At 35.0% G+C, this 71827-nt stretch overlaps 6 protein-coding genes and 1 pseudogene across 7 annotated transcripts in view; 3 read left to right on the forward strand and 4 right to left on the reverse strand.

Moving 5' to 3' along the window:
* LOC18609574 (beta-1,4-N-acetylglucosaminyltransferase family protein) overlaps nt 1-2619 on the forward strand; it is a 2797-nt gene extending 178 nt beyond the window's left edge. Inside the window, exons 1-2 of the mRNA XM_007044753.3 lie at nt 1-330; nt 1095-2619. The exon at nt 1-330 is cut by the window's left edge and continues 178 nt beyond it. Of these exons, the coding sequence (XP_007044815.1) occupies nt 250-330; nt 1095-2189 (1176 nt within the window). The 5' untranslated portion in view covers nt 1-249 and the 3' untranslated portion in view covers nt 2190-2619. The remainder of the gene's footprint in view (nt 331-1094) is intronic.
* Nucleotides 2620-24672: 22053 nt separating this feature from the next.
* Nucleotides 24673-25639, reverse strand: LOC18609579 (RING/U-box superfamily protein). The gene has a single exon (XM_018116137.2). The coding sequence runs from the start codon at nt 25397-25399 to the stop codon at nt 24926-24928; it is 474 nt and encodes a 157-aa protein (XP_017971626.1). The 5' UTR covers nt 25400-25639; the 3' UTR covers nt 24673-24925.
* Nucleotides 25640-27175: 1536 nt separating this feature from the next.
* LOC18609580 (lysine ketoglutarate reductase trans-splicing protein (DUF707)) lies at nt 27176-33170 on the reverse strand. The gene is made up of 15 exons (XM_007044759.3): nt 32714-33170; nt 31589-31708; nt 31355-31466; nt 31108-31245; nt 29972-30076; nt 29224-29307; nt 28887-29002; nt 28641-28742; nt 28425-28538; nt 28271-28327; nt 28110-28176; nt 27970-28023; nt 27728-27802; nt 27589-27624; nt 27176-27476 (listed from the first exon to the last, which is right to left on the reverse strand). The coding sequence occupies exons 2-15, from the start codon at nt 31606-31608 to the stop codon at nt 27378-27380; spliced, it is 1179 nt and encodes a 392-aa protein (XP_007044821.2). The 5' UTR covers nt 31609-31708; nt 32714-33170; the 3' UTR covers nt 27176-27377.
* Nucleotides 33171-37972: 4802 nt separating this feature from the next.
* Nucleotides 37973-42301, reverse strand: CSK (chloroplast sensor kinase). 2 transcript variants are annotated; one of them, XM_007044761.3, is made up of 7 exons: nt 41331-42299; nt 40944-41009; nt 40776-40844; nt 40574-40666; nt 39985-40211; nt 39143-39416; nt 37973-38528 (listed from the first exon to the last, which is right to left on the reverse strand). In XM_007044761.3, the coding sequence occupies exons 1-7, from the start codon at nt 42249-42251 to the stop codon at nt 38274-38276; spliced, it is 1905 nt and encodes a 634-aa protein (XP_007044823.2). In that variant the 5' UTR covers nt 42252-42299; the 3' UTR covers nt 37973-38273. The 2 variants fall into 2 exon arrangements, with proteins under 2 accessions (XP_007044823.2, XP_088660107.1); XM_088803981.1 differs by having other exon boundaries at nt 38326-38528; nt 39229-39416; nt 41331-42301.
* A 19146-nt stretch (nt 42302-61447) lies between these two features.
* On the forward strand, nt 61448-65343 carry LOC18609582 (Protein phosphatase 2C family protein). Its single transcript, XM_007044764.3, has 5 exons — nt 61448-61978; nt 62104-62274; nt 63590-63760; nt 63861-64040; nt 64686-65343. The coding sequence occupies exons 1-5, from the start codon at nt 61649-61651 to the stop codon at nt 65244-65246; spliced, it is 1413 nt and encodes a 470-aa protein (XP_007044826.3). The 5' UTR covers nt 61448-61648; the 3' UTR covers nt 65247-65343.
* Nucleotides 65344-66526: 1183 nt separating this feature from the next.
* On the forward strand, nt 66527-68542 carry LOC148764301 (uncharacterized). The gene is made up of 2 exons (XM_088803884.1): nt 66527-66940; nt 67024-68542. Exon 2 carries the CDS (start codon nt 67041-67043, stop codon nt 68004-68006), a length of 966 nt encoding a protein of 321 aa, XP_088660010.1. The 5' UTR covers nt 66527-66940; nt 67024-67040; the 3' UTR covers nt 68007-68542.
* A 1945-nt stretch (nt 68543-70487) lies between these two features.
* The window catches only part of LOC18609584 (GDSL esterase/lipase At3g26430-like), a 2060-nt pseudogene continuing 720 nt past the window's right edge, over nt 70488-71827 (reverse strand).

The following is a 71827-nucleotide window of genomic DNA, read 5'->3' on the forward strand; positions in this document are numbered from 1 at the left end:
ACGAAGTAGTACTACTATTTAAGCTCGATTTTTCCGTTAATTGTTTTTAGGAAGGGCTTTCTCTCTTTTAGGCCTTTTGGGTTTTCTTTTTAAAGAGGGAGAGAGGTTATAGCTTAGCTAACCGTTAGAGGAAAGAGGGAGCCGGAGATCGAGAGAGTTTTTCTGGAAGCTGATCTGGGTTTTTTAGCACTGAGCTAGTAGATTTTTTCGTTATTGGGTTTTCTTTATTTTGTTATTTTTTTAAAAAAAATGTGGTGGATGATGAATGAAGGAGGAGGGCATTATTGTTCTAAAAAAACCGATGACATCTGTGGAGATGTTTGCGGCCAGGTACTTTGCTACTTTGATCTCTTTGTTTTTGTTTTAATGTTTCCTTTTCTGGGTGGTAATCTTTCGTGGGAATGTGGGGGAAGTTAATGGGGTCGAAATTTTTGGGATCTTAGGAAAAATTTCATCGACAAGTTAGCTGCTAGGTATTGCCTATTAATCTCATTGTTTTTTGGGTTTGGATTAAGTTTTGAAACAAATATCTTTGCTTTTGATTTGGGGATTGAGCGTGTTTGTGCCAGTTGATTTTTATCGATCTGAGATTGTTTAGATGTAATTACTTTGTTGAGAAATTTCTTTTAAGATTATAAAGAATTTGATACAAATTAGTTACCATTAACCAAAAACCGTAAAAACTGGATAAAAAAGATGTAAAAAAGCTTCGCAATAAGTAAATTGGAACCTAATTTACCAAACTTTTGGCTTGCTTCTAAGACCTGGTAGAAACTGGCTGGAAAGGTCTTGGGTTGATACGTTTGAAAGGAAACTACTTTTTAAGCAAATATTCTTTTACTTTGTAGCTTCTACCATACTTTTCTAAGAATCTAAAGGGGCATTACCATTCGCATATGAGTCGCATATATTCCATTGCTTTTCTAATTATCACCTAAATTATGATGCTTATTGTTGTAGGCATGATTACTTTCTCTGCTAGATTTATTATATTCTTTGATGTTTCTGGAGTGCCTTGTTTTGAAATATTACTTCTCGTCATGCATCCTAATCAATTTGGTTAGTATTAATATTGTATTTTGTTTATGCTACAGGAATCAAGCCGGCTGAGCATGTCAAGAATCCGCTGCATACTGCGTGGCATTGATTTGAAAACTTATATTTTTCTATTTGTACTAGTTCCAACATGCATATTTGGTATATATGTTCATGGGCAGAAGATTTCGTACTTCCTGCGGCCACTGTGGGAATCGCCACCCAAACCTTTCCATGATATTCCGCATTATTATCATGAGAATGTATCAATGGAGACTCTCTGCAAACTTCATGGTTGGAAAATTCGTGAATTTCCAAGACGGGTTTATGATGCAGTGTTGTTTAGTAATGAGGTGGATATTCTTACCATACGCTGGCAAGAGTTGTACCCCTACATTACACAATTTGTTCTTCTTGAGTCTAATTCAACATTTACGGGAATTCCAAAGCCTATGGTTTTTGCTGGCCTTCGAGATCAGTTCAAATTTGTTGAGCCCCGGTTGACTTATGGGACAATTGGAGGAAGATTTAAGAAAGGGGAAAACCCATTTGTTGAGGAGGCTCTGCAGCGAGTAGCATTAGACCAGCTTCTCAAAATAGCAGGAATTTCTGATGATGACTTGTTGATAATGTCAGATGTTGATGAGATACCAAGCAGACATACTATCAACCTCCTGAGGTGGTGTGATGACATACCAGAAGTTCTTCATCTTCGGCTGAAGAATTATCTTTATTCTTTTGAGTTTCTTGTGGATAATAACAGCTGGAGGGCATCGGTCCATAGGTATCAGGCGGGTAAAACAAGGTATGCACATTATCGCCAGACAGATGAGATTTTGGCGGATGCAGGGTGGCACTGCAGTTTTTGCTTCCGCCGCATCAGCGAGTTCATATTTAAGATGAAAGCTTACAGCCATAATGATAGAGTGAGGTTCTCTCATTATTTGAATCCGAAAAGAGTTCAGAAAGTAATTTGCAAGGGTGCTGATTTATTTGACATGCTTCCAGAGGAGTACACATTCAAGGAAATAATTGGAAAAATGGGACCTATTCCTCATTCCTTCTCAGCTGTTCATCTTCCATCATATCTTCTAGAGAACGCAGATAAATATAAATTTCTTTTACCTGGAAATTGTTTGAGAGAAAGTGAGTGATTCTCCAAATAACTTCAGATGTTTGTATCTGTAAAGACTAGTCAGGGGTGCTACTACTGTGACTCCCCACGAAGGGTTCAACTGAACAATTAATGACTGCGGTGTGTCACTGAGCAGCCTTGTCTTTTATCCAGCTAAAAGTTTTTCCAATTCCTTGGGAAAATGATTGAAGAGTTGGATAAATTCTGGGAAATTCTAGGTCTGTATATAACTTTTTCATCATTTGAGTTTTACCTGGTGGAGGATATTTCATTCACTGAGCGGGGATCTTTCTGTATCGGACACAGCTTAGCTGTTGCAGGGTGCATGTGTATTACTTAGATTCTCTAATACATTAGTTTGAGGTTCCTGTGATTTCCCTATGTTGGGAAGTTTTGTTTTGAGACAATTTATTCATACATGTTTTATTGAATTCCTTAATTTGTTTCCATTGATTGGGTTTTTAGATTGTTTGTTGCTGACGATGCTTATTTCATTGGGTTTTCTGGAAGCCATTGCTCATACATGAATGTTGTTTTGTAACAATTCTATCCTTTTCCTTTTGTCTTTTTTAATATAAAGAGGGGGGGGGGGGGGGGGGGGGGTTTGAAAAAGGTAAGTATATTTTTGTTTCTTTAAGAGGTTCTTAAAGACCTAGGAAATGAAATTCCCATTTCATCAGAAAGTAAAATATGCGATAACAAAGGAGTAACATCAAAAATATCAATCAGCAGCACCTAGTCTTCCTCTCTTGGCAGGGGAATCAGCTGCTATTTTCGCCTCTCCCCGACTGTGAGGGAACTTAGTTTGAAGGAAACTTCTATCAAGGACCTGCAATTAGTAATAAGGGGAACAAGAGGTTGATGGCCAGCATCTGCATCCTCAAAAGATTCAGAAGCTTGTGCAAGTATCACTCGAGTACCTTGTTAACAAAATCAAGTTCAAAAGAGAGTGGATAAAATTCAAGTAGCCGAACAGAAGAAGTCACCTAGAGTAGTTTTAGGCGATTCTAAACATTTCAAAGCTACAGAGCAAAGGGTGTAGCACTGATGCCTCACAGCAAGAATGGGGTGATAATCCTGTGAGAAAGGAAAGATTTTATTGGAAGTTCGCAATGCGTGGCAGTCCACAAAAATTGTTTAATACAAGTATGACAATGAGATTTCCAGATAATATTCGAATTTAAACCAGAAGAAGAGAAATGGTCCGATCATCCGACAATCTTATACGCTAAATTAAGGTTAAAATCCGTGTTGAAACTTGACAATAAAACAGAGAACTAGCAGCAAGCAGAAAAATAAAAGTTCTCTGCAGAAGAAAAGAGACTAACTCGAACTATCATTCATAATTCCAACACAGCATTAATACATGAAAAAGAGAAAAATTAAAACTGAACTCGACTGTCAGTTCATGGTACCAACTCACAAAATTTTTCTGAATGGTTACGCTTCTTGCAGTACGAACGCGATTGGAATTTGGCTTTACCTTTCCTTGTTTTTCATCGTTGTTTTTTCTATCTTTCTCCTTCTTGTCATGGTCATTATCTTCTTTGACAATTGCTTACTGCTTTGCCATGGCTTCTTACCATCAGGCACCTTCCACTTGTCCATCATTTCAAATGAAGTGTCTTTGTTCTTGAGCTTGGAAGGTGTTCACTAGTTCAATAATCGTGAGTTGAGATAGGTCCTTTGAGTCTTCTAGTGATGAAATCTTGGCCTCAAACTTTTCTGGAAGACTAACTAAGACTTTGTTCACAATTCTCCTTTCGGATGGATCCTCTTCTAGCAGCCTTAACTGATTAACAAACTTCATGATTTTATCAGAATACCCTTTAATTATCTCATTCTCTTTCATTCTAAGGATCTCGAATTCTTTGTGCAAATTAAGAGCTTGCATGTGCCAAGTCATTTCACTCCTATGGAACTCATTCTTCAATCGATCTCAAGCTTTTTTTTGGGTTATCACAAGTCATAATTCTTGTGAAAATGACATCCAACACAGCAGATTGGATATAAAAAAGTGCTTTATATTTTCTTGCTACCTCCTCACCATGCTATTTAAGTCGAGCAATGGCGAGATTAGCATGCCTCATCACCAGAGGATCACCTCCCACCTCCATAATCTCTTATAAATCAAAAGCCCTAAAATAGGCTTTCATCTTCACAGCCCATAGAGCATAATTTTCTCCTGTGAATATAGGAGGTGCTGTTGCATTAAAGCTAGATGATGCCATAGCAAAGACAATGAGATTTTTAGGTGAGATTTTTTAGATAAGAAGAAAAAAAAGGATGATAAACAGGGACTATTTGAGGAAGAAAAATAAGGAATGATATTGCTTGTGCTACAAAGGTCCCTTAAGATCCTTGATGCTTTGGTACCATGTTGAAACTTGATAAGAAAACAGAGAACTAGCAGCAAACAGAAAAATAAAAGTTTTCTGCAGAAGAAAGAAGGCTAACTCGAACTATCATTCATAATTCTAACACAACATTAATACAAGAAGAAGAGAAAAATTAAAATTGAACTTAACTGTCAATTCATGGTTCAAACTCACAAATTAGATATAACTACCATCCATAATCTTCACATACATGAATAATGAAAACTACATAAGAGTAATGGATAACATGGCTGATTAACTGCCAACATCTCTCTGGGCTTAACCTCAACTTCAACAATCCGGATTTGAGGAGTAGCTCCATAGAGTGTAGTCTTCACTCCTCACTCTTCACCACCATTTAAAAAGTCTTTACCACACTTTGTTTTATAACAATTCTTTGATAGAAAAGTAACATAGTAGTATACTACTTGCTAATGACATATACCATTAGGGAGTGGTCTACCTCAACACCCCTGATTTCCAGTGTTTCTCTTTTATAGCTTATTTATATGTGATTCCTTGCTGATATCCAACTTAAATAGTAATGCTTTGTACCTTGTCCTAGTGATGGATGCCACGTTGATCTTGTTCATATTAATCATGATCGTTTGTGGCATAGCAATTTGTTTTTTTTCCTTTTTGCAATTTAATATTGCTTTAAAGAACCCTTCTCTCAATACAACAAGAAGGGTTATCAAAAACTTCTTTTACCTTTTTTTTTTAAAAATTATTATTATTTATTTTTCTATTTGAAAGGCTTGAAACTTTGGAAGTTAAAAGAGTCCAGTCTTCAAGGTCACTAAAGCGTAAAGGTTTTGATTAGCTTAAGCAAAAGTAAGCACCATATGGCAAAAGGCACATTGAGGTAAACAAAATGGCATCATTGATGTCCTTATCCTTATCAAGTTTTCCTAATCCAAACAACTTGAAAGACAATGGTGGTGGCATTAAAGTTGCCTAGCAGAATGTTCCATTTATATCATTGCTAATCGCAACTGGAGAAAATGATGGAATTGGAATACCTAAGCGTAGCATCTGCCTCCACCCATGCAGTGCAAAACTATTACTAGCAAAGCTATTGAAGCTGTGATAACAGATGCGATTAGTGACTATTCTTTACTTTATTAATAGGGAGGATTCTACTCATTTGGATAAACCTGTAGACACTGTAAAAAAAGCAATAATAAAATTTTAGTAATTAAAAAAAATCATAAACAAAAAAAAAGAGAAGAGATACGTCTGGTAGGGTGCGTCTGCACCCTGCTAGGCACCAACCTTCCTACTAGACCCGAAAAAATCGCGTCTGGTAGGGTAGTGGAGGCACTACAATCGGCCAAAAAAAGCTGAGTGTATAAAGAGGGGAATCGGGAGTAACCCAAAAAGAGGGGAGCAAAAATCAAAGAAAAACCCAACAATCGGCAATCCTAAAAAAATCCCTAAGCAACCAAGAAACCATAAAACAGCAACCAGAGGAAATCCTAGTTTTCTAGCAGCCACAATAATCCACAAATCAGAAAAAATGCATCCAAAAAATACAAAAAATATCAGTAAAAAAAATACACAATAGAAGGAGAGTAACCGATTTTTTGGGGGGGGGGGGATTTTTTTTTATTTTGGATTTTTGGGGGTACTTGCACCGTCGCCGGTGGGTAGTCAAGGGCCTTAGTTACCTGCGAAAGGAAGGGAGCAACGCCGGCAACGTCGAGCAGCTACAGGGAAGACAGATCTGGAGCTAAAGCCGATCGACGGTAAGAGAAGGCAAAAAAGGAGAGCCGACCCACAGTAAAAGAAGGTGAGGAGAGGTCCGATCTTGGTAGCCGGCACCGGTAGGAGAGGAAAGATTCGACTGTCGATAGGAGATCTGGTTGGTGAGCTTGCCGTCGATCAAAGAACAATGAATGAGAAACAAGGAGTACCGACTGGTGGTTGAGAGAGAGATTGGAGCGGCACCTTCGAAAAGGGAGCTTGGGTCGCCAATCGACGACAGGAGACGAAAAGGTAGCCGACGGTGTCGCCGGTTAGGGAGGTCCGATTTGGGGTGGCTGTTAGAGAGAGAGGGAGCTGGTGAGATTTTAGAGAGAAGGTAGAGAGATTTGTTTCTAGAGAGAGAAGTTGAAGAGAGAAAATGGGAAGAAAGGAAGAAAATGAAGCTTAAATAGCTAAGAGCTGGGGCATGTGAAACAACACCGTTTTGGGCACCAGGGGGCTATTGAGCAGGAGACCAACACGGTGCGTTTTGAAAAGAGGCCACGCAGACCTTAGGGAGGCAGTTTAGTTGGAGCAGGCCGGCATTTGGGCCGCTTCTAGCCCGCTAAGGTAAATCCCTGACTCTTTTGAGAATCTGTTTGTTGGCCCATTTTACATTTTTTTTTAGGGATATTAGGTAGAATTAATTATAAATTATTGTAGTATAAAATTCTATTTTTTTTTCTTCATGGTATTTTAGACTTAGGAGATTAATACAAATAGGAGAATATATAAATAATAAAGAATAAAAAATAAAAAAGATAATAAAATATTCTTAGAAAATGTTTAGTTATACAAGGAATTTAAGCTTAGGAAAATATTTACCACAAATATAAAGAAAAATAAAAATAATAAAAATAATATATAAATGAATGGAGTAAATGGTAGGCTAAAGATTTATATATAGATTAAATTAAGAAATTGGAAATTATTGGATTAAGTATTAAAGTAATAAAATAGGTATGAGAATCAATTTTAGAAAATTAACTCCAAAAAAAATAGAAAATGATAACAATATTCCATGACATTAACTATAAGTACTATGAACCGATGATGGGATGATCGGTCGGGAAGCGAGAAGTCGCAATCTCGGACCCATATTCCCTAGGTTCAGAATTCGAATCAAGGCTCCACCAGTACGATGGGAGGGCTTCAATTTCAAGATTCTAAAATTTTTAATAAATAAAGAATTTGACTATACAAAAAATTACTCAATAAAAATAATAAATAAATAACAATAGATAAAAAAATGATAAAAAATAATAATAATTCAAATATATAGTAAATAATTAATTTGTGAAAATGCAATATACATGACATTAAATAAATAGATAAAATAAATAAAAAATAAGGAAAAAAATCCAAAACAATAGCTAATTTAAAATTAATCATTAAATATCTAATGGTATAAACTATAGATTAATAAAATGTTATGTAAAAGAAAAATAAAATTTTGTTCACTAAAATAACATGGAATTATAAACAATTTATCTAATTATAAAAGGAAAATATAAGAACTTAGAATAAAAAATGTAAAGTATGAAAAAATAATAATAAGAAATAAAATAGAAAATATGATAATAAAAAATAAAATGAAAATAATAATTAAATAATAATAAATGACAAAAAAATAGATAATTGCATTAGCATAGTATATATATATATATATTGCATCATACATATCATTGCATATAAGTATTTTTGTTTATGAGTTAAGCCCCGATGATGGGATCTTTCGAGGGTCTCGCGAAGGCGGGTATTTCTCGAAAAGTTTTTTAGGTGAAAAGGTGTCCTCGGATCCCACCAGTATGATGAGAGGGCTCGAGAAACGTCTTTAATAAAAGGCTTTTGCTCGTATTAGGTTAATTATTCATGAAAATATTATTTTAAAAGAAAACGTACGATGACCCCGATGACGGGATTTATTCATCAAATTTGCGAAGGTGAATTTCTCGAATGATTCCCTAGGTAAGAGAATACCCCAAATCTCACCAGTATGATGGGCGGATCCGGGAGAATACCCTCGATAAAAGGTTATTTGTCCGATATTTTTATCTCACGCCATGCATCTCATCTTGCCTCATATTTGCATTCCATTTTAGGTTAAATAATAGATAAAATAAGAGAATAATAACTAAGAAAATATAGTAAAGTAAAAAAAATTAAAGCTTAATAGGATAATCTAAAAAATGGTACCGTTCATGGAACGAGCGTCCCGGGGGTGCTAATCCTTCCCCGGACGTAACCGTACTCCCGAACTTAGATCTAGAAAAACGTAGACCAGTTTAAGGTTCTTTTCGGTGGGCTTAAAATCAATTTAAAGCTTCATCGATTAGAATCGAGTCAATAGGTGGCCAATCGCACCTAGTAAAAAAGATTGGTGGCGAGTCCTAGTATTAGAGTTTTCACTTGCGTTTGGCAGTCGAGTTCTCGGACCCACACCTTACAACAGCTGGCGACTCCACTGGGGACTGCTGAGAGTCAAACCATTAAATAATAATAGGTTATCCAAGGGTTTAAATAATTTAATGTTTCCTTAGTATTAATGACTTGCTCTGCATATTTTGTTTGATGCATTTTTTTATTGCTTTTAATAATTGTAGGGATTTAGGATAGAGGGATGTGAGATTATTGGTCCAACATCGATGTCTTCCTTCACACACACAGCACATTTTGTATTCATGCATAAGCCCTCTACTCGGGCTATGTCATATTTAGGAGGGAGTTTAGTAGCTACGCTCTCGTGAGGTGATAACCTTCGCACGGGCTAGTGAAGACTCCCACTCAGATCGAACATAGTCCGTTCGAAGCCTATAATGGGTGAGGACTGGGGTGTCTTACTAGTCCGTATGGACGACAGTGAGAAACGATTTGGGAACCTTTAGCTCCGTTTGTAACCCAAACTCAGCATATAGAAAATTGCAAATAACCTTCTTTTAGGTAGAACCATTTCAACATATTGTGAATGTGGTATCCTTAAATAAGAACACATAAAGGAATACTTCTCAGTCTCTCTATTTTGACTTCTTGCATAACATTATGGAAATAAAAAAAAAAAAGAAAGAGAAAAAAGTAAGGAAAAGGAAACAAACAAAGTCTTTTCTTTTATTTCTTTTGTTCTTTTAAAATTATGAAAATAAATAAAAATAAAAAAATAAAAAAAAGAATAAAGAATTAAGAACGATATTTCTGTCAATTGTTTTTTCTCGTAAAAAATAAAAAAAGAGAAAAAAGAAATAAAAAAAAGAAAGACAAAGATCTTCCATTTAAATAGGAATGAAAAAAGAAATAAAAAGGGTTTTTCATTTCTTTCATTATGTTCAAAAAAAAAAGAGAAAAAGGAAAAAAGGATTTTAATTTTGAATAAATCTTCCACTTTTCATTTTTACATGATTTTTAAATGGTTTTTATTGTGCTCTCATTGCATATTCAGTGTTTAAATTTTCTTACATTTTGGGGGTATTTCATTGCATATCATATCATCCATTCATCAAAGCATTATTGCATTTCATGAATTCATACACATGACATATTTGCATCCATATCCATATATTCATATTTTCTTTATTTCTAGCCATATTTATTCCCATAATAAAGAACCACACAGCTTTATTAGGTTTGAAGGAAATAAAACAAATCCACATCTATGGAAAACATCTAGAAAGGTTTCAGTCAAATTTCAAAATTCTTTTCTAATTTATTTGATTTGAATCTTGGGGGGTTGAAAAGATATGGAACATCAGTTGGAAGCAAGGATAAGTGCACTAGAGCGCAATCAAGAAGAGTTCAGACATGATCTTAGAGAGATGAAAGGATAGATTGCCAAATTGATGGAAATGGTTAAATGTCTCAACAGAACCAATGTGATTCACCCTCAAGAATTCCAATCGCTTCAAACCGAACCACGCCTCAAGCAACCATTGAAGGAAGGCCAATTTGTCCTTGATAAGACCAATATTTCACTTAGTGACCCAAGTAAAGATCAAGGTTTGGAAAAAGTTATGAAAAGAATGGACGAGTTGAATATGCAGATGGTTGAATTGAAGGGCTCAATATCCAAGATGGGACCTCTAAGCTCTGCACCACCTTTAAACAATGGTTTGCCACTGAGCACATGCTTCCAACCTACCCCTTTTCGACCAACTTTTCAACCCATGAACATTGGTCTGCATCCAAGTTTTCACCCTTGCCCAAGCATTTTTCGACCACCTTCTCAACAAGCTCCTCGAGCCCAACTGTTCACACCATCACCTATCACCCTTGCTCCTAGCCTAGGTGTCATCCAAAAACAATCCAAAAGGAAACAACATAAGCAATTGGATCCCATTCCCATTTTTTATGGAGAACTTTTTCAGCAATTGGTTCAGGATCACCTTGTTGCTGCTATGCCTATAGAACCCTTGAAACCTCCATATCCAAAATGGTATAATCCAAATGCAAGATGCGATTATCATGGTGGAGTCATGGGACATTCCATTGAAGATTGTACTACATTCAAGCATAAGGTACAAGCACTGACAGATGTAAAGTGGTTTGATCTAGCAAAGATGGTCGGACAGGGTGATAAGGTATCCAAATAGGCATCTAGGTGGCAAAAGTGGACTTTGTTAGGACTTTTTCTTTTTGAGTAAAAGTTTTTAAGGTTTTAGGATATTTAATGTTTAGACATAGATGTGCTTAATTTCTTTTGAAGTTTGGATTTATGTTAGTGAGCAATTATTAGAAAATGAATTTGTTCCTTAAATGATGCAAGAAAATTATCACAATTTGGATCAAATTTTGTTTCATAATGACAAGGAGGATTTCACAAAAAAAAAAGAGAAAAAAAAAACAAAACAACAAAAAAATATATATAAAATACAAAAACAAAAAAAAAAGATAAAACAAAAAATGATGATTAATGGAAAAATAAATGTTTTACACAACTTAGATTTTATGGTAATCTCATCATGCATAAAAAGTGCCCTGAATCATTCATCATCTATTGACTCATAAGTCATCTTGTCATGCATTTAAACATCCATTGATTTTGACACCCATGCATTTATCATTCATCCACCTTTTTGTAAGCACTGTCATTTGACTTCGCTATATACAATGAAAAGAGAGGCAACAATGTCATTGGTTTCATGGAATGAAAGATCTTTTTTCAAGTTTTGTATAAAGAAGGAGTACATTTAGGAAGATCTTTAGTAAGGAAGAACTTATCACCCAATCTAATTTGTTTCCATTTTGTGAAAAGATAAAAGCTCGAGAAAGCCCTTTGGCTGTTTGTGTGATACGTGGACTCAAATTAGAATCATGGGAGATGAGCAGTCAAAACGAATGGACGAGATCGAGAAACGTCAAGACAAGATAAAGGAACAGTTGGAAAGGTTAATGGAGATGATTACTAGTAAAGAGGAAAGGTTTTTCGAAGGATTATCAGGTTTGCAAAGACAAAGCCAATTGCAGATGAAAGGGCAAACTATGTCATTTTCGGGGGTAAATTTCTCTGACCCAACTCTTATTCCTGACTTAGATAACCTTGGAAAGCAAGAAACATTGAAAGGAGAATCTTTTGAGCTAAAGAAAGAATTGCAAATGCAACAAAAGCATGACCTTTTGGATGAGCGCCTTAAAGCTATTAAAGGGATGGACATATATGGTTCTATTGATGCAATAGATTGGTGTTTGATACCTGATGTGATCATCCCACCTAAGTTCAAAGTACCAGATTTTGAGAAATATGATGGAACCAAATGCCCAAAAGCTTATATCACTATGTATTGTCAGAATATGGCTGCACATGCACATGATGACAAGCTCCTGATACATTGCTTTCAAGACAGCCTCACTGGTGCTGTAGCAAAGTGGTATGTCCAGCTAGATCGCAATCGAATCCACACATGGAAAAACTTGGCTCGGGCGTTTGTAGCTCAGTATAAACATGTTTTGGACATGGCCCAGGATAGGCTTTCTTTGTAGAACATGGAGAAGAGAGACACTGAGAGTTTTAAGGAATATGCTCAAAGATGGAGAAATGTTGCTACACAGGTTCAACCACCTCTCATTGAAAAAGAAATAATAATGTTTTTTATTGGTACTCTCCCACTACCATACTATGATAGGCTAATCGGAAATGCTACTAGGAACTTCATTGACGTAGTAATTTCAAGAGAGATGATTGAGAATGCAATCAATAGGGGTAAAATTGAAGAGAATAGTGTCAGTAGCATGGAAAGTTGTAAAGCCTCGAAGAAAAGGAGAGGGGAAGCACAAGTTATCACATGTGAAGAGCAACCATGGTGCATCAATCCATACCATATTCATTCTGCATACCAACCTTCCTACCCCGTTTGGAATCATATTTCCCATAGCTTGTGTTCCTATCAACCAATTCCACAACTAAGTTTTCATCTAAGAACACCCACACCTCCACTTATGCCTCAATCATTGCCAAAACCCAACCTTCGCCAATTGCCCATGCCAATCTCGAAACTTTTGCCTATACTAATTGAGAATCAATACCTCAGTATGGTGCCAATGAAGACAATTCCAAACCCATCGGTAAGGAATTATACCCTAATACTAAATGTGGCTATCACATGGGGACAATTGGACACTCAATAGAGAAATGTAGGCAATTGAAAGAGAAAATTGAAAATCTCATCAAGGATGACAGTTTGACTCTTGAGCTTATGGAACGTTGGAAATCGGTTATGCCATAGAGTGGGCTCTCGTTAGGAAGTTGAAAATGCCTCAAGTCTCAAGAAAAAATAGATGATTCGGAGTTTTTATTTTTTAGTTAGATGCATGGAATGAGTAGAATTCTTGTTAAGAGTTGTAAGTGTTAATGTTTTTGTTGAATGAAAATTTTTAAAGTTTTATGAGGTGATACGATTGTTTCAATAAAGGTTTTATAACATCTTTTCAAGATCATAAAAACAAAAAATTTCTCAAAAAAAAAAAAAGAAACAACAAAAAAAAAGGAGAAAGAAAGAAAGAAAGAACGGTCATAAACAAAAAAGGTTTTAGGCAATAAAATGTGCACATGACCTTGAAAGAATTGATGGTTACTGTTTAGAACAAACTTGTCCTTGCAAACATTTTCTAACCATTTCTTCAAACACTTTGAAGCCCAATACCATTCAAATAAGGATATTCAAGAACTTAAGTCCAAAAGGAAACAAAGTTTTGAAGGTTTATTAACCTTATCATGTGATACCGAAAGACAATGATCTTTGTCTAGGCAATGACCAATGTTATAATTGATTGTTTTGCAAAATTTTTCTTTAAAAATCAAGCAAATCAGGTACTCTTGTAAAGACTCTGAATGTGGTAGGTTAATAAATGTCAAGACTATGCTAAAGTCTCAAATATGCTAAAACCTCTCTAATTTCTTTCAACTGTATGCCAAATGTAAACCTTTCAAAACCATCTTTGATCTTATTCTGGGGCATGATGACTAAAAACAAGATTACCCAGTACCTTCAAGACACATTGGCTTTAAAAATAGGCCTCTTTCCCTTCTCATTTAGCAAAAGTGTTTCTTAAAAGAGTTGACCATGAGAAGGTGTTCTGATATTATATCTTTGAAGGCTTCTAAGGAACCTTTATTGTTAAGAATTGTCTCTTGAGCCTTCATTTGAGTGGTTGATTAAGAAAGAAAACATTCTTGATGAATCCTTTCACTTTGGAAAGGTTGATTCAATCTTCAGTTGTGAAGTGAAAAAAAGAAAAAAGGAAAAAAGAAAGTTGATAGTGACATTATGCACTTGAAATACTCAAATGGTGTCAAAAGTGGCAAAATGAAGAAAAATCATCCTTTAATCTTAAATTGTTCTTTTCTAGGGATTTGCTCTTCAATAGAAGTAACCATAGCTGAGAGGATAAATAGCCATGTTTCATTTTCCCTTCACAAATGAGAAATTATCCACTTGCTACCCCTTTGAGCCTATTACATTGTCTCTAAAATGCACCTCAACCAAGGATCACCTCCCACATTGGGGGGCAATATTGAAGAAAATTTTTTGTCAAAAGCATGGATGATAGAAGATTCATTTTGAGGGAAAAACGAACATCTGTTATATTATGGGGAACAGATGCAAAGTTGAGTTCTTGAAAGTTTCGAACTTAATCCATCAACATGAAGTTTGAAAAAATGAATGAAGAAGAAAAAATGAAAATGAAAATTGAAAAAAAGAAAGGAAGAAAAAGCATAGAAGAGAAATGGTGGGAAAAGCATGCTTTGAGAAAGGACAAATATCTTAAAAGAGGCCTTAGAGCAGTAATGAATGATCCTTGGTTTAATCACCTTTAAATACATGTTTTGGGCCTGTGTATCCATTTCTTTCAGAACCTTTAACCATAGCCTACATTACGTACTTGAAGAAGTCCATTTTGATCAAGTGTAGATACTTAAATTGAAGAGCTATCTTAGAGAAAAAGACCATCACATGAAAGATGAAACTTTGACTTCTTTTCTTTGCTAAATTTATATTCTTGAATCCTTTTAGTCATTTTGGACTAAGTTTGAGTTTTTCAAGTGCATGATGGAACAATCGATCAAAAAAAAAAAAGAAAAAAAAAGTAAGTGTGAAAGATGAAGCTCTAGGGTGAAAACCCGAAAGGACAGTCTAGAGCGAAGACAAAAAAAAAAAAAAGAAAAAGTGAGTGAAAAAGATAAATCTCTGGGGTGAAAATCTGAAAGAGCAGTCTAGAGCAAAGATGTGAATTTATGAAGCCACTCATGATTCCAACTAAGGTGATAACAAAAAGCACTAGAGATGGACCATTTCAGGGCAGTTGAATGCGTTGGACACATTCCTAAAGGTTTAAAACTCTCAAGCACCCTTTAAGATTTAAGATCATTTGAAAAAAAATCCATACTGAATTTTGAGCCTATCACTGTCAAAATAGCCTTCTGCAATATTAAGCCTATAATAGCTGGTCTTTACATTTATCATTTTGCCACATATTATGAGGTTTAGAGAATGTCAAATTTGATTATGATTTGAAAGGAATCTTCTTGCAAAAATCAATATACCTTTGTGAGCTTAGAAAAAGAAACTTCAACTTTTCTTCTTTTCCTCATGAAATGGTGAAAATCTTTATTGTTTACCAAGACCTTGATGTGTTAAACCATCCAACCCATATGAAAGACCAGACTGTCATTTGGCTCATCCAAAATCATTTCAAACAGTAATCATTAATTTTCAAGAGATTCAAGTATCACATGTTGAAAAAATGTCAAATTGACTCAGTTTTGTTCCAAACTTGAACTACCTTTAGTCATAAAAAAAAAATAGTTTTGTAGGACAATTTTATCAAAATTCAAGATGCTTTGAAAGTAATGGAGAATTCTTTATTTTTGTGAAGTTACTTCTGCTATTGTAGTATGAAGATCAAAAGTTTTAAATGATGAGACAAGCATTTTTGTGAATCTTTTCTCAAGGATCAAGAGGCATGGAACCATTTTTGAATTAGCACACGATCTCATGGGGGTATCCATCTTCGGGAAGTAACTTCAAGAATTGGGAATGATATGACAAGATTAGCAAGAAAGTTCTTTTATGATAAAGTGATTGGCAATTGAACAAAAAGATCATAGAAGAGTGTGCAAAGATAGGAAGAATGGCTTTCAATAGAGGAAGACACTGAAATGAAATGATGAGATAAAGGTAATTTTTTCCTTTTCTCATGCCATCATGCATGCATGCACATGACCATGCAACAATGATGTTGGAAATTTTTTGTGCAATAGTCAACATTCACACATATTTCTATGCATTGGGAAAGGAAAAAAATCCATGCAACACAAAAAATTATGCAAATACATCAAGCTTTGATTAATTTGAGAACCACTTTGAAACATTTCAGATAATTAGTAGCAAGATTTTTTTAAAGTTACGTTGCCTCAGTTTTCGAGGAGCCACATTTTCTAAATCCTCCGGGTGCATTCTAAAGTCCTCCGGGTACATTATTCTCTTAAATCCTCCAGATGCATCTTTTAAAACCTTCGGGTAACTAATGTCAATATTTTTCAAAGTTACGTTGCCTCAGTTTTCGAGGAGCCACATGTCCTAAATCCTCCGGGTACATTCTCAAGACCTCCGGGTACATTATTCTCTTAAATCCTCTGGATGCATCTTCTAAAACCTTCGGGTAATTAATGTCAAGATTTTTTAAAGTTACATTGCCTCAGTTTTCAAGGAGCCACATTTCCTAAATCCTCCGAGTACATTCTGAAGACCTCTAGGTACATTATTCTCTTATAACCTCCGGGTAATTAGTTTCAAGGTTTTTTAAGTTTCGATCGTTGCCTCAATTTTAAGGAGTTTATTTTTAAAAGTGTTGTTGCCTCAATTTTGAGGAGTTACTTTTTAAAATTTCTCTGCCTCAATTTTGAGCAGTTTATTCTTAAAAGTTTCATTGCCTCAACTTTGAAGAGTTCATTTAATAATAAAAAAAAAAACAACAACAAGTAAGAAGAAAGAGAAGAACCTTTGAAAAAAAAATGATAAATTAGTCAAATACAGTGTCTACGTCTTTGCACTATTTCGGATTTTCGAAATGCGCAAAGAATGGCAGTTGTAGACATTGTAAAAAAAGTAATAATAAAATTTTAGTAATTAAAAAAAATCATAAACAAAAAAAGAAAAAAAAAAAGAGAAGAGGTACGTCTAGTAAGGTGCGTCTGCACCCTGCCAGGCACCACCTTTCTTACCAGATGTGAAAAATCGCGTCTGGCAGGGTAGTGGAGGCACTACACTCGGCCAAAAAAAGCTGAGTGTATAAAGAGGGGAATCGGGAGCAACACAAAAGAAGGGAGCAAAAATCAAAGAAAAACCCAACAATCGGCAATCCTAAAAAAATCCCTAGGCAACCAAGAAACCACAAAACAACAACCAAAGGAAATCCTAGTTTTCTAGCAGCCACAATAATCCACAAATCAGAAAAAATGCATCCAAAAACTACAAAAAAAATTAGTCAAAAATACACAATAGAAGGAGAGTAACCGGATTTTGGGGGGGGATTTTTTTTATTTTGGATTTTTGGGGGTACTTGCAACACCGTCGGTGGTTAGCCAGGGGCCTTAGCTACCAGCAGAAGGAAGGGAGCGACGTCGGCAACGTCGAGCAGCTGCAGGGAGGACAGATTTAGAGCTAAAGCCGATCGACGGTAAGAGAAGGCGAAAAGGGAGAGCCGATCGATAGTAGAAGAAGGCGAGGAGAGGTCCGATCTTGGTAGTCGACACCGATAAGAGAGGAAAGATTCGGTTGCCGATAAGAGATCCGGTTAGTGAGCTTGTCGCCAATCAAAGAACGGTGAAAAAGAAATAAAGAGTACCGTTCGGTGGTTGGGAAAGAGATTAGAACGACACCGACGAAAAGGGAAGCTTGGGTCGTCGATCGGTGGCAGGAGAGAAAATGGTAGCCAATGGCGTCGCCGATTAGGGAGGTCCGGTTTGGGGTGGCTGTTAGAAGGAGAGGGAGCTGGTGAGATTTTAGAGAGAAGGCAGAGAGGTTTGTTTATAGAGAGAGAAGTTGAAGAGAGAAAATAGGAAGAAATGAAGAAAATGAAGCTTAAATAGCTAAGAGCTGGGGCATTTGAAACGACGACGTTTTGGGCACCAGGGGGCTGTTGAGCAGGAGACCAACATGGTGCGTTTTGATAAGAGGCCACGCGGGCCTTAGGGAGGCAGTTTAGTTGGAGCAGGCCGACATTTGGGCCGCTTCTAGCCCGCTAAGGTAAATCTCTAACTCTTTTGAGAATCTATTTGTTGGCCCATTTTACATTTTTTTAGGGATATTAAGTAGAATTAATTATAAATTATTATAGTATAAAATTCTATTTTTTTTCTTCATGGTATTTTAGACTTAGAAGATTAATACAAATAGGAGAATACAGAAATAATAAAGAATAAAAAATAAAAAAGATAATAAAATATTTTTAGAAAATGTTTAGTTATACAAGGAATTTAAGCTTAGGAAAATATTTACCACAAATATAAAGAAAAATAAAAAAAATAATATATAAATGAATGGAGTAAATGGTAGGCTAAAGATTTATATATAGATTAAATTAAGAAATTGAAAATTATTGGATTGACTATTAAAGTAATAAAATAGGTATGAGAATCAATCTTAGAAAATTAACTCCTAAAAAAATAGAAAATGATAACAATATTCCATGACATTAACTATAAGTACTATGAACCGATGATGGGATGATCGGTCGGGACGCGAGAAATCGCAATCCCGGACCCATATTCCCTAGGTTTGGAATCCGAATCAAGGCTCCACCAGTACGATGGGAGGGCCTCGATTTCAAGATCCCAAAATTTTTAATAAATAAAGAATTTGACTATACAAAAAATTACTCAATAAAAATAATAAATAAATAACAATAGATAAAAAATGATAAAAAAATAATAATAATTCAAATATATAGTAAATAATTAATTTGTGAAAATGGAATATACATGACATTAAATAAATAGACAAAATAAATAAAAAATAAGGAAAAAAATCCAAAACAATAGCTAATTTAAAATTAATCATTAAATATCTAATGGTATAAACTATAGATTAATAAAATGTTTTGTAAAAGAAAAATAAAATTTTGTTCACTAAAATAACATGGAATTATAAAGACTTTATCTAATTATAAAAGGAAAATATAAGAACTTAGAATAAAAAATGTAAAGTATGAAAAAATAATAATAAGAAATAAAATAGAAAATATGATAATAAAAAATAAAATAATAATAATAATTAAATAATAATGAATGACAAAAAATAGATAATTGCATTAGCATAGTATATATATATTGCATCATACATATCATTGCATATAAGTATTTTTGTTTACAAGTTAAGCCCCAATGATGGGATTTTTCGAGGGTCTTGCGAAGGCGGGTATTCCTCGAAAAGTTTTCTAGGTGAAAAGGTGTCCTCGGGTCCCACCAGTATGATGGGAGGGCTCAAGAAATGTCTTTAATAAAAGGCTTTTACTCGTATTAGGTTCATTATTCACGAAAATATTATTTTAAAAGAAAACACACGATGACTCCGATGACGAGATTTATTCGTAGAATTTGCGAAGGCGAATTTCTCGAATGATTCCCTAGGTGAAAGAATACCCCGGATCTCACCAGTATGATAGGCGGATCCGGGAGAATATCCTCGATAAAAGGTTATTTGTCCGACATTTTTATCTCACGTCATGCATCTCATCTTGCCTCACATTTGCATTCCATTTTAGGTTAAATAGAAGATAAAATAAGAGAATAATAACTAAGAAAATATAGTGAACTAAAAAAAATTAAACCCTAATAGGATAATCTAAAAAATGGTACCGTTCATGAAACGGGGGTCTCGGGGGTGTTAATCCTTCCCCGGGCGTAACCGTACGCCCGAACTTAGATCTAGAAAAACGTAGACCAGTTTAAGGTTCTTTTCGGTGGGCTTAAAATTAATTTAAAGCTTCATCGTTTAGAATCGAGTCAATAGGTGGCCAATCGCACCTAGTAAAAAAGATTAGTAGCGACTCCTAATTTTAGAATTTTCACTCGTGTCTGGCAATCGGGTTCTCGGACCCGCACGTTACGACAAAACCCAATTATTTCTTGAATAGCCAGTTACCCAAACATATAAAAATAAGGGAGTATGCTTGTGTAAGCCAATTTTGCTACTCCTATGAGAGTTAATTTTTTAGTTCTTAGTAAAGGTTCAAAACTACAAATTAATATGTTAAAAATAGTATCAGTTGAGAGGAACAAGTCAAGCATATATGTTTAAGCTTAGGATGTAACCAGGGTGATTCATATCGTTTAAGTGTGTCAAAATCATGTATAAAATTACCTTGCTACTTTCAACTTTAAAGCATCTGGAAATTTGATAGTTGAAAATTATTCTGTAATCCATTTCAAACTTGTTGGTGAAAAGAGAACCTTGACAACAAGTGAAACATATACTGGTTGAATGTAGAAACCTTTGAAAAATGTTCCATCGATGAGTGCAAGCAGGAAAGGTATTGATTAGAAATAATAGAGCTCAAAAAGACCTTTTTACCATTCATTCAAATCCTTAAGGGCAAGAAAGCGCAATAATTTACTCTCACCATGATGACCCTTCCTCTTCAAACACTCAATTCAATGATACAAGTGAAGCGACTATGGTTACTTTTTCAATTGGAAACTCACTCATGAAGACACCTAACTTTAGGCATTTCTTTAACTAAGTTGGGTTTTTAGAAAAAAACAAGAAAAGAAGTGGCTATATCACTAGTTTAGATAGCTAGAGAACAATTTGGTGAGTGTAACTTAGTAGGATGACTTATAGGGAAAATGGCTAGCGCATATCAGAATGCTATTATGTGTACAGAAACAGACATAAGTACACCCCATCCTTATCATAATAAGCCCCTCTATGTGAAAAGCACTATCAATGGGTACCCTATTAAGAGAACATTCATTGGTGATGGTTCCTCTATGATCTCATACCTCTATCCACTTTGAAGGTTGTAAACATAGATTTAAAGAGTCTACATCATCCTAGGATTATCACTTATTTTGATAACAAAGAGATCATGACTTTGGCTCAAGTGACAGTGAACTTCAAGATGAAGCCGATTTAAGATCAGGCATGTTTCCATGTTGTTGATGCAAATGCAACTTATCATGCTCTAATTGGAAGATTATTCTTGCACATGCACAATATCATTCATTCTTCACGCCATCAATTTATTAAGGGACATTGGAACGAGATGGAGATTTTTATTCCAACTACTAAAGCACCATTTGAACGACGTGAGGTAGGTTATACAGAGATTTCTTTCTTTATGGATCCAGCAAAAGATGGGGAAACAGCTATTGCTAGATCTGTGGGTGTTCCATTTCCGCGATGTGAAGAGTATGTTGGGAATAAGGCAAAGAACAATGACAAGAAGAAAAATGAGGAGGGAAAAGGAGAAGAGGAAACATTTCTACAAATAGGGAAGTAAGTGAGGAAAATATGTCTAATGGGGTAACTTCCTATGCACGTGAAGATGGAAAAATTGTGTATTGCTTATGGTTGGACACAAGCTCTAAGGAAACATCTTCTCCTAACCTTCTACTTTAGGAGCCACTGGATCGATCACCATCATGTTTTCAAGTGGAAATGGAGAAAGAAGAAGTACAGGAGGTATTACTTGCATAGGAGCAATTCCAAGATCAACCAAATCCTCAAGGTAATGAGTTGGAGGAAATAAATATGACGGAAAAAAGAGAGACAACTAAGCCACTTTTCATAAGCAAGAGCCTTTCTAATAAGCAAAGATTTACAGTAATTGAATTATTGAGAGAAGTTTAAGATGTGTTTGCTTGGACTTATGAGCAAATACCTGAACTGGATGAGAATCTCATTACTCACGAGTTACACATTTCTTAACTTTATTCACTTGGCATAAATTAATATCTAGACGTAAAAAGAGACTTTATTTACCATTAACATTTATGAGTAAAAATAATATATATATATGAAAGATCAGACTCTGGGACAAGAAGAAGAGGTTCATTTCATTGCAGTTTGCACAAACAAAAATCAAAGTGCTGAGCATTCACCAGAACTAGTGGATGGGATCATCAAACTTACTTAAGCAGTATTGTTCTCTATAATTAATTGTTTGTAACTTGATTTACCATCTACAACAACCTGACAGCTTATCCTATTGTTCTATTTTCACACATCTACAGCAACAAGTTTATTAACTGCTCATTCCAAATCAGCAACTACGTACCAGGTGCCTAAATAAAACATTTTAATAACTATCTATACAATGTTGTCCGAGCTGCTGCTCTAGTTGTTAAGAATATGAGAAGCCTTTACTGTATAGGCAATCAAAACCAACATTCTTTTTGATGTGGATATTTTCATCGGTTACGTGCCATTTATAAAATTCAGTCTATTAAACCAAAATCTAACAACTAAACAAGCAGGAAAGCTTCCCTCTAACTTCCTTATACTCCTAAACCTATTAATGATGGAGAAGACGAATCAGAACTCCTCAGAATTTGATTTCCAAGGTCGGTGCAGTGACAGACAGGTAGATAAGAAAGTTTTCTTATGCAAAAAAGATTATTCTTCCTCAAGTTGTGCCTGCAATTTCCTCGGTTCTGGCCATATTAGTCATCATCATTGGTACTATTTTTTATTATTCCTACCGGGAATAACTAAAAGCAAAAGGTGCTTTAAAAATTCCTTGTGCTTTTGCTGTTTCTCAACTTGCAAATACTTGTCCTGCTTCTTCTCCATTTCTTCATTACAATCTCTTCAGTCCACCAAGTTGGCTGACATTATTAGATATGACGGTCACGAAAGGAAGGGAATTAGATTCGATCTCATCTTGGGGATAACAACATTGGGCTATAAAATGCAACTGATAACACGAGTGACACAAATCAAATACCTTGATATCAATTTTCTGAGCCTGAAAGTGACTAGGATGTCGTACGCTAGCCCTAAGCACCATGCCAAGCACCCTAGGGTCACCTGGGGGAATACCTCATATGAATACCAGGTTTATGCTACCACGAGGGAGCCAATGCCATACCAATCTTATGGTTCATGGGAGCATCCTAACGAGGAGCAGCGTAATCTTGATGCTCCGAGGGCTCAAATGACAGACTGTGAGTATTATCCTCAACTTGTCAAGACTACTGAAAAATATCGGGTTGGGGAAGATATTAACGGAGAAGCTGAGGACTTCATAAAGCTAGAGCACAAGAAGTTCGCACGACTGAGCACGTCCACGTCTATGAAGACTGACTGAGAAGAAGGGCGGCCCGGCGCTTCCAATCAATAAGCTCTACAAGATTATAGAGCATTAATAGTTATGATCAGAGCTTCCCTCTTGCTGATTTTAAATCTCATTTGTGTTACATTTGTGCTTTAAAAGTTTATTTCTTTAATCTCACACGCTTTTCAATATTGGATTATCTAGTGTCAATAATAAATTATTGAATCAGAGTTTGAGGGCACCGAGGGAAATTAAAGCATGTGCTTCATCTAGATCCAGCCTATATATTGCCTCGATTCCTACTGAAAAGAACTTGAAATCCTCCTACCAAGGAAAGAAAGCTCCCCAAACTTTCCTCTGCCCCAAATTAACTACTTACATTGGATTTGCCAGTTCTTTTTCTTTTGTTCTTTCGTTTCCCAAATCTATCAGATAAACTGTGGGAAGTTAAATTATGTTTTGCGAAAATATACTCAATACCAACCTGGACTCCTTTTCTTTCAATTTACCATATTACTAGAGAGTACCAGCCCTAAATTTTCTTGGCAGTGCATAGCTGATCTTCGTGGTTGTCCTAAACGAACTCCAGATTTTATATGGTTAAGCTTACATAAAGATTAGGATTTTAAATCCAGGAAAATCATTCCTAAATTCCCAAACTACTCTTCAAATACTCAAGGTGTAGATAATTAAGAATCTTCTGGATTTTGCTGATCCAGAAACCAACCAAGTGTCCTCATCCAATCCACTTGAGCAGCTTTTGGATCCTTTCTGGGGATATATATGATGTTCATGTAGTTATATAATTAACAAAAGGAATTCCTAATTGTATGAGCTAGCAATAATAAGATGATTTTGGACCTTACATCTGTTGCCTGCCATGGATCCTTCTTCAGGGTCCCAGGCCTGATCTTCGGGCAAGGTTCCAAAATTTTGCCAGGCAGGTCCAAATGGAACAGTAACAGCATAGCAGATGTAAACTTTTTCCTTTAGTATGCAAAAAATGCACGAACCTCTGTCTCAGTTAGTTGCAACAACATCCCAATAGAGGTAAAGGACAATACCCATTATTAAGCCAGTCAGCCTTTACACCATATAAAACTAATTTTAGAGAAAGCATAACCACTCGATTCCGCAGCAGCAGGTACATCTTGTTTTTATAATTACTACCCAGAAAAATTCCCTGTGAATCTACGGCAAGAACAGAACCAGAATATTGGGTATCCAAGACTACATTATGGAGCCTGTTAGAGATACTTGAAACGATATACTCCTGCAATGAACCTGTAACTAGAAGAGTTGACTGGTTGAAGCAGCCTTACACGCACGTTTCCAAAAATTGTTCACAACTGACCTGAATTTCTTCGGAAACAGAAACATTAAAAGGCGGTTTCCTTTGTACCGATACGGGCCCATCATCAACAACTAGAGAAGTCCCTAAAACGGCAGCTTTTTACATTTTTTAAAAGAAGAAATCTTATCTGATATCATATACATTACAATATTCATTCTGTTTTCTGAAAGATAAAAAGTCAATACACTGATACTCTAAAGTTTTGTCCCAGGTCTAAACTTGGAATTAAAGTGAACTGGCAATATAAAAAGGCACAAAGGTGTTCCAAAATTCTTCAATCCCTTCATTGTTTTATTATTCTTATACTGTTTGTGGTACATGTATACACTGTAACACACAGAGAAGAGAGCAAAAGACAAGGACTGTTACACTACACAACCTTCCTAGTGTTTCTGCTCAAAAATGAACCTTAAGAAGGGAGAAAAAGAAGAAGAAGATAAAAGAGTACATCTGAAATCAGAGGGTGACAAAACAAGAGTACTCCTCTTTAAATAAGTAAAGCCCCTACCGTTTTTAGTGAATAGATCGACAGAGAGGACATGTACTATGCTTGTTATCAAACCATTTCTCCAAGCAAACTTTGTGGAAGAAATGCTTGCAAGACAACTCACTCACCTCCTCATCTGCTTCAAACCCACATAAACAGACACAACACTCCACGGTGTTAGCCCATCCACTCCCACTCCCACTGCAAGAACAAGCGCTAGCAGCTGCTGAAGTAGAAGAACCCGCACATATCGATGACTCGCTGGTGTGGCACAAAGACTTAAACTGGGTTATTGATATCCTTCTCTCCCTTGCCTTAATATTCTCTTCTGGGTACCCATCTGACTCATCATCTAAACTTGAAGAAGAACTCCCGCTTGCACCCACTACTTGGAGTAAAGATCTCACCATGTTTTTCAGCAAAGCCACTGACAGAACCGTGTTCATTACTAGCACTGGAAGTACCCCTTCAGCTGCACTAGGGAAGTTTGACAGTCCCATACCTTGGCTTTTCTTTAGTTATGTCTTGTTTATGCTTCTTTCCGACAACCCAACAAAAGCAAAACCAAAACAAAACCCACTTTCTCTCTTCTAAAATTGAGGAAAGAAATTGAATCTATGGATAGGCTAACAGGAAAGAGTTAATTTCCAGGTGAGGGAGACAAACAAAAGGCAGAAAACGAAGAAGGGAAGCAATCTGCTTCCACCTAACAAATTAAGGTTGTCTTTTGACCAACATAAAAACCAAACTTGGGCTGATAAATACATGGGCTCATGCTAACCACCAGTGCGCTAACCCTGGTTCATGATCCTTAACCAGGGGTGGGTGGCCTCACTAGGTACACGTGGCGACACGTGCAGGTATGTGAAAGATTGGTGATGTGTGTTTTCAACGATTAAAAAAGGGGTAAAAGAAAACTGGTTGCGTTGGGAAGGAGAAGGGTAAACTGTGAGAGGCCACGTGTCCTGTTCACTTTGTTAGGGCCAATGAGAAGGTAGCATATGGCAAGGGGTGGATACCTTTGGGGTCGGGGGCTGGAAGTTTCTTCATTCCCCGGAGCCGCGTAAGTTTACGTCAACTCCTCAATGATGCGGCTTTCTTCTTTGGGATTTTAAAAGCTCTTTTATTTTTTATTTTATTTTGTAATTTGTTGGTCAGCTACTTTTGGAGGGGTGTCGGTAAGCAGAAAGGATGGGATGATGAGATGAGAGGGTGGATTAAGACGTATTAAGCATTCGATTCTAATTAAACAAAGAATAGAGAGTGAAGCAAATGTTACCTTCTTCTTATAGATTGCATCTTCTTTCCCTTTTCTTTTTTATTAATTTGAGAGAAATTAAGAATAGGTCCAACAAAGACTAGACTACTCCAAAGGCGTCAGCAAGAAGAAGCCGACTGAATTATTCATCCATGAGGAGGATAATAGACAATAACAGCAATGCCCGCCCTCTATATAGATAGCCATGGGGAGGAGAGGGAAACAAACTTTCCAAGGCAACAGAAAAACGAGAAACATTGATGCAATTTAACCCTTTGATTGTGTGCTGAGCCCCATCCCCATGGCCATGGATGCTTTAACTTTTGACCTTAAAACGCGTGCATAGTATTCCAATTTCACATAGACACAACTCAAGTGAAATTCCTCCATTACTAAACTTAAAAATCCATGTTGACTACTTGTTTCTAGAGTTTGTATAAGGTATACCAATACCATCTTGTCAGCTAAAATTTTTTATTTCACCAACCAAAACTTGAAACGAAAACCACGTTTTCAACTTTAAAGAAAATCTCCCCTCCCAAAGGTTTTTTAATTTTTGCAGCAGAAACATGTGGGTAATTTTTTTTTTTTTTCTTTTTCTGGCTAGTTAAATCATCAAGGGAACAAGACTGAGCTTTGTTCAAAAGTTTGACACTAGAAAACAAAGCATGGTCCTCTTTCAAAGATCACACAGCCTTGTGAGCCCTATTCATATCCACACATCTTATCCTCGTGGACACGGTGTGCATCCAGGAATTGTCCATTTTTTGGAAATGGAGGAGAGAAAACTACGTTTTCACTACACGAGAAAATTCAGAGGCAGTGAAAAAGAATGCAAAGGGAACAAGAGGGGTGAGGACAAAAAAGGATCCTGCTTATTGCTAACTGCTATGACTTGCAAACACAACTCTTAAATCATTTCCCAAACAAGTACTATTATGGTTGATAAGACCCTAGACAAAGACCAGGCTTTGCAAATGTAGGCCATGGAGGCCAAGTTTCGTGTGAGAAATGGAACTGAGGAATTATAATAATTATTATTATTATTATTATTATTGTGATTTGAGGACCCAAGAGTTGTGATTATTAGTCAATAATTGTTACAAATATAATGTTGGATTCTACAAATTTTATGTGAAGAAGAAAAAGAAGAAAAAATCTAAGTAGGTGTAATAGTAATAATGAATGTATACAGTCAGGTTTCTAGTGTTGCTCTTCTGTTAATGAGATGTTGAATTTAGCTCCTTCAAGTATGCTTTTTCCGCCCTTGAAAACCGCGTTTGAAATATAGTCCATTCCTTTTTGCATCTCTCCCTTACCTGGCACCAGTTCATTATAGTGATATCAGCCACCCTTTCCATATAAATTAACTTAAATCACAATTAACAAGCTCTTTTAAGCAAGGAAGGTAAGCTTTAACATTGTGCATACCCCTTGCCACGCTGCCTTCCCATTTTGTGCCTCTCCCTACCAAAAGCAAATTCCGCAAGCATCTCAAGAATTCTGACACATAAAATAATACAAAGAAAATACACCAGAAATTGGAAGATGGAGGAAAATTTCTGCTTACCTGGTTCCCAAGAGAGGGAACAGATTGATGAACAATCCACTGAGAATCTACAACTCCAATCTTCTCATGTGCGGGCTGTTTTCAAGACATACATCTACTTAGTAAAAAGTTTGAGTGTAATCCAATCACTGACCAAAGATTTTTTTTGTGGAGTTGGGGGAACACACACACACACACACAAGCACAGAGATTAAAGAAAGACAACGAAAGATGACAACAGCCAGGAGCAACACGGTGCTAACCTCTACACATTTTCTGAGGGCAAAATCCAGACCCCAGCCGTGGACTAAGTCATTCTGCAAATTGCCCAAGAAAAACAATAATATGAGTATGCCAAGGAAAGCAATGTTAAAATTGAACAACATAAGTACACCCTCAATACCTGAATCATATGCCATACACATCTCCATGCATCTCGTGAAAACACAGGAGCCATTATCTCAACAAACCTACATTTGTGAAAGAAAAAGAATACTAATATTTACTAAACCTATGGAGAACCAAGATATAATAACAAACAATAATGCTCAAAGCTATACATACGCTGCACAAGGAGGAAGATGTGGATGATTGCACCAGCCCGGTTTCTCCTCTGTTTCTCTAAACCAAATTCAGAAAATGAAAATAAATTTATTTCTCATTCAATAAATTTATCTGAATTCCAGCATTCTTGGCATAATTGCCCCATTATTCTTACTTGTGAACTTCACGATCACCTCTTCTCTTTGTCATTTGCCAGGTTAAACCTTTATTCGGTTCCAGGCCAGGCTGTGAAATCTCCAGCCCATACTTCCTCACCAGTTTAATGTATCTGAAAAAAAATTTGAACCATGTTATTTTCGTTTTAAAAGGAAATTGGTCAAAGTTGAACAGAGTATATTTATTAAGAAGTCATGTAGTGTCCAACACTCACTCTTCTGCATTAAAATGCTCAACCCCCAAGTCTTCATCCCAGATAAATATGTAGTCATATGGTGCGATGATGTCAGGGTGCAAAAACCGCTTGGCATACCACCTAGGTAAATAAAAACAGTATGAGAGTCACAACTTTAACTTTTTAAGCAACACAAATAATAACCAGTCATTGCATTCCATTATGCCAGCAAAAGCAGGACTTGAATTTGTGAATCTACAGTATATTCTAAATAAAACTACTCACCATTTGGTTTGCCTCCGAACACTCACATGTATTGCCTGCTTTGACCACTCAAACTCATCCCATTCAGTTGTTCGACCATCATAATGAAATAGAAGGATAGTAAAATTCCCTGAAAACTGTTGGAAGCACATATTTAGTCACAACTTGCAATGTGCACCACAAACTCATGAGCATGCACAAAACTCCATTCCACATCAGCATCCTACTTAGCCTGCATATGTGTGTGCTTTTGTGCCAATGTGAACACAGATGCACGTTCAAATGCTCAAGCGCACACAGGCACACATTCATACACATGCACACATGCAGATATATATAGAGAGAGAGAGAATGGTACCTTTTTAACTGCTGCATCAATATTCATTCGTTGATTATAACCAACAGTAAATGTGACAAGATACTTTGGCGTGCTGGTCAAATCCTACAGATGCCAATACTGTCAAACCCAACCAGGGTAAAAAAAAACTCACAATATGTATTATTCTTATATAATATATGGACTGGTACAAACTATAATGGTTTTTAATTACGTTAATGCAGATTAACAACTCAAACAACCACTCAGACATTAACATTTTCTTTTCTAAGATCCTGCAATGTATTATGCATCTTGAAAAAGGTTTTATGTGAAGGAACCAAAGATGCAGATATTCTTTTCATTCCACAGCACAATATCCTTGCTCCCTTGACTGTAATTCCTTTTTCTTTCTTTGCAGGCTAGATGTAAGAGAGTAATTTCAAAGATCCAAGTTAACTCACTCAAGATACCATGATACATTACTACCATTTCCCCTCCCTTTATCCCTAGGCATTGATATCAATATCTGTCACACATTTAATATAGTCTTTTGTTTCGGTTATAATTTAGCAAATGCCCTGGAACAAGAAGAACAAGATGCTTTGTACAAAGAGATGTTTCCAACAATTCCAGAAGTTGATTTTTTATTTATAAAATATATTCGACTGAAACCAAAATAATTTATCTTCACATACCAGAGCTAAACATATTCATGTGTGCATTAGAAAGTTGCAAGAAATTCAGGGTTCAAAATATATTGCATAGAAAAGGGTCCAAGAAAACATACCTCACTAGGTTTGCCCCACAATCTGCGTAAGTATAAGTCTGACTCAGCTCTAACAATTCCTGGTGCTAGTCTTTCTGCACCTCGAGGATTTGATGGGACCCAAATCTACATGAGAATCACAAAGGAAGCACAAAAAAGTGGCAGGTTAGAGTAGTAGCATATTATTATAAATAGGTCCTACAAAATCATCGAACACAAAATCACATCATTTAGGCACATGGTGATAGTAAAAGATGGATTTAAATAATGCATTTGGATATGCCAGCAATAAAATAAAGCAATGGTCTATCACAGTACCACATAACAGACACACAACTCTTACCCATACATAATAGGTCCTATAGGTGATAGATGAACATAAGAATTTCATCCATAAAAGCATGCTACTCTAAAAATGAGAATGGGACAACCTCTTTTTGACATATCTAGGTGTTTTATTCAGTTTTCCTGATGGATAATCATATCATAAAGGTAAACCAAGGGAACCATATATGAACTAACATGCAAACTATAGGGTTTAAGTATTAGTTATCCAAATCAATGAATGATAATATAAGAAATGGATTGCAGAAAAGGAAATAGAAAAATATCTAGGCATTCAGGAGCTTGAATGGCATGTGCAGCACCCTAATTCCCGATTTTCCCAAGGAAAGCCTCCCACTCTCTCTTCAACAAATTCCTAAAGCCTATAATGTAAGAGAAACAGCTAGCCATGAATAAATAAAGGGGGAATGCAACAAAATAAAAGCATATCAAGAAAACTATCCACTGAATTCCACTCTTCCCTCAAAAAACATGAATTTGGAAAACAGCTAACACAAGAAAAGACCAGTCAGGCTATTGAAATATTACACAGCAAAAGTCAGGCAAAAGCCTGACACCTACTGTAAAAAAAATAGGTTATTATCAGAGAATTTTTCCATGGTTGATTTACTCATATTAAGCTTTAATCCAAATTATTTGCGCCCCCCCCCAAAAAAAAAAAAAAAGCTTTAAGCCAAATTCAGTATTAAGATAATTGATTCCAATGACACACTTCAGCCACTAGGAGCCTTAGTAAAGATGTACAGTCAACTTATGCAAAACCTCTATCTTGGGATATTGTAGAAATGCTGAGGTTAGAGCTGGAAGAATACCTTCTTTGACGTGACATTAGCAGAGCTGCCATTATTACCAATTGGAGGTGGCACATGAGTTGAATTTGAGGGGCCTGAATTTTTGTACTGAGTGTATGAGAAATCAATGCTAGTAAGAATGCTGGATGATAGATTCAGCTGCCAAATAAAGACATAACAGAGAAGTTCCATTACATAGGTGAAAAAATCATTATTGAATTAGACGCATATGACAAATATAAGATTAAGGGGGAAATGGCTTTTCTACCTTTGTTAATGATAGAGTTGGGAAAGATACTCCTATCAAGAAACCAAACACTACTCCAACAAATGTTGTTATGATAAGCCTCATGCTCTCATTTGGCTTTCTACTAACTTTACTGCAGTCACCAAGATGGAATAAACATTAAATTACTTCCACATCTAAGTAACCTGTTATACACATACACACATAATATGAAGTTTATTCTTTCAAATGAAGAGGCCATCAAAAATTGTAAACCTGCGTGTAAAGATCCCCATTCTATTTAAATCGTCTGACTGTATATTCACAACAAAATTATGGCCAATTCAGATTGCAAGAGCCTTTGAGAATTATTTAGCAGGTATTCAGTTGTCAATTCTGCATAAAACAAAGAGAGACCCTCAGCATAGAGACCTGATGTGACCAAAACATTGTATTAAAATGATGAAGCGAAACAATAGTTACAGATAATATAAATTAACAAAGATGAACAGTAATAACAACTGAGATTCAAACAGCAACTTCACAGTACTTAACTCTAAGCTGCTATTCTAGTTCAATCAAATTTACCAGTCCATACAGAATGCAGCAAACAAAAGACAAGCTAATGAGACCCTTCTACAGTAGCCTTAAGGAGGCTTGCCTATAGCAATCCCCTTGGACCCCCTTTTCAAAGCATATATAGTAAACCATGCAAGAATCCCCATAAGAAGCTACTGAGTACCACCTAAGAACCTCTTCCACATAAGCCTCAACTACTAACTCCACAAAGCAAGCAACCATGTGCTACCCCCCTTGACAAAAGATCAAGGGAAGGCCGCCGAGCAAACACAAAAAGCAGACAAATTCCAAATCCTAAATTCAATAACTCTATAATCAAGTAAACACGTGCCTCTTTATTTTCTTTTTTTGACGAAGACCTAAATCCTAAAATTTTTTAATTCAATAAATGAAAAGAGCTGCAATTACCGAGAATATCTAGTTACGACCAACAACTGTGCTTGCTTAGGTTCGAAGATACAGAACAAAACGACCCAAAACATAAACCTGACCTAAAAGTTAGCTTAAAACCCGCTCTTATTCCTATAATTTCCTTTCGATTTCAACCACCTTTTCGATTAATTTAATATCAATAAACTTTAAGCAACGACGAAAATCTAATGACTGAAGAGAAAAAAAGCAAGTTCGCAATTATCACAAAAAAAAAAAACCAAGTTCGAGAAGAAAACTGAAATACTAAAATAGGGATTGAAATAATGAAATCTAGTTCAAGGAAGTTTAAATAACTGAATGCTCATATCGGTTGCAGCTGAGACGAGGATTTTCTCGGGAAACAAACGGAAAACTATGCTTTGAAAAAAAAAACTACAAAGGTTTACGTACCTGAATAGAAGGATGATTGTGAGCAACTGAGCAAGATCTCGTGTAAATTGAAAGTGTATTTATAAATGACCCAAAATCACGAGAAAATCACCTCCGCCTTTTTAACTGAACTAAAAAAATCTGAGCAAATGATTCTATGCTTTCTCTGAGAGAACTAAGATCGTGATCGCCTTTCTAACGGGAAAAATGATAGAAACGTGGAGGAAAAAAGGACTTGAAACAGAAGGAGGAGTTTCAATTTCCCGGGAAAAAAATATAAAAAATTATATCCTCCTTTTTTTCAGATAAGAAAACACTAAGATCGTGTGATTTTATAAAAGCTGGGAAGAAGAAAAAGATTTGAGAAGTCTTTTCTCTTCAGGCTATTATCGGAGTTTGCTTTTAGATTGAATTAGGAAATTAGTTCTTCTTTCTTCTTTCTTCTTTCTAAATCGAGTTCTTATATTACGAAGCACCAAACACTTTTATTTTGTTTTTCCAATAAATTCAGGTTTTTTTTATTATTATTTATTTCATTGGGTGAATCGACAGGGGAAGGAGTTGTGGGCCCATTGCATTTGTGCGGATTACCCTGTGCGGAGCATGTCGTTTGATTTGACCCCAGCTAGATTTCCTGCTAACTGCTTTTTTAACTGTCTTAAAATTTTTATTGCCCTACTTGGATTTAATAATCGCATTTTTTCTCCCTGATGTGGTTTTTCTTAGCTGGTGAAAAGTAAAAAGTGAAAACAGAAGTTGGTGGATTCTATAGTTTTCGCTTTTTTATAGTCCTGGGATGGGAACATGCTGGAAATTTGTAACGCGAATCAAAGCGTGCTTGGTAATTGTTTAGGAGCAATAGACAAAGGTTGGTTTATAAAATTTAAAAAAGTTCTCTCAAAATATTTTTAAAAAGATATTTTAGATCGTTTACTTTTAACATTGTACGTTAATAATAAAAAAATAAACCCAATATTAAATTGTTTTAAGATATAAATACCTCTTATGTTATTTTTTAATTTAAACATATTCTCTTTTTTTTAAACAAAAATCAATTCATCTTTCTCTCAAAAACCGTAATAAAAAATCTAAAAAATTTTGATTTGAAGACTTGAAAATTTGAAGCTGTATTTACTTTAAAAACCATTAACTTCTTTCTTGAATTAAATTTATTGTCATCATACTCTTTATTTCTTCAACAATTTGATAATATTTTTTTCATTGAAAAGATTGAATTAAAAGAAAAAATTTCTTGTTCAATGATAAATATTTCAAATTTGATGGTGTTATTAATTTCTGATTACTAATTTTGTTTAAAATTTTTGTCCAAAATTTATTCTTTGAGATTAGGGTTTAGAGTGGCGAAAAATGATTCGTTAAATTTGGCAATTAGTTCCTTCACTATCCAAAAAGTATAGATTTAATCCTTATATAATAATTTGTGTGAATTGGATCTTTGTATTTTCTCAATTTGTTAATTTCAGTATTTAACAATAACACTGTAAAATTTAATCCTTAAATATGCTAATGTGATATTTTAACCAAACTAGCATAACACTAATAGAGATGACATGACAAAACATTTTCATGATAAAAAATGCTAACTCTCTATGTGACTTTAACAAAGAAATTAAAAAAAAAAACACTTTAACCCTAAAATAAAAATTAAATGAGGTTAACAAAATATGATAGAGAGAGAAAGGAAAAAGTCTACAGTCGGAGTACGAAAAATCAAGAGGGGGAGAATCAATTGGAAGGTAGGGGAAAAAAACACATTATTTTCCTTACCTTCAATTCCAAATTCAAAACCAATTGATTCTCCCTCTCTTGATTCTCCCTCTTCAGCTGTCGATTTTTTTTCTTTCTCTATTAATTTTTTAAGTTCTTAATTGTATTTTGTTAATTTTATTTAATTTTTAATTTAGGGTTTAAGTGTTCTTTTTAATTTATTTGTTCAACTCATGTGAAGATTTAGCAATTTTTTATCAAGTAAACGTTTTACCATGTCAACGTTATACCACATCGTCTTTATTAGTGCCATGTCAGTTGGTCAAAATACCATGTCAGCATATTTAACGATCAATATTTAATAGTGTTAAAATTAAGGATTGAAATTAATAAATTGACAAAATATAAGAACTCAATTATACAAATTATTATACAGAGACCAAATTTATATTTTTTTTGCATAATATAGGAATTAATTGCAAAATTTAACTAAAATGATTTTGACTTGATTATTATATATTAAAACTTTTAAGTTTCTTTTCTCTATCAAAGATTGAATTTTTTTAAGTATCAAAATGAGATACATTATTGAATTCACAAATCTCGTTCTAGAATTTTATTGAGTTTTAAGTTTTTTTTTTCCTCTATCAAATGTCGAATTTTAATAAATATCAACATGAATTTTATTAAAATTTGAAAGAGAAAGTGAGTAGATTTTTTTTAAAAGGCATTTGTGTCTTAAAATATTTATGTAGTTTTGGATATAAATGTTTTTAACTGTTAATTAATGGTGTTAACAATTACGGGACTAAAATTATTATTTTGAAATAAGAGGGATTAAAATGTCTTTTTGAAATGTTTTGAGGAGATTTTTAAATTTTACCCCATCTTTTAAAGTGCTGCTTTTCTTTGCCTTTGGAGGGAAGCAAAAAGAAAGGGGAAATGGTAAGAAAAGGAGTTTTGAGTCTTTTCAAAAGAGTTTGTTTTGTTGTGTGGTTTCTTCCTTGTACTTCTCTTTGGTCTCTTATCGTATCATTGGATCGCTTAATTTTCAAAATGCCCATTATGTAAGAACAAAATATGAACAAAGGGGTCGTTTTCTCCTTAACACACTCCTTGATTGTTTCCAATTATTTTACAAGTCAAATAAAACCAATTGTTGTCCTTGAATTGAAGGAAAGGGGCCAAAGCCCCCCGCCCCTCCCCGGACCCATTCAAGTCCAACGGCTACGTAACGGAGCCAGACTTGGTTCCCAATTCCACACAAAATTAAAATAGATCATGGACTCATGGTCTCGTTTTGGTCCACCAACATTAAAACCTTCCCCATTGCTTGTAACGATTGGCTAATGTTTCTTGATTTTATGATTCATACTCTTCAAATCCATGTTTGGTTTGACTTTTCATGAAATCATCATCAAGTTTTTTATTAATAATGTAAGGAAAATTAATTTACATTTTTTTTTCTATTAATAGTTTTTTAATATTTTTTTACTTATTTTTATAAAAAAATCAATCAAATAAAGTTTAAATTATTAATTGGTAAATGGCAGGTGAGGGACCATCATCAGGCGTATCTCAGGCAATGCATTGGATCACTTTCAGGCGTGAGTGGTCCAAAGCCAAACACTCCATAAAGGCATATAAAGCCAATTGAGTTGAGAATGCGGTGGTATCGCTGTTGGGAGAAGTGATCTAATGCGACGTTGGTTAATGAGTAATAACAGAAAGAGCGGGAAGACTTTGACTTCTGAAGGTGTTGAGTTGACATTTGACAATGTTAACTCTTGAAGGGGAAGCCGCCTCCGTCGTTAGAGCCAGATGACCGCCGAAAATTTAGGTACACACAATCGAGGGGAGGGGACGGTTAATGGTGCTACTTTTATGGCCGGAAAAACCAAAGTGTTAACTACAAGTAATTCGCTTGTCCTAAATTGCTTTCCTTAGCCTGCCCTGCAAGCAAGTAGATAGGGATGTGTTCAGATTTAGGCACCTTTTTCCTATGAAGATTTTCCATAATTATTCGACTTCAATGTGCAAAATCTTTTCCTTTAATTTGTTTTTTTTTCAAGTCAAATAACTTGATTTTTAATATTTTAATACTTAAATTCAAGTGATTTGTATAGCCAAAGTAAGGTGTTCTAATTTTAAAATTTTAAAAAAATCGAATTAATTATTTTTTTACAAAAAAATCAAAATAGATCAAATTATAATAAAAAAATAAAAAAATCAACACATCAATTTACGCATCATTTATTCAATTAATTATTTCAATTTTAATGAAAGTATTTTTTTAGTTATATTTTAAAAAATATTAATAATATTAATATTATATGAAAAACATTTTTAAAAATATTATTAATAATTAGTTTTGGATGAATTCTATTATAAATTTCGAACAAGGAAAACCGATCCAAATAGCAAAATAAATTACTCTCTTAATCAATTAGAATCGAAATAAAAAAATTAATTAATCAAATTTAATTGATTACTTTAATTTTTTTTTTTAAATTCTTGACAGACCCATGGCCTTGCCACTTGTCTTATCACGTTATTTTATGGTTAATTGATTATTTCAGTGCAGTTTAATCAAATTTAACGTGATAAGACAAGTGGCAAAGCCATGGGTCAGCCAAGAATCGAACAAACCAATAGCCGGTTTAGCGTAACCGTAAAATTCCGAAAGGCTAGTTGTTTGGTCAGCTGCGGCTGACTCCAGGGCTTGAGCCTTGTAGGTGAAGGAGAAAACGAGGGGTCGGGTGCTTATCGGAGGGCTTGAAAAATAAGCAATTAGTATAATTATTAAGAGACGTGTGTTGACGTGCTTTCGCTGTCTGGCCACTAAACACGATCATGGTGGGCTCGGCTCCTATGCAGACGCCCATACGTCTATTTTATTTTATTAATTAAATGCAATTTACAGTCTTCTTCTTCGTTTCTGTTTCAATTATCTTATGATTTGCTTGTTGCCAAATAATGCAAAGCATGACGCATCCACTTTGTTTTCATCAAGTTTTTTTTTTTAAAAGTAGTATTATATGTTTTACAGAAATTGATGTTTTGGTCTATTAATAAATAATTTATTTTTTATGATTCATATTCGTGGCAAAATCTTAGGAGAAAAGAGACGTGTTTCATGATCTGCTTAGGAGAGAGATTTTTTGTTTTTTGGTTAAATGAGCAGCCTATCGACTTGTTTGACCATTTGTAGTCTGCTTGATCGTGTAGTATTAGCTTCCATGCCCATATAGGGAGCTTGGATCCAGGTTCCAGACTGAACAAAAGCTGAATCAAACAAAATCTAGCCCTTTAGTTTGACTTTGACTAAGAAAAGCCCTAAGGTCCAACCCTGTTTATGGACTCGGCTTGGCACCATTTAACTTGTTCTAAGCTCCACTAAGGCTACCCCACCATCAACCGTGGCAGGAACTGGACCTCAATCCAACACCCCCTCTATCCTAACATGTCTCACTCATTCGTCGGCCCTAGCTACAGTTGAAACAAGCAAGCCATAGCTCAACCAGAATGAAACATAAGATAAAGTAATGGTCATAGTTGAAATGCTGCGTTTTATGTTGTTAAAATAACATTTGCAATACAATTGATGAAGTTTGTTTTTCATTTCTCTATGGGACTTCCAAAGGAGGCCTAAATGCTTAATATTTACATTTTCCTTTTTTCTTTCTTCCTGGTATCTACTGTGTTAGAATACAACTATACAAATTCCGCTCAAAATTGAGATAATGAGTGTGTTGATGGGAGCAGGGGCTTCCAAAATATGCCTACTCTTCATTTTGAAATACCATAAAGGAGTTCACTGAGGAAGTCAAGAACATAGAATCCCACATACATGTTATGCCTCTCGTGTCAGGTTGTTTGCATCAGATAATGCAGCAAAAGAAGGAAGCCAGAGTTCTATACGCGTTCCACCTGCTCCCAGAGCAGCATCAGTGCTCCGAGGTGATATGACACGGACAATACAGCCATAGCTCTCAAGTATTTCACGTGCTACAGTCAGCCCGGCAACAAAGTTCCAAGTCATGTTGTCTTCAATCATGTTTTCTGAGAAGAGTTCGGCTCCAAATGTTGTGAGAGAATGCATCTGCGTCTGCAAACACATACACCAGCAAAACCATTCATATATGATCAACTCAAACTCCAAAGCAAGTATCAGCCATATCAAACACCAACTTCTCTTAATTCCTTTAAGATCTGCAAGGCATCTTCATACAAGGAACTATAGAACATGTCAAGTCATCCTAATTAACTCAACGCAACACATATACAAAGAAAGTGAAATAATTGCGGATTATCAATTTACAAACCCGACTAGCAACTAGAAAACTCAGTAAATGCCCCTTATGATGCAAAGATCATAAAACTGTATCAACTTCTGTTTCAGATTTTAGTTTCCCTACTAGGGACAGAAGCTTCCTCTCAATCTATTAATCTGATCGTCAATATGCATATCATATAAGCACCCTGCTTCTCTTTTCCCTTTTTCTCTGAGAACACCCTGCTTCTCATATTAACATAATACAAAAGGCTTATTGTGTTTATCATTGCTGATGCATTTTGCAAACTTTGCATCTCCCATAGAACTGTAACTGGGGTGACACTAAGCATTGATAAACAAATAGATGTATTAAAGGCATTCCATACTCCCTAATTTGAAGAAGAAATCAAAGGCTAGCATAGAGGCGAAAGAATTGCCATCAATACCATATAGTGCATATCTGGTCCGTCATCATCAATTACCAGTAATGCGCCACCAGCTGGTGCACTAGTAGAAGTAATTTTAACCTTACCCCCAACCTGGGTACGTAATAATGCACCCTCTATCAAATTGCTCAGAGCCTGGCGCAAAGCAGGTTCTTCTATAGCCACTTCCAAAGGCTGTGAAAGTTCACTTAATTCCACCATGCGTTGCTGCTTATGAGCAAGAGGTCTCGCAGCATCAACTAAATCAGTCAGTACATCAGAAACATTGCACGGTCTTCCTGACAGAAAAGGAAAAGCATAAGCAACATAATAATAACAATAACAAATGAAATCCACAGTAGAAATCTATTGCACATCCAGAAAGGGATGGGCTGGATTGCATTCAGTTTTTAAATCATGCAGTACAGCGTCCAACACCTAAAAGGGAGAATTCAAAATAAACACACGAAAGGCAAGACTAAGGGGGCAAAGAAAGAAAGACAACCAAGTGATTTATTCCCAAGGCTATTTAGAACAAAAATAAACAATTTAGCATATATTCAACTTAAGACTACAACCTAGGCTCACAATAATAATGCAGAGCGCTAAGTGATTTATTCCCAAGGCTATTTAGACCAAACATAACCGTTCAGCTTCTATTCAACCTAAGACTACAGCCTAGGCTCAAGTACTCTCCAATAATTAGTATCACAAACATTTTTCTATGTGAGTTTTGGAACCAAATGTCCAATAGTTAATGAAATGTCTACAACCAGAACATGACTGATATAATTGAACACTTCTCTAGTTTTCTCTTTATGAGGTGATGAAAAGCAAGTAGTTTCCAAAAGGATGGTGCATACCTGATCCCATGTTCTTGTAGAGGGACAAGAGCCAATGGTGGCATTGGCATCTCTAAATCCTTGTCTGTTGTACTTAGAGATAGTAGTACACCAGAATTTTCCAACATATTGGTGGAGCTATCCCTGGAGAAGTCATCTGATAATTGAGATCTCAGTGACTCAGGATGGGAATGAGTTGATTTATGCATCTTTTTCAAAGTTTCTTCATTGTAGCGCACTATATTAGCCTAAAGAAAAGCCAGATAGGAAAGTTAATAGAAGTGCAAATGTTGCATTCTTTGTATAAATAATAAATTACAGTAACATAATAAGATTATTAGAGAAGTTAATTTCATTAAAGCTTTAGAAATCTCAAATCAATGAGCAGTTTGATAACCGGCTTGTATTTCCAAATTGATGACTGTGAAGAAGACTAGTAAAAGGGAACCCTTTAATACCAAGAATGAAACTACATGAGAACAGAAATACATAACAGAGAACAATTGTATCAAATCAAACTACAGAAAGACATTCTCTATTATCCAAAAAAAAAAAAACAGAATTACAGTAATTATGTGTATACCTATATACTCCTTGAGAGCAAAATTACCTTTGTCAAGTAAACAGCATCTTGGAGTTCTTGAAGGGTGTCCCTCATATAATCACCTTGCACCAATATGTCTTCAACAATGTCATGAGAAATCTGCAAGATTATGCTTTCATAATTAAATATAACAGTGGAAGATTGGCACAATGAAACCCTTCAAAAAAGTAAAAGAGTTAACTTTGTCTCAGATGGCTCAAGGACCAACCTCACTTCTTTTAACATGAGTGGATAGCATTTTACTTAAAGTCCGTATGCTAGAAAGAGGACCACGAATCTGCACGAAAATTTTAAAGTTAAAGGTAAATCATAACAACTTTACCAAAATAAAAACAAAACAGAGATGTATCTATCTACCGAAAGCAACACATCATACCTGCTCAACAAGAGCACCCATTCTGACATTATTTTGCCAAGATGATTGCTGCAGTAACATTGCTTTCTGCAGAAGAAATAAGGAAAGTGGCAATCTTCTATGTGAATTAAAATGAACAAAAGTCACAATTCACGAAGCCTATAGAAGCCATGTTAGACATAGAACCCAAAAAAAAAGAAAAAAGAACAGAAATTGAAGAAATGAGTGAACATTGAGCACTGAGGACAAGTAAAGAAGACCAAATTGGGTTCCTTAGGGTAAGAATTTTGCTATCATTGACAGAGAGCATAGCAAAACTAAAGCCCTTTTTTCCTAAGGCTTGATATAGCAGTGGAGCATTCATATAAAATAGTATTATAAAAAAGAGAGCAAATGTAAGTAACTAACCTGATCCATAACATAAGCCATAGCTAAAGTGCGAGATATATTGATCGCATTCGATCTCTGGTCAGAAGTAAAGATGTAATTTTTCCTCAGCGCTTTATTCTCAAGAGACTGAATTTCCCACGAATTTTTCACATCCAATCCTGGAGAAGGAGAAGACAACGCATAAGCCTCCTCCGGAGTCGGGCAACGAACCAAGTCCCCACCTTCACTCGCAGAACTTCCACGCAGCACCTTCTCCAACTCCGGGAGCTCCACAACCAAGAACCCCACCACGAACGGCTGCTTCACCATCGGAAAAACCATCGCTCTATGCTCCCCCACAACTTCCACTGGCTGACTGGAAAGTGTGGCTTCCGCGGCACGCAGTCCAGTGGGGACAGTGAAGTTTCCAACTAAAATCACAATGTCAGCGGCTTTAACTCCTGGATATGACGTCACCCGACGTAACTCGAGCCGGTCCATGACGTAACTACCGGCTGGCCTGACGTAAACCGAGAGAATGGCGTCGGGGTCAACGATTCGGCGAAAGAGGTCGAATTGTTCGTGGCAGAGGCGTTGGAAATCGGGACTCGGCATGACTAATTTGTGGTTGCGGTGATCGTTTTTCTCGATTCTTTGAGTGAAGTCGACGGGGGATGTGGAGGCTTTGCGGATGGCGGCGGATACGGCGGAGGCGGAGGAGACCATCGTTGGTTCTGGTTGTTGGGACTCATTGTCATCGGGGAGGGTGTGGGTGGAGACGTGGCGGAGGGAGGTGGAGGTGTTGGGGGAGTTGGAGTTGAGGGATTTGAGGGAGGGAAGAGCGCTTGGTGGTTTGGGGGAAGGGTTGGCGGAGAGGAGGACGGCACGTGGATGGCTTTGGTTGGTGGAAGAGTTTGGCGGGGAGAGTGGATGTTGGGGAGCTATTGCAGAGAGAAACATTGTTTCGAACCTGGTGGAACCACTGAGTCAGAGTGTGGACGGAAATGAGTGGTGATATTTACTCCGCACCCGTTTTTTACAGTGTAAACCTTAACCATGCTTTTGCTTCGTGTCTGGCCGTTTACCGTTTCCATAGGCGGGAATGTCTTTTACTATCGGACTAACTAATAAATCTTTGTTCTATCATACATATTATTTAAAAAAAGTTTTGAATTACGTTGGTGTGTTTTTAAAATTAAAAGTTATGTTACATGATAAAAACTATCATTAATTTAAAAGTTATGTCACGTAAAGTGACGTAATGTGTCTATTAGATAATAAACCGGTTTTTATATGAATAGTTTTGTCTCTTAATAAAATAATATCCAAAAGTTATGAGACATATTAAAAAGATACTATGTTTCAAAAGTTAAATGTTAAAAGTTATTGTTTCAAGTATAACTCAAAGGTTTTAATTTATGGAATGAATAATTATCTTTTTATAAGATAATTATTGAAACAATACCTTTATCCAAAAATTATGTTTGGTAAAATGTAAAGATACCTTTCAAACAAAATGATGCCTTAATGAAAAGGAAGAAGAGACACATACAAGCCTATATAAAAGGCTTGTTGTCAACCATTTTGACCAATCAAATCAGACACAAAGTAAGTGCAGAAATATCAAGAGTAAGAAAAGTGTTGTATTCTTTTAACATAAAAACTTTAGTTCCCAAGAAAAGTGTTGTATTCTTTTAACATAAAAACCTTAGTTCCCACCAATTACAAAAGCTTCCAAATTTCTTATAATCTACTTGCTGCAGAAAGTAAGCTCTAAGGCCAAACAACTTTGCACACCCTCGGGTGTATCTAGCAGTCTACTCTCGTTATGTGCAAGATGAAGTTAGACGTTAGTTTCATTATATCCTTAAGACTATTCACATTATTTCCCTTTGCATACCGAGTGGTGAGGGTGAAATAAATCATAAAGACAGTGTCTATTGAAAGGCTCGTCTTTAAATCAATTTTGCTGGTTTCTTGAATTCCATCTAAACTCCTTTTACACCAACAAATTATTAAAAAGATTTTAAATAAATTTTTATTTTTTTATTATATTCTATCAAATTTATATATTTTTATTGCAATTCAAATAAACTTTATAAGTAATAATTGATAACTTGCACTTGCACTTAACTCCAAGAAACCTTAATCGTTGCCTGCATTGAGGCAGACTCGTTAGGGGTCCCCTCAGCAAATATTGATGGAAGTTGGGGAATAGAAGTTGTTCGAATGGGCGTTAAGAAAGGAAGAATTAGATAGGCTAGCAATGAGAAGAGTGACGACTTTGTTGAATCAGGAGGATAGATTCCATTGAAGCAAGAAAGGGCATCAAAGTCTTCATATAGAAATATTCTCTTGCAAAAGGACACAGTGGTTATATTAGACAATGAGGAGTTTGAAGAAGAAAGACAGTTTGTGGAAGACTTTGAATCAGATGATGATGAGATATGATCAGATGTTGAAGGTCCTTATATTAGTCTGACTAAGGATGATAAAGAAAGGATTCAAAAACCTATGGGAAGAACCCTAATAGTGAAAATGTTAGGAAGAGACATAAATTATACTTATCTATGCAATCGAGTGAAATAGTTATGGTCACTGAAAAGAGAGTTTCAAGCTGTGGATTTACACAATGGATATTACTGTTTCAAGTTCTCAAATAAATTAGACTATGATTATGTCTTGTTTGAAGGGCCCTAGATCATTGCAGATCATTACCTTACTATTAGATGATGGATACTAGGCTTCAGATCTAATGAAGCTTCCATAGACTCAGTGGCCATTGGGATCAGGTTACCAGGATTGCCTTTGGAGTACTATGATAGGGATGTGCTGTCACGAATTAGCAACAAATTGGGGAGAACTTTGAAAGTTGATTGAACAACTTCCTATGCTATAAGGAGAAAGTTTGAAAGATTGTGCGTGGAACTCGATCTCACAAAACCTTTAGTGGTAAAACTTTATATAGGAGAACATTGGCAGAAGATAGAGTATGAAGGTGTTAGGAACGACATGATTAGAGCATCAACGTAGAGGAATAAAAAAATTGAAATAAAATAAAATCCATGCCTCCTACCTTTGAATCACCTTAGTTGTTTAATGCAAAGTTAAGCACCACATAAAATCAAAAAAAAGTTTTACCTTTCCAAATGATATCGTAATCAAATGAATTCCTTTTGGTGACAAAACGTGAACACTTTTTATGTGAAAGAATCCCAGCTACTAAATCGCTTAGCCTTCAATGATGCACACACAATTGCAACGGATCCTTCTTAAGGAGAGAGCTTTATGCCATGGGCTTGTGCTAGCAAGTGGACAACAATTTGTCCTCTTTTCTTCTTTGATTTCTAGCAAAGAATCAAAGGAGAGGTTTTCAAAAAAAAAAATAAACTTCTCAAAAGTGGCAGCACTCAAGAGAAAATCCCTTTTTTTTTTCTTTGTTTCCTTCTCCTTAAAAAAAAAAAGTGGCTATATTGTGATATTTATATCTAGGTTTAACTTATTAAAATTTGCAAAATAAGTCCTTAATATTACAACAATTATAATATTTAACCAATACCTAATTAAACTCTTTTAATTAGGTCCTTAGTAGTTAAAACCTAGAATTTGATTTAAGTCTAACTTAAATCATCACAGTTTCAATTTAATCCAAATTGCAACCTTTGTGTGCGACCCATTAGGTTCCTCACATGTTGGCAATGGAATTGAATTATAATATTATTAATTAATTAATTTAAATGAATCATATGCAATTTTAAGTTAACTAATTCAATTCCATAGACCATGATTAGCATCTAGCAATGCATCCTGACCACTTAATTTTTAAAAGAATCAAAGGATTCTTTGACAACTTTTTAGTGTACAGTTTTTTAATTTAATTCATTCCCTCATCATATATCTTGAAAATAATAAGAGCTAGGTGCAGTGCCTACTCTTATTGATCTCCATATTTGTTCTTACAGTTAGATCATTAGCTTTATGGAGACTTATGAAACTCATTTCATAATCTCCTAATCACTTTGACTAAGGATTTGATTAAGCTAATGTCAACCAAGAACTAATGAGATATTTCCCCTTGAATCACTTAGGGTGATGATTCCTATCTTGACCATTCATTTGCCTTCATATGCTTCATACTATACCCAAAAACATTCTGTTTTGGCATCCTTGATTAGGCACCCATAAGGATGAAATCAAAGCATAGTACTCCACATACAAAACAACCTGGTGTTTCAAGTCTAAGGAGTAGTTACACAACTGACACATGAGAAGTATTGCATAGAAACTTGAGTGAGGTACCAAATGCACTTCTCATGGTGGGTTATGTTCAGTGAACTCGCTCTCCCATGGCAAGCACCCACATGCTAGTTTCAAGTATCTTTATACTTCAACCTATGAGAACGATTGTTTACTTCACAAGTAAGGAACATAACATGTGCCAATCTTTGAGCATTATTGATGCCTTGTCTCAATAATACAATGATCAGGAACTTTTAGGAACAATGCTTTAATGCATAAGGATATCATAATTGTATCCCAATACAATTCTTTTGAAAGGCATATATAATTTCATGGGCATTATCTACATAAGTACAAAAAGTAATTAAATTACAAACTTATGGATAAAGAACTACCTCAATGTTATTATGAATAACAAAATGTTATACATGAATATCTCAAAATTACAATTCCCATACAACCACAGATTAGCTTGTAGGGCTTATACTAACAAAAGGATTGTTAATGTTATGTTTCCATTGTGGTAAATCTGTACGGGTCTGAATTTTGTCCAATTTGTCAGAAAGAACAAAAAGGATACACAGAGGAACAAGTACACAAACTCGCTGAAAATAAGAAAAGCCCAGAGAAGGACTATGAATCTTCATGTTATGGCCCGTGGATGGTTGCGAAGGAAAACTACATGAGAAATAATGGGAATAGAACAGAGGGAGGCACCAAGTTCAAAACTAAGGTGATACATTAGGAAGGTAATTCTAATGCGTTGACTATATTGGGTTCAAGATTTTATGTACTAGAGAAGGAAGAAAATAATGCAAATGTGGATGAGTTTGTTCCTGAGACATTAGAAAAAGAGGTTACAGAGAATGTGATTAGCAAGCTAGTGGAGGTTGCCACTATTGTGAAAAATAACATTGCTTTGAAAGAGTCCTTACAGTTAGTAACGATTATGTCAAATAGAGAAATCAATCTTGCAAAAACAAAGGGTAAGTTTGTGACCCAAATGGCTTTAAAGATAGCATCTTCTGAGCCAAACTAGTGGAATACAAAGGAGGCACAAATCAGAGGAAATTCTACGCAAACACAAGAGCTACGTATACTGGGTCCCCAGAGAAACCTTATTGCACCAGAAATATCTGACATTGCAGCCTAGTGATAACTTTATGATATAGAGTTACTTGGACTTCATTTTGATAGTAATTTAGTTTAGTTCTTGTAGTAATGCATGAAAATTAATAGGTTTTATTTATTTTAAGTCAATAAATTTAGGTGAGTCAATCTAATTTTAGTTAATTTTATACTTAATTTGGTGTTAATGTAATTAAGATAGGTTGTTATTGATTTAGTTCTGCTTTTGTAGGTGTTTGATGAAAGAATAATTTTAATGGAAGAAGGAGAGCAATTTAGAGGTGTAGATTTTCACTACACATATTTCAGTATTTCAACCATACTTTCTCTACAGAGCTTCAAATGAGATAATTCTTAGACCATTGGAAACATAAGAGAAAAAGATAGAAATTTCATGTTTACCACTTCACCTAGTTCAACCTGGATGTTAGTCAAAAATATTATCAAAGTTGAAGCACTACAATAGTCCTAGAGCAATTACGATTTCTACTAATTAATTGGTTGAGGCCATGGCTTTGGTGGAGGCAGGCCACCGTTCACATAGTCCGATGAGGAAATTCTGATTGGAATTGACTTCTTTCTTCACCCAACTTGGCCTAACTTCAAAGTCCTATAAAAATAACATTTCGATGGACTTTTAAAGGAGAACGAAATGCCAGATTGATAGTGGAGAATCAAGCCACAAAATAATTGAAGCTAAGAAGAATTTTGAAGGATTCAAGAAGATTTAGAAAATTAAGATTACATTTTTTGGGTTTTATCATCTTTTTATTATTCTTTTATTTTCTTAGTTTGATCTAAATGTTTAAACTTTATTTAACGATGATGTGTGACTTGATGGAGAACTAAATTATTTATTTAAGATTATGATTGTACTCAATACGTAGTCTGATTTATTTATCTTTCTTTAGCTTATGCTTGATGGTTTTAAGTTGTTTATTTTATTCAATTCTTAATACTTATAATTTTCTGATCACCAATTAGATTGGTTTAGAAATCTAAATTAAATCTTGACGAAAGAAATTTAGGTAGACCTTGAATAGAATAGCGTATGATCAAATGCACTTAGTTGATTAGGTGGTTTGATTTGCATATAGGGTAGACATACACCTATAAGCCATATGTAGCCAAAATTAGAGCATGAACTTAATAAATCTATTTTTAATTTAATTTGCATAAACGTATAGTAAATTAATTGGGAGACATATTTTTATGAGAAACTCGATAGAGACTTGTAAATAATTTAGGACTCCAGGTTAGCAACTTAATCCATTAACATAAGTTAAGAGAGAGCGACAATAATAAGATGAAGTATTAAGGGACATCATAATGTTAGGTCTAAAAGTCAATCGAATTTAATAAAATAATTTTACTAGTTAATTTTAGATTAGTTTTAGTCTTTAGTTTGTTAAAATTAATTTTTCTTTTTAATTTAATTTTTAATTGTTTGGACAAAATTAGAGTGTGATAATATTAGTAATTAGGAAGTAGGAATTAATTCAATTTTTCATGGAATTAACAGCACCCAGCCCCAGGTAGAAACTGACTAAGTCATCACATCTGCTTCCCCACCACCTAAAGGAGTTATTATAGAAAGCTTAGGAGTTGGTATAAATAGAGTGGCCAGGGAACGAATCATTAATGCAGAAGAGGATGATAGTCATGGCAGGCTAATGGTGGAAACCACTTCAATGGATATGGAGTTGGAGATAGGAGAAGTGGACATAATGCAAGATTAATTTTGCTATTGCACCACTTTCTTTTATTTTAGGTACCGTTCACGTTGAATACTAGTTGCTTTTTAATATTTATTTTATGAATTATAACATCTTAAGCTGAAATGTGAGAGAAGCTACCTTTTGGAGGTGTATCAGGAATGTATAGAATTTAATCAGCATTCACAAGCTGATGTTGTCATTATATTGGAGCCATAGATTTTGAATAGCAAAGCTGATAAAGTATGTCGAAGAATCGGGCTACCCAATTTTTTCAGAGTCGAATTAAATGGTTTTTCGAATGGTATTTGGGTTTATAAGATGTAGAAATAGTTGATTTAGAGATACTGGCATTTTCTTCACAGTTGATATGTCACGACCCGGTACTCCCCTCGAGCCCGTGACAACCGTCGCTGTGTCCCGGTAGACACTCATTGCCTGAAATGTCAACCTGAAACCCCGCAAGGCTTTACTATCAGTTTCTCATTTCCCTTGTGAGCAACCATTGTCAAATATCGTGTTCTAAAATATTTTTAAGTTGTTTCCAACTTTAAACAAATAAAATATTAATTTTCGTCTCACAGGGGTATTTTGGTCATTTTACTCAAAAAATTTCGAAACTGGCTAAAATGTAATATATAAGTACAAAACACATAATTCATATTCAAAATGAGTTTAAAAGTCTAAAATGTTAATTTAAAACGAAATTACGGTTATTTAAATATAATAAGAAAATAAAAGAAATATTAAGTAAAATATTCTATTTTCTTATAAAACAATATTTATAGAGTTATACGTGAATAATTTTTATAGCGTAAAAGCTAAATAAATTTATACATACTAAAATACAATAAGCAAAAATATTTAATTTAATTTACAATAACAAGAAGGTCCCCAAATAAACAAAAGTAAAGAGGACTGTGAACCTACGGTTTGGAAAATGCAGATCCAACGGTAGTCCTCGATGAGATCAGCTATCTACAACTTATACTGAACCTAAAATGGGTGGAAATGAGGGTGGTGAGATTATAAAATCTCAATAAGTAAACAGACATCATCATAAATATCTAGAGTTGAGTACATGGAGACAATAAAGTAAATCATCGTAAACTGAGTCTCAGCATTATAAACATTTCATTTAAAATACGTAAAGAGGCTTATGAATCTCATAAAAACTAGGCTTATGCCATAAATCCATTCTCAGGGACACCTTGGCTGAGGCATCCTACAGAGACCGCTAAGGTTATTAAAATTCACATTTCACATAAATCATGTTTTTGTTTTGAAAACATAGTCATTCCTTAGCGTTGGCTGAGTTCCCCCTCACGTGGTGGTTTGGCGTGAAGTGAACCCTAAGTTTTACCCCAGGAGATACCCTACGCGCCTCTCCGTTCGAGGTAAGAATCTAATGGGGTTTACCGTACCCCTCTAAAGGCTGGTTCACAGAAACCCCTTACTGCAGTGATTAATTAATATATATAATCCACCATACAATAAAACTCAATAACATGATATGGCAATTTTGTAATTCACAGTCTTTCAAGGCAATCAAACAATTCGCATTTCAATACAATTGCCAACTAACCAATCATGCCCGATTTATCATAAGCCAATCAATTTAAACAATCAAATTGTCACAATTAACAGTCTCCGTGTACTCTATTTTTCAAAATCACTATTAATTTCAAAATAATTTATAATTTAGTTTCATTGACGCACATTTATTCATAAAACATGAAAATTTACCTTTTTAAATTCCTTTTTCCATGAAATTCATGAAATCATCTAAAAACCACCCTAGATAATTAAAATGACAGTAAGTTTACTCACAATGTCTAGAATGCAGACTTTCGACGTACTTTGTCTACTGGTCCTCGGATGCAATTTTCTTGCCTTTATCGGAGGACTCACCACCTTGACACAGTACAAAATCGAGAAATTCACTACATTGGTACTAAATTGAAATTAAACTAATTTAGACTATTAATGCATAATATGGAATGCAAAAATGCACTGGTAACTATCTAAACTTGGTATTGGCCTAATTCGTCTTATCACCCGATTAAATTACTAATGCGTCCAATTTAATCTCAAATTAATTTTGTTTCAGTTTCTATACCTCAATTGCACGCAAATTGACTTAATGTCCCTCAGTGTGGTGCAAATTATCAGTCCCGATAGTAAATTACAAAAATAGCCTTAGTGGGTAAAAATTCGTATTTTTGCTCCGAAAATTTCCATTATTTTTCTAGGCTCATAATTCATCATTTCTTAACCAATTCTCCTAGAATAAAAATCAAACTCATCCTCACTCATACATGGTAAATTCGACCATTAATGGTTGTGGGAGAAAATAAATTCTTTTCTTGTTGTTTTGTTTCTAAATATGCTAAATTAACTAAAAATACTAACATAACTTAAAATCAAATTAATCCAACAACTTTCTCTCTCCTAACCCATTTTGATCAGCCAACAATTCATCATAAAAACATATAATTTAAGCATGAAAAATAAGGAGAAATGCTTAAGGAAAATGGATTTCAAGCTTAAGTTGAAAAATCCAACCTTTTTCACTTGTTTTCCTTGATTTTCCACACTTTTTCTCTTGAAATTCCTCACCTAGGGTTTGTTCTTCCTCTTTCTCTCTCTTCCTTGCTTGGCCGAATATTTGGAGAGTAATGGGCTGATTTATGCTGATTTTTTAGTTAAATAATAAAATATCCTAAGCTTGACATATGGTATTTTCTTATTGGTCCATTTTTAAAATTTTAAAAATTTAAACATTTTTTCTCCACCACATGATTAGTCAAGGGTCAAAAATGAAGATAAGGGAAGATCATGTGTTGGAAAAAATTTCCTGATGGTGGAAAATTACAATTTTGCCCCTGAGGTGGTAAAATTATCATTTTACCTTTTTACTCCAAATTATACCGAAATTAAAATTTTTCACTTCTAAACCTCAAATCATACTCCAATAAGTCAAATGAGGTAAAAAAATCTTTTCTAAAATTCTCATTTTGTCCCCAAGTGACAAATGACCATTTTACCCCTAAATAGTAAAAATTCCAATTTGACTCCAAATTGATCCTCAAACTCCGAATTACCATTTTAAGTCATCCATGGACTGTGAAACTCTTAATCTCACCTTAAAATTCCTATTTGATCTAGTTCGAGGATTAAATCAACTTTGTTGTACCTCTAGGTACAATACCGACTTTTGTAAATTTTTCGGAACTCTCCTAGCATGAAATCATGCTATCATCACATGTATGTAATGACTAGTATTCTATAAGGTCGGGCTTTACATGATACATATGCTAGTTAAGGCTTCGGGTTCCAATTGGTTATTAACAGTTGTATATAGAAGTCCTATTATTGAAGAAAGAAAACGGTTATGGAAATCTTTGTGTTTATCAAGCCAAACTCATGCACTATTGTGGATGGTATTAGGCTACTTGAATCAAGTCACTTCACCATATGAAAAGAGCAGAAGAAGTGTGAATTCTATTGAATGTAATCAGATGAGTGATTGCATGAATTACTGTAGCTTGTTTGACCTAGGATCATTAGGACTTAAATTTACAAGACCTAAATTACACCAGAGTTCGCTTGGATAGAGCAATGGCACATGAATCTTGGTGTGAGTTATTTTCGCATGCTCAAGTATTGGCGTTGCCACGCACACACTTTGATCATCATCCCATTCTGGCGTAATGTAGGAGTACTTTGTAGGAAGCTCCACTTAACAAAGGGTTTCAATTTGAACTTTCCTGAATGTCTCACCTAAACTTCAAGATTTCATCAAGGAAAATTGGAAGTCAGAAGGGGTAAATACTTATACAGCCTTGAGAAATTTATCGACATTTTTAGGAAAATGGAAACATGAAGTATATGGCAACATTTATAAGAAAAAGCGTCGGGTGCTTGCAAGACTCAAAGGTATTCAAGCTCAAATTGATAAAGGTTACAGTGATTATCTACAAAACCTGGAAGTTGCACTAGTGGAGGAGAATAATTTAATTTTGTTTCAAGAGGAAACCATGTGGCAACATAAAGCGAGACTTGACTGGGTGAAGTATGGAGATGCTAACACAAAGTTTTAACATGTTGTGGTTCAAGGCAGACGAAGAAAGAGCAAGATTCAAGCTTTGAAGAACGATGAGGACATTTAGTGCTATAACCAAGCTGAAATGAAAAACATGGTCTTGCTTTATTACCGAGGACTATTTAAGGATAACGGTCTTCATATGTCTCTTACAAACAACCTATAGTGGAAGTTAGATGAAAATAAAATAATTAAAATTTCAAATCTTATTTTTTTTTAAGAAGTCAAGAAAGTTGTATTTAGCATGAAACCTAACAAAAGCCTGAGGTTTGATGGTTTTCCACCTTCTTTTTATCAAAAAAATTGGTCCATATTAGGATCAGATATCTTTAAGATGGTTGAGACAGCTTACAACTCGGTTCTTTCCCAGCTGCACTAAATCACACATTGATAACACTTATCCCTAAGATGAAAACTCCTGACCAACTCACTCAATTTAGATCGATTAGTTTATCCTCAGTTCTGATGAAGACTATAAGTAAAGTATTGGTTGATCGCTTAAAACCTTTATTGAGTGATTTGATCGGAAAAACCTAATGCAGTTTTATTCCAAGAAGACAGGCAGTAGATAATATTATAATTGCCTAAGAAGCAATTCACACAATTAGAACGATGAGAAGACAAGAACGAGCTTTGGCCACTAAAATTGATCTTGAAAAGGCCTATGACAGATTGAAATGGAATTTCTTGCAAGAAGTATTAAAGGAAATTGGTTTACCATCCCCATGGGTAAACTTCATAATGTACCCTGTGAGAACTCCTACTTTTTCCATCAATTGGAATGGTAAAGCTTCAGATGTCTTTTCACCATTGAAAAAGATTGGTTAAGGTGATCCCTTATCTCCTTATTTGTTTGTATTATGTTTGGAAAAACTTTCACAACTAATTAACAGCGTATTAAATATGAGGGATTGACAGCCATTGAAATTGACAAGTAGTGGTCTTGCACTCTCTCATATTTGCTTTGCTGATGATTTGATGCTATTTGGAGTTGCTTTTATCAAACAAGTAAAGGTGATGAGATAGATTCTTGACTAGTTTTGCAAGGCTTTAGGCCTGAGAGTAAGCTTATCAAAATCTAAGTTACTTGTGTCCTTAAACATTAGTAATGTAAGAGCCAATTTGTTAAGCAGTGTTGCTGAGATCTAGTTGACAAAAGACTTTAGGAAATACCTTGGCATGCCAATGTTGCATGGAAGAATTAAGAAGGATACATACTCTGAGTTGGTTACAAAAATCAAGTCAAGTTTGGAAAGATGAAGCAACAAACATTTGTTTGTAGCGGGTAGAGTTTCACTAATAAAAAGTTGTGATCAGTACAATGATGTCTTACTTAATGCAAACTTCATTCCTCCTTGAATCAACCATTAAATAGATTGATCAATTGAACAGATACTTCATCTGGGGACATATGGGCAATGTGAAGAAAAATCATGCGTTAAGTTCGGACAAACTTTGTGCCAAAAAGGAGGAGGGTGGTCTCCAAGTCCATGACTCATGAAAATTCAACTTAGCTTTACTTGCTAACTTAGGTTGGAGTGTATGAACTCAAAAAGATAGCTTCTGGGTGCAGATTTTAACTGCAAAATATCTTAGACATGAAAACTTCATGCTAGTAAGAGTTAAATCAACAGAATCACATGTGTGGAAAGGTATATTAAAGAGTCGATCTGTGATTGACAAAGGGCAAGGAATATCTATTACAAATGGTCACAAAACTAAGTTTTGGATAGATAATTGGCTTTATTATGGTCCACTTTTTAATCATCAACTAAAGCCTTATTTGATTTAGAACTCTAGCTGCCTGTAGTTCGTTTCTGTAATGAATTTGGAAGATGGGATCTACAGCAAATGGAACAGGATCTTCCCTAGTATATTATTCTGAGAATCACAACAATAATGATAGATCCTACCAGTGTCGAAGATGATAAGGTTTTCTAGTTGCCCTTAGGTAATGGGGAATTCACAAGAAAATCAACTTATGAACTGTAATTAAATAGTCGTCCATCAGAAATGAGCCACTGGAATCAATTATGGAAAATTACCAATTCAAGAAAGGTTCAACTTTTTATTTAAAGGATATTCCATGAATCTTTATCGACTAAGGTATGGCTTTCCAAGAGAATTTTAAATGTTCCATTTGTCTATCCTAGGTGTAATTAATATATGGAGACCTTACTTTTCAAAAAAAAAAAAATTATGGAGACCCATCTCATGCACTAAGGGATTACAGTTCGAGTAAAAGCCTATGGATACAGATTACTCCCAAGTTTAGTGAAGGTACTTTTTTCTCCCTTGATTTACATAGTTGGATTTGGAAAATATAAAAATTACGAAATCCTTTGATGGAGTACCGTGGGGGACTATTTTCATACATGCCATATGGTTATTATGGTACATAAGGAATTTATCTATTTTGGATGATACGTCTACCTGGCCAAGAAATGCATGGCAGTAAATTTGGACTAAATCAAAAGAAGCATGGGATAACATACAAAGGGAACATGACAAAATGAAGAAATAATATTTAGTTGCAAAGGAATTGTCAAAGCACTCGTCTGTAAAGCTGAATGTTGATGAAAGTGCTCAACGATAACCAGGAATGGCTGCCATAGGAGGAGTCATCAGAAATGAAGTTGGTACTTGGATATTAGGTTTCATATATAAAATTGGTATTTTTTTTTCCTTGCAAGCAAAATTATGGGCACCAGGGACTTAAAACATGCTAGGAAAGAGGGTTCAGGAATATTCAGGTGGAATCAAACTCATTACTTGCTCTCCAAAAAATTCAAGACCAAAACTTGAAGTCAGATCCAAATGCACAGTTAATTAGGAGTGTCAAGAAGCTGTTGAACCAATATTGGGATTGTACCATTTCCCACATTTATCGTGAAGCAAATCAGTGTGCAAATTGGATGACCACCTATCAAGACAGTTTATCTTTAGGACTTCTTTGAAATCTCCACTAAACAATAGTAATCTTAATGCAATTTTATTAGTTGATAGTCTAGGCATTTCCTGGCCTAGAATGATGTATTAAGTTTCTTTTTATTTTCCTAATATAAAAAATATAATTTTTTATACTAATATGACATTGACGTGATATATTGACTTATTATACTAGAAGATAATATTACTACGTAACCGTATCAATTTGTTATATCATCTTTAATTATGATAAATCAACATGTCATATCTACATAGGTATAAAATAACAAGTGTCATTTTGATTAATGATAATTAATTAATTATCAATAACAAAGGTTTATTTAGCCAAAAATAAAAATATAAAAACTTGATTGAACATCATAAAAGAATAAAGATCTATTTGAATTTTTCTAAATAGTTCAAGGACATTTTAGATATATACCATTCTTTTATTATATCTAAATAAATTTTTATCTTTTAATTTGTACTTGCACAAGCTATTAATCTTATTGAAAAATTAATCGCCATTACCAGTTAACATTTTCTATTCACGTGTGGGGAAGGCTAAGTTTCGTTGATTTGGGACTAAAGAATAGGGTTCTGTTGAATAAGTGGCTTTGGCGATATACAAATGAATCGAATAACAAGTGGAGAAGAGTAATAGTTGAGAAAGTGGGGGAAAATGAGCTAAAAATGATACTAGAAAAACATAAGAGTAGGGCAATTACCTCAGCTATTTAGAAGGGATTACCAAGCCACTTAGTTTAAAGGGAGATTTCAGCCAACAAACTATTGATGGGATGGGGTTTTCTTTAGGAGATGGTAAAAGAATTGGATTTTGGGAGGATGAATGGATAAAAAGGGTAATGCTAAAGGAAAACTTCCCTAAAATTTATGCTTTGGCAGTAAAAAAGAAAGAGGTTATTGTTGATTTTGGTGAGTGGCAAGGTATGGATTGGTGTTGGAGAATAGAGCTAATAAGGAAGATTCTAGGATGGGAGAGAGAACAATGGGAAGGATTTTGGGAGTTACTGAAAAAATAGTGTGGGTGAGGGTTTTGCAGATAAACTTATTTGGAGAGGGGGAACTAGTGGAAAGTATACCTCTAAGTCATTCTATAGGAATGTTTTAAGTTACAATAGCTATCATGATGACTTTTGGAAGCAGTTTGGAGTGGTTTAGCACCCTACAAGGTTGAAATATTCTGCTAGCAATTATTACAAGGGAAGGTGGCTATTAAAGTTGGTTTGTAGAGGATTATTGCGAGGTGAGGTTGATATCTGTTTACTATGCAATAACAACTCTGAGACTATGAGTCATCTATTTTTTATGTGCTTTGAATTTTAGAAACTGTGACAAAATTAGTGTGCATTGTGGAATATGAATTGGGTAAATCACATGGAACCAGTTGTCTATTTTCAAACTTGGAATGGGTTTGCTAGCTCTTTGCAGAATAGAGATGTTTAGAGGTGGCAATTTATGCCATGGTATGGACAATATGGTTAGCTAGGAATGATTCGATGTTTAAGGGTAAACAGTGGGATGGGTGCTAGATTTTTTAACTAGTGAAGGTGAGAATTGCGTGGTAAGTACATGCCAAGTGGCCACAGTTGAATGTCTCAATAAATAAACTGGTGAAAACACCTAATGCTGGAGTTGTTCTGAGGAAAGTTGGGAAAAAGAGGAACACAGAAGCATGAAAGAAGCCACAAAATGGATGGCTGAAATTCAACATTGATGGGGTTTCGAAAGGTAACCCTGGGCAATTAGGTATTGGAGGAATTCTAAGAGATTGCTATGGTGACATTAAGGCTATTTTTTCCAAGACAATAAGAGAGAGTGATTCAAACTTTTACTGAGTTGCTTGCTGCTAAGAAGCAATTCTCATCTTCGTGGCTTCAGTTTGGGTAACTTCTTATAAACTCCTCCTTAAAAGTGACTTTTTAATGTTGTTAACTGGGTTAGTAACCTAAATGAGATTCCATGGAGAATGAGAAAGGAGATAATCCAAATTCATTAATTGCTTGCAAAGGTGTGTGAATGGAAGAAAAGCCATATGTTATGATCGGCAAATGAGGAGGTTAATTTGCTTGCCAAGGCGAGGTTGCGCGACTATAAAATTTATTGTGGGTTAATTGTCAAGGCATTCACCAAGAAAGCACTGGGTAATGTTTGTTTATGGAGATGTAAATGATGCAAAGAAAGCTTGTAAATGAATTATTTTTGTACTTGTTTTTTTACTGGCGAATTTAGTATTTAGAGTTTATTGGTCATTTACAAGAGTTGGCTCTTTTTTTTTTTTTTTTGTCTTACAAAGGCCATAGTTTGAGGTTAAAGCTTTTGTGTACACCCTTTTTTCTTTAATGAATTCTAGTGCCTTTTAAAAAAAAATTTCTATTCACGTGGCTTGCATAACATGGATGAAGAAAAGGGAAAGTTATGGCCTGCACAACAAGGTTGCTTCCAATTTGAAGATCAATCTTGCGATGGCCTAAGTCTCATACAAGACATAATCCTTGATATATCTCTAAAGCTCTACATGATACACTATGCATTTCCTAAGGTGAAATGCAAAGCCACCTTGCCACTTACTTGTAGAGTTTTAAAGAACACCACCTGCTGTCGCAAATTCTATAGATTGACGATAGGCACCGTCTGAATACAAAGAGATCCATCCTAAAGGAGTAGTGGACTAACCAATGAGAACTTCTCTTCGATTTGGAAAGATGCCCACACACTCAAGGTTTTTTAAACAAGAGTGATGCACAACAGAAGACAGGTTACGAATCAAAAAAATACAAAATTTCGTACCAATAGCCTTACCTTAAAAGTTGAGAGTTTTGTCATTTCCAAAAGAACCAACATGTGATTCAAAATACAATAGTCCAGGGAATACCATTAGCATCAACTCTAGGCTCGCTAAGGTTAAATGAAAACCCGTCCAATGTAGTTGAGGAGAAAAAATTCCCATACTCCTCTTGAGGAAGGAGCCTTGTTCAAATAGCATTTGCAAAAGAACAATCCCTCAACATAAGTAAAATTGATTCATTCTCTAAATGACACTTCGTGCAAAAGGAATCATTCGAAAGATGATGACAAATTCTTTCTTGATTAGTTAAAAGACAATCTAGGAGGCATTATGAGCACAACTTTGGAGGCATGAGAGCAAAAACATAATTTATTTTGTTGTTTTATTTGATTCAGATTTAAGTAAAAAAATTTCTAAATAACATTTCTTGTTATGATTTTGCTATTATAAACATAGAGCATAACGTAACTAAAAATTAATAAAAAAAATTTAATTCTTGTAGCAGTGTTACTGTTACTTTAGCCATTTTGATGTAAAGTCTTTTGACTTGAAAACCTAGAACGTAGTGTGAAATAATAAATAACTTTATTGTTTCTTAAAATTTGAAAAATTAAAAAGTTTAAGTCATTTAAAAATATAAAAGAGAAGAAAATAGAAACCATTGAACGTATAGTACTAAAAAAAATAAATATAAATGTAAATTATAAAAAATGAATTCAAAGTTTCAAGCCATACTTGGTTAATTTTTTTAATTTTAAAAAATATATTTTGAAGAAAAATAATATCATCATACTTTTTGAAAAATTTTGTTTTTTCTTTGAATTTCACGGAACAACAAATGAACAGTACAATACTTAGTGAATATATGCAATTATTATAAAGCAAAAAAATAAAGCAGAAATAATTTAAAAATAAAAAACCCAAAAGCTTACCTTTCTATCCTTCCAAGGTTTGATAAAGAATACATTTACTCTTTTTAAAAAATTAATTTTGTTAATTACTAAAGTTAACCTTAAATGAAAAAACAAGCATACACTTGGTTAATCATTTATTAGGTAAAATACCCTGATTCCCTAAGTTTTGATCGAAATTACACAGAAGTCTATTAATTTTCAAAATAAACACTCTGTCCAAGAGCACAAACACTATTAACAGAAATTATGAAAAGACTAAAATACCCTTTCTTTCTTTATTAATTTAAAAAGTTATTATTTTTATTAAACAATAAAAAGAAAGCATTGATCGGTGCTCCTCAAAGGAGGGGAGCCCCGATCGGGGTCCTTAAGGGAGCACGGGTGCTCCCTTCAAGGGCCCAATTTGGGGCTCCCCATTTGGGGAGCACTGGTACTCCTTTAGGGAGCTCGATCGAGGTTTCTCAGGGGAACCCCAATGCTCCCTGATGAGGAGCTCTTTTTTTTTTTTAATTAATAAAAAAATAATAAAATTATATAATAATAATTATAAAAATTAATCAAGAGTAAAATTAGTTTTTTACCCTTATCACGTCAGCAAGTTGACAAAAATATTAACGATTGACTAATGGCTAGACCTAAGTGACCAGTGAAAAATATTTTTTTGGGGCAGAGTGTCCATTTCGAAAACTAATAGATCTTCGTGTAATTTCGATCAAAACTTAAAGGGGTTAGGGTATTTTACCCTTTATTATTTATCTCTTTATTATTTTTTTCATTTTTCTTTTATTAACAAAATTATGAAATTTAATTAGTTGTACTTGTGACACTTAATTAGTTTTAACACATCTCTAATTACGATTAATTAAATTTTAATTTAATTTTATTATAATTCAATTATTTATGAAATATTTTAAATTTATCTTTAATTCAATTTTATATTAACTTTACAGTAAATGTATTAAATCATCTTTAATTAATCCACTAATTTGGAAAAAAATTAGTGATAAGTAAATTGATTAAAAGATAAAAAAGGGAATAAATAAACAAAATGATGGTTTTTCTAGTATTTAAAGAAAAGGTAAAATACACAAATCCCCTCAAATTGTAATCATAATTACACGCGTGGGTCCATTAATCATAATTACACACGCGGGTCTATTAGTTTTCAAAATAAAAGAATATTTTTTATTAGACACATAAAACTAGCTTAGTCAACTGTTAATATTTTCGTTAATTTGATGACATGATATTATTCAAAAAATAATTTTACCCTTAATTAATTTTAAAAACTATCAAATTATAACTTTTTTTAAAAAATAACCCTCTCACTGGTTGGCCACCCCACAGTTGGATTTGACTAAAAGGCTAAATAGCGCTAGATTCGACCAGATCAGCCAAGGAAGCCCAAGGAGATGGGTGGCTTGTCGATGTAAAAGAGCCGTCGGTTGACTTGAGAAAAAAATTAATGAAAAAAAAAGGCATTTCAGATATTTTATGTTTAACATGTAATTATGATTAAAATTTAAGGGTGTTGGTATGTTTTATCCTTAAATTTGATTAATACAATTCTAACATCAATTACTTTTTCAAGAGTTATAATTAATAAAATCTTACATAACTAAAAACAAAAATGTATTTTATCCTTAAATTTGATTAATAGAATTCTAACATCAATTACTTTTTCAAGAGTTATAATGAATAAAATCTTACATAACTAAAAACAAAATGTATTTTATCCTTAAATTTGATTAACATAATTCTAACATTAGTTACTTTTTCAAGAGTTATAATTAATAAAATCTGATATAACTAAAAACAAAAGTATTGAATGAAAGAAAAAAGAGAAAAGATAAATAAGAGAAAGATTGTTGTAAAAGAAATAATAGAAACAGGAAGAAAAGAGAGATATTGAGAAAATGCTTTGCTTGGTATGAAAAATAGCTGTGATACAAAATAAGTGTGAGTGACCCCTTATTTATAGTTGAAGCCCTTTACATATCAATGGCTATTATAATCTCCTATTAAGATACATCTCTAAAATACATTATTTTCTTAATAAATCTTATATTATCACCTAGATAATATCCAGGTGTAGATAGAAAATTTATCACTTATCAAATTTACTCTAATTTGAATTGGTTTAATGTGATAATGTGATGTGTTATACCTATATTTCATGACAAGGATATACTTGTATTTTCATATAATATAGATAAATGAATATATATTGAACCAAATATGATAAGGTGGTTGTATTTTAATTTTACATTCGGTTCAATCCAAAAGCTTAGCTCCAATTCAACTCCACCAAGAAAGGATTCAAAGTTTTGACCAGCAATGCATCCCCAACGGCTCCAAGTAGTAAAACATAGAGATATTTGATATTCCTTTGACCTCCCTCGGCCAACCCTACCTGCCTTCCTTCCCCCATTCTCACTTTTGACACCCTTTTACCTCACACTTCCTCTTTATAGCCGTTGCACTCCCCTCTTTGTTCAGCCCCTAACACCAACGCAAAAATGAAAAAAACCCCTTCACTTTCAGCACAGCTTCACGAGAAACCTGACAAAGAACCGCCCCCACGAGCTTCACCTTCTTCTTCCAAATGTTCTCCAAGCCACTCTCTTCTTTCTTGCTCTTTGAAACGGAAAAGACCGCCTAAGATTGAGATCCCAAATGTCTTGCAAGAAATCCAAGCCAACACCCTGAAAGTTAAAGATGTTACCCCTCAAGATGACGCCGTTAGCTTCGGTGGGTTGGGTGTGGGTGTTTTCTCTGTCAAAGGCAAAAAGAAGTTCATGGAAGATACTCACAAGATCGTTTCTTGTTCGCATGGAAATTCAAACAAAGTAATGTTTGTAAACTGGTTGTTGTTATTTTCCTTCTTTATTGTAAAATTCTCAACATTTTTGCTTTTGCAGTGAGCTTCAATGAGCAAAATTTGTTTTTTTTTTTCTTGGTTGCTGATTTGTAGGCTTTTTTTGGCGTTTATGATGGACATGGAGGGAAAAAGGCTGCTGAATTTGTTGCAGAAAACTTGCACAACAATATTTTTAAGATGTTGAAGAATTGTGAAGGAAATGAGGAGAAGGAGGAGGCAGTTAAGGCTGGTTACCTCAAAACAGATGAGGAGTTCTTGAAGCAGGTAACAGCATTGTGCTTACTCTTTTTTTCATTTTTAATGTGATGTCTACGTTTCTTGTTTTCCTTACTTTGCACCTTAGTAGATATCAGTGGTTGGTTGAGTTTCTAAGGAGTTTCTGAGAAGGCGGAGGGGGTCGTGAGTGAGAAGAAGGATCAGGAAACCCGTGACTTTGTCCTTAAAAACTAAATAATACTAGTTAAACTTCTGAAGAATTGGTTCATTAGTTCCTTTGACTTCCAAACTCTTTGTTTATCGATGACCATCTTTATTCAAGTTGAAAGGTAATTGCTTAAAAATTTGTCTTGGTCCTTGGGGATTCTTTGTGCTCGGTCGACAAAAACTGCAATTAATTAGTATGAGGTTTGAGAACATGCCAAAATGGTTTAGTAGTTTGAGAATTGAAGGATGATGATTAATAAACATCAATTAACCTTTTTAGCTTTGAATTGAATTTCTTGCAGCCTTGGCTAAGGGTATTCTCATTAAAATTTGTTGTGTTAGATGCGATTGGTTTTGTTTTTACTATGCAGAATATGATGGTTGTAGCTTCAGTCTGATGTTAGTCATGAAAGACAATAGCTGAGACTTTTACCAATTAGGGATTTAAACTCCACATTGTCATGCGACACCATCTAGTCAATATTCTCATAATATTGCTGCTGAGTCTTGAGTGGTAAACCTTCATGAGTTGCAAGTAATTTAAGTACCTCTACAAGACACAGGATTTTTTGAGTCATTCACTTTCAGCTGAAACCCCTTTGAAGTATCACATCCCAAGCATCAGGTTTTGATAATTGCTAGGCTCTATGTGCAGAAAGAAGCAGGTTAGATCTGGCTAATACCTGTAGACCTTTTCTAAGATTGGAACATGTAAGGCACGTGTCTATGAACACAAACAAACATTGACTAGATGGTGTAACTGTCAGATCAATTGACTGATGAACTGTTCTAGGCTTATAAGAATCTGCCTTCATACTGATTATTTATTGGCTAGATAGGTAAATTATAGTTTAACAAATTTAAGGATCAGCCAGATAAAATCAGAAAATGAATGTGTTTGGCTGAGAATATGCAACATTGTACATAAAATCTAACCAGCAAGTTGAGTATTGTCTATGAGAGTATACCAACTGGGGCTTGAGTGAATTATAATTGAAACTACATTGGGCAAGTCCTTGTATATTTGCATGAGGAACCTGCTAAGAGGGCATCAGGGTGTCTGGCACAAAGATGTATCATTATGCTTACTAGAGATTTTTGTCTTTGTCTTTTTTATATTGCAGAAATACTTAATTAACTAGTTGGAACAATGCAGGATGTAGCCAGTGGTACCTGCTGTGTCACAGCAGTAATAGAAGGTGAGGACATTGTTGTGTCAAACTTGGGAGATTGCAGGGCTGTGTTGTATAGAGGAGGAGTAGCTGAAACGCTTACAACAGATCATAAAGCAGAACGAGAGGATGAAAGAAAAAGGATTGAGAATAAGGTGCCTTTTTTGTAATTTTTTTTCTCATCCAACCTAATATATAATCTTAAGTTAGGAGCTAAGTTTCTTTCTGACTCGTTCTATTGATGTTGGAGCATAGGGAGGATATGTTGAGTTTCACCGAGGAGCTTGGAGAGTTCATGGAATACTCTCTGTGTCTAGAAGTATTGGAGATGCCCATCTGAAGCACTGGGTACTGGCTGATCCTGACACGAAAATTCTTCAGTTGACTCCAGATATGGAGTTCCTTGTTTTGGCTTCTGATGGTCTTTGGGAAGAGGTAAGAAAAGAAATGCTTATTTGACAGAAAAAGCAGAGACTTATTCAAGCACAGGAGTTCCATGCGATGACTATACATAATTGTTTTTGAAAAACATTTTAGAATTCACTGCATTTAACATGTAACTAATTTTTTTTTACAGTACATTCCTGCAGTTGGTTTGGCTCTTCTGCTCAATGCATTTGTATGCCTTGTTTTTTCTTATTACGTAAACATTTCATCTTTTAGCGGATGGGATGGACTGCATAAGCACTTAACTGGAGAAAGGTAAAGATGGTCAATCAGTGAAACTGCACAGCATTTCCTCGGCTAGGTGGTGAAAATGTTAAGTGCAGAGAGGTTGCTTGAAATGTTTGTTTGATAGCATCTCTTTACTCTCCCCTTCCCCAAAACCAAGGCTTAATGTTATGTAGCTTTTTATCTGGGGAGCTATTAACTAATTCTGAATAAGCATTAGATGTTGCATAAGGGAAATTGTCTATGCTAGCTATTCTCTTTTATTTTGGTGCTACAGCATTGCTCTGTATTTACAGCATCATTAGCGAGGTCATGGTAAAAAACTAGATATTTGATCCATATTTCTGTTGAGGCAGTTGTAATTTGAATTACTTGATTGTTGAATTTGATCTCTGACTTTATCATCAGGTTAGCAGCCAGGAAGCTGTTGATATTGTGGCACGACTATTGTCTGGAAAACGACTGGGTGCTGCTGGAGGTCTTAGTAATGAACATGATGAGGATTTTGGCTGTGTGAATGTAAGTCCGTCAAAAATAAGAAGAGTTTCACTGGTTAAGCAGCAGAAGGAGACCAGTCAGTCACCAAGATACAAGAAGAACATTGATAGCTGGAAAGATAATGAAAGTCCGTCAAAAATAAGAAGAGTTTCACTGGTTAAGCAACAGAAGGAGACAAGTCAGTCACCAAAATACAATCAGAAGATTGATAGCTGGAAAGATAATGAAGATGACGTTGGTTGTGAAAATGGAAGTCCACCATCGAAGTTACGAAGAATTTCCTTGGTCAAGCGGATAAGCATGAAGCCTGAGTCTCCTAGTCAAGAAAACACCAGTTTTAAGAAGGGACCATCATCTGCTGGTCTTATGGCTGCTTGTAAGGAGCTCGCTAGCCTTGCTGTGAGTAGGGGTAGTTTAGATGATATCACCATCATGATAATTGATTTAAATCACTTCGGATGTAACGCTTAATCCTGCAGGTAGTGCAGCTGCTTTTCATTTTTAGTTATCATTGTACAAACTTAATGATGAGTATCATAATACCATGTAGCAGCAGATTTAGCAGACACATCGGTGTACACATTGACCTCCACATAGGAAAACGGAAACCCCGTCTTCGCAGCCTAGAAATTTGTGATGATAAGTTGCTGTCGAGTATTCCTTGCTTCCTACAAGGGCCAAAAATAGAACTCACGGAATCAGATTCCCACAATGATTTCCTGAATTTTGAGGATTTCCAGCCAGCAGCAATATTTGAGTTAACTAAAATATATATATATATATATAGTCACCAGAATAATCATGTTAATATTAACATTCCCTGCCTTCCCAGGATTGCCGTTGCCCAGGACGTCATTGCAATTTGACTGGCTATATATTGAGGATCAGAGTATTGAAAAGGATATTTGCCCCAAATACAATCAGTTCTCCAAGAGTATACACATTGATTTATATAAATAAAAAGGGTAAATTAATTTGAAGAGAATAATGGAAGGAGATGTCTAGCCGTATTCCTTGTTGTCAGACAAATGTGATTGTAATTGAGTGGAAGAATATTTCCTTCCCAGGAGATGTTTGACCTTCGGTGGGCCATTAAGGGCAATCATTAGAAGCTACAATATAGTGATGAGACAGGGTGACTGGAGGTCAGAGGCTGGAGTCCTGTTTACAGCAAGAAGCCACGCCACAAACTTTTAATCTAGGACGACAAGGTCATGCTACTAATGGTCCTTACCAGGACACAATATCTTCTAGCAACTAGTAATACGTATCTGAAGGGCATAAGCCTCAATTAATATAATGCGATGCTTTTCCCAGTGAAAAAAGCTGAGTTTCTGCTTTTGGATTAAAATTCATTTTAGATGTCAATTGGGCGTGGTTGAAACATGAATGAAATGAATCACAACAGAAAGGTTATTCCTGCTCCATCAGTTTTTATCTGAACAACAGTTGCCAGAAATAAAGTTCCATGCTTGCGTTAATAGAATTACTCAATATTGCTTTATCCGGCCTATCTGTACTACCAAATGCTTTTACAGTTTTACTCGTCGTAAGCCAAAAATGGAGAAAGTGACCTACTGAAAAGCCCAGATTTGTTAAGGGTTTTTTTTTTCTGAAAAATAAGTTTTGGTAAATGTCAGCTATGTCTGATGATGCTTACTTTTCTCCTACTAAATCTCTAAACTTATATTAAAAGCTTAAACACTGAAATAAGCAAAAGGGTGTATATATATATATATATATAGGGGAACATTGTAGTAATTTCAAGATTCTTTTCACATAACTATTTAACTTCACTTTGTTCCCTTTTCACCCCCACCCACATGCTCCAATGAAGTCATGACTTTCTTTGTGTACCACACTTTCACATAGCTTCAATCTTCAGTACGGTCGAAAGATGTTTGTCTGCTTTTTACCTTGCATGAAAAAGATAATTTACTCCAGATAAAAAAGCTCATCCTCTATTGAAGCCAAGCTACTTTGAAGAGGGGAAAAAGGTGAGTTTGTTGAAAACAGAAATAAAAGGGAGAAAAAGACTAAAACCTTATGGGGCTTGCGTACGATGCATTAAATGTAAGATATGCTCCTCTCTCTCTTTCTCCCATACCTTACATGGTGACAATCCTTAAGCCTCCGGCTGTACATCTCTAAACCCAATCTTACAGGTGAGATCTTGAGCCATATTTTTCATTTACTTTTATATAAACCAAATAACCAATCAGTCTTCTTAATTTATTTCATCGGACAGACAATCGATCTAGAATCATGCATGATTCAATAGGAATTCCTGCTTGCTTTACATCTAGTGATCAGAGGCAAGCTGATGAGCCAGCCAGCGTAGGCAGATCAGGCCAGAGCGTTTTTATGTCAGTATATCGAACAAAGCTTGCCGGTCAGTGCCGCTTGATTACTGTTACATGGTGCAGGAATTTGTTACTACATGGTCTATCTGTTTCTGTTCAAGGACCTGACGGGGACGAGCATTATAGGTGCAAAGTTGAGCTGAAGCCATGGTATTTCTGGAGAAAACAAGGCTCCAAGCATTTTATTGTTGATGGTAGGACTGTTGATGTGGTTTGGGACCTCAAGGCCGCAAAATTCAATGGTGAGACCGAGCCGCGATCAGATTACTATGTTGCCATCGTTTGTGAAGATGAGGTGGTTTTACTTCTTGGTGATCAAAAGAAAGACGCTTATAGAAAGACAGGTTGCAGGCCATCTCTTATTGAACCGATGTTAGTCTCCAGGAGGGAACATATATTTGGTAAGAGGAAGTTCTCCACAAGGGTTAAGTTTAATGACAAGGGAACCTTTCATGATATCTCAGTCGAATGCAACAATTGCATCAGCAGCAACAGCAGCTCTGATGGGTTTGATCCAGTATTGGAGATAAGAGTAGATGGGAAAGTAGCGATTCAGGTTAAGCACCTCCAGTGGAAATTTAGAGGCAATGAGTCCATTAATGTGGGAAAAAGTGGAGTAGAAGTTTTCTGGGATGTTCACGATTGGCTCTTTGGTTCTGGGCCAAGGCATGGTCTTTTCATATTTAACCCAATTCCATCATCTTCTGTATCGCCATCATCAATATCAGCTCCATCATCCCCTCCAACATCATCATGGACATCGATGCCTGTGTCAAATCAGGAAGTGAATTCTGCATCAGGAGATTATGATAATGCAGCGGGTTCCTCCAAGTTCTGCTTATTTCTATATGCCTGGAAGGTGGAATGAAAATTGTACAGTGCATGGCACATGAGTGGTTCCTTCATACATCATCATTACTATATCATCAACATCATCATCATCATTCATGCATCATTTCCTGTGAATTAAAAGCCGGTCAAACTGATTGAGCTCCCATATTCAAATAGAGAAAAATGAAGGATTAGGCTTTGGTTACCAACATAAGGGCCCAAAGAAAGCTGGAAGATGGCACTGCTGGACAGGATTGGACAGGCCAGATTGGACGACCTTGGAAGTTTTCCAATAATTCTCCAATCTCCAGTACCAATCAAGACTTTGAAATGGTTTTGTAATGTAGTTCATATAGATATATATTTGAAATATATTGCGTGTGGCAACAGGGGGTCAACAGTGTTTATAATGATGTATGAATCCGGCAAAAACAGCTGATATGTAGGATGATATTATGCAGTTGATGGTGATTGAATCACCAATTGGCAAGAGCCCGTGCATACGCATGCGTTTAGTGGAAATGGAAGCTGTTGGTTTTCTCTCTTTTTCAATAAATGGTTGTTGTAGCTTTACATGTGATTTATGGTTACAAGTTTGGAAAGTTATATTAACTAAGTAATTTGATCATGTTTTACTGTTGTGTATATTCACATATACATGTGCCTGTGTCATGTATATATTACCACATGTGAACATGTGTGCATATCGGCACATGTACATGTACATTTGGTTGATCAAACAAAGCAATAGAAACAGAAGAAAAGAAAAAGGAGCATGCATGCGCAGCAGCATCTGCACATGTACATGTATATGTGGTTGATCAAACAAAGCAATAGAAACAGAAGAAAAGAAAAAGGAGAGTGGAGGCTGGCCCATTAACAGCTTGCATGTCACGCGCCATTGTGCAACCTAAAGAGAGGACTTATAAGGAGTTACTATTTTTGGGCCTGGTGGTGGACCAGGCACATAAAAGTTAGGTTCTTCTTACTAGCCAGAAGCAGGCCCAGTAACAAGCCTCCTGGCTCCTACCATGCTGTGGCCTGTGGCTCTTGGCTCTGCAAAAAAGTTGTTTGTTGCCCTTCTTTTTTAAAAGTTTCTTTACAAGATAAAAAGGCATAGTCACATTGGAGAACGATTTCCAGTGAATGGGTTGAGTGGTCCATACTTCCAAAGGCCATTTTCTATGTAATTATTAGTTGCTCTAAATATGCGCCATTGGAGCAATCAATTTTTTCTCCACATGATCTCCTGAATTTTACATATCAATATTACACTTAATAATTTTATATACGATACAATAATACCATACAAAGACGATACGAATTTGAATTGAAGTCTAGGTTCAGGTGTAGGTTTAATAAATATAAGTAACCCAGCCCTTGAATACCTTTATCCTGCCACCTAGCATACCATAGATGATAGCCAGTCTCAAGATCAAATTGCCCCTCTCCTGCTCAGTTTCAGTTCCCCCCACTTAATTTTATCAAATCTAGACTTGCTAATTTTGTATATTATACCATAATATAATATGAATACGATACTAATTTAAGTGAATTTGAATTTAGGTTAATCGTGTTTCGTGTATTAATCGTGTTAATATAATTAAGACACAAATAAATTATGTCTTAACCATGTTAAACTCATTTAACCCGTTTAAGATACATTTAAGACACAATGTTGTTATTTTGTACTTATAACTTGTAATCCATTTATTACTCATTTATTTAATTGTGTAGATAAGTTTATTATAAGGGTAAAACCTATTTATTGATCTACATAAATATTAATATTTTTTCTTTTAATAGTAAAAATATTTTTTAATATTTTTATGATAATTAAAATTTATTGATATTAAATTTTTTATATTTGGTAAATATTATGATATTTATAATTTTTTGTTGTAAATTTGAATAATAAAATCATATTTTACTTGTACATATTTCAATTTAATCATTTTAATTGTGTTAATCATATCATTAATCAAATCAATCGTGTAAACATATCATAAATCATATAAATTTTAATCTTGTTAATCGTATAAAATATCATTGACACGTTTAATAAATATATTAATTGTGTCGTGTCTTGTTACAAATTTACTAAATGTATATGTCTACATATTTAAAATTTTGACACGATTAATTTTCGTGTCAAATTTATATTTATCTGTATAACTATTAATACCTTATGTTTATCTGACATGATTAAGACACATATACACAAATGACCAGATCTAATCAAATTAAATGGCTTCATCTCTTTGCTTACATTCCAATCAAATGAAAAGGCTGCATCTCTTTGCTCACATTTAAAAAAGAGAAATGAGCATCCAGGTACATCACCGAAGGCTTTAAACGGAGAAAGCTAATAAATCAAAAGTCATGCGAGTAATTATCCTAATTTGATGATTGAAATTTTACGAGCCAAGGGTGAAAGTTTCAATTACTCATAAATAATGTTGTTCCTTTTTTGTGTGTCTGAAAACAGAGACCTAGTAGGAAAATGATATCAAGTGATTCAGTGGTCCTGCCTGTTACAAGCTATTCTCAGAGGAAGCGGTTGGTCTGAAAAGGATCCATTGGCGATTTGCTCGAATATCCACTTGTTAGCTGCCTCTGTCAAATGAGTCCCATCCCAGTTAATCCCACTGACAAATATTTACATGAATTCGCTACCAACATCTCTTTGCCATTCACTGTAATCGTGTCACCACAATGTACGAACCTGTTATGGTTATACTTCCCACCATGACCACAACAAGCCACAAGAGGATGCTCAAATCCTGTGAACCACCAAAGAAGAAACGCCAAACTCAATAAGAAACATAAAATACTGTGACCAAAAACTTTTCATGGAAAGAGTACCAAGTTTTTTGGCTTGGCTGATGAGAGTATACTTCACGGTGTAGACATCGACATATGTAATTGCAGCCAAAGGGAGTTCATTCCTTTAATTGGCGCACCACTCTTTTCAGTCCCCCGTTGAAATCATTGAACGGATTGGCGCAACCAAATTTGTCTACTTGGCCTGCATGGACCGGAAAGTGGTCTAGAACATAAGGCAGGCAGCCTACAGGTCCTGTGTAGTGTATCCAAAATGTTCTTCCTCCTTGATAATATAAACCTGCATCGCCACTTGCATCATTGTCATCAACTTTTAACGTTTCCATACTAGCATATGCTTGAGGAGAAATAGCTAATTGTCTTTCCTTGATAGTTTGGTTAAAGAGAGATTTGAACTAGAGTCATCTTAATTTTCTGAAAGAAAGAGGCGTGGTAACCACTCAAACTTTCTTATATTAATTACCTTAAGAATAGAGGAAAACTGGGTCAGTAGGTATGGAACGTATGCCTTGACTACTTGTGTTGTCAAATTAAGTTTGTAGCCGGCGGTGAGATCCTTTTGACCAATGTCAAAGGTGTACAATGCTCGGGGTAAATAATCCTCCTTTGGCAGCAATTTCTCAATTGCCGCGCTCTGCCATGTGAGATTATAAAATGATTGCGATATTGTCAATTCCAGGATTGTTCAATTAACTATACAACAAAGAGATTAGTATATAGAAAAGCGTTTGCACCTTGTTTATTAAAAATCTGAGATCTTCTCCCAGTGAAATTGGATTAAAAGCAGTTTGCCTAATAGTTGCTCCAGCAACCGCAAAATTGGCTCCATGGCTAAAATTTGTGCCGACTGAGGCCAGATAGGCGTTAAGATCAGGTGGTCCTAAGCTTTCAACCGAAAAACAAAGGAAATTAAGTAGTATCTGCATGATGTCAATTGCAAGTTCTTCAAGTCCCAAATTCTTTAAACGAAATGGACCATAAGATGATATCACTTTTTAGTGGACCACCCACGTA

The sequence above is a fragment of the Theobroma cacao genome, chromosome 2, assembly GCF_053813885.1.
Source record: "Theobroma cacao isolate CCN51 chromosome 2, ASM5381388v1, whole genome shotgun sequence".
NCBI lineage: Eukaryota > Viridiplantae > Streptophyta > Magnoliopsida > Malvales > Malvaceae > Theobroma > Theobroma cacao.

Coding starts and splice junctions, on each gene's coding strand:
- LOC148764301 (XM_088803884.1), top strand. CDS start 67,041: ATGCATGATTCAATAGGAATTCCTGCTTGCTTTACATCTAGTGATCAG.
- LOC18609580 (XM_007044759.3), bottom strand. CDS start 31,608: ATGGGGATCTTTACACGCAG. Junction 27,803..27,969: donor CCCTCAGAAAATGTGTAGAG/GTTAGCACCGTG, acceptor TCTTGAAAACAG/CCCGCACATGAGAAGATTGG. Junction 27,625..27,727: donor TTCCCTCTCTTGGGAACCAG/GTAAGCAGAAAT, acceptor TGCTTTTGGTAG/GGAGAGGCACAAAATGGGAA.
- LOC18609582 (XM_007044764.3), top strand. CDS start 61,649: ATGAAAAAAACCCCTTCACTTTCAGCACAGCTTCACGAGAAACCTGAC. Junction 62,275..63,589: donor ATGAGGAGTTCTTGAAGCAG/GTAACAGCATTG, acceptor GGAACAATGCAG/GATGTAGCCAGTGGTACCTG. Junction 63,761..63,860: donor GAAAAAGGATTGAGAATAAG/GTGCCTTTTTTG, acceptor GTTGGAGCATAG/GGAGGATATGTTGAGTTTCA.
- CSK (XM_007044761.3), bottom strand. CDS start 42,251: ATGTTTCTCTCTGCAATAGCTCCCCAACATCCACTCTCCCCGCCAAAC. Junction 41,010..41,330: donor TGGCTTATGTTATGGATCAG/GTTAGTTACTTA, acceptor TTTCTTCTGCAG/AAAGCAATGTTACTGCAGCA. Junction 40,212..40,573: donor ATGCTGTTTACTTGACAAAG/GTAATTTTGCTC, acceptor GCTTTTCTTTAG/GCTAATATAGTGCGCTACAA.
- LOC18609579 (XM_018116137.2), bottom strand. CDS start 25,399: ATGGGACTGTCAAACTTCCCTAGTGCAGCTGAAGGGGTACTTCCAGTG.